Here is a 66,909-nt window from a genome sequence, read left to right as displayed (position 1 = left end):
AAAGCACCTTGTCCCCATGTTGATGAGGACAAGGGCCTCTTCCCGACAACCATGGCCGTTGGTTGTCGGGGTCAGTGGGCGGGGGCCTTATGGGAATCCAAGATCCCCCTTTAATAAGGGGGCCCCAGATCCCGGCCCCCCACCCTATGTGAATGAGTATGGGGTACATCGTACCCCTACCCATTCACCTGAGGGAAAAAAGTGTCAATAAAAAAACACACTACACAGGTTTTTAAAGCAATTTATTAGGCAGCTCCTGGGGTCTTCTTCCAACTTCAGGGGTCTCTTCCGATTTCTCCGCTCTCTTTGGCCTCTGCCCCCGGTGTCCGACCTCTTCTCCCGGTGGCCAGCCTCTTCTCCCACTCTCTGGTTCTTCTGCCGGCTCCTCAGCTATCTTTTTCCAGCTCTTTTGCTAGCGGTGGCCCAGTCTTCTGTGTCGTCTTCTTCTCTTCCTCCGGTGACCCCGTCCCTTAAGTCATCACAGTCCTGGGGCATGCTGGGACTGTGACATCATAAGGAGGAGGGTCACCGTGTGACATCACCCGATGACCACGCCTCATGCCTATATAATACGCTGCACACCGTTCACATGGCATTACAGCGGGAGAGAGCACCGTGTCAACATCGGAGGAAGAGAAAAGGGAAGAAGACGCCTCAGAAGACCGGGCCACCGCTAGCAAAAGAGCTGGAAGAAGATAGTGGAGGAGCCCAGCAGAAGAACCAGAGAGTGGGAGAAGAGGCCGCAGAGAGCAGAGAAGCCGGAAGAAGACCCCCGCAACTGCCTTATAAATTGCTTTAAAAACCTGTGTAGTGTGTTTTTTTTATTGACACTTTTTTTCCCTCAGGTGAATGGGTTGGGGTACGATGTACCCCATACTCATTCACATAGGGTGGGGGGCCGGGGTCTGGGGGCCCCCTTATTAAAGGGGCTCCTGGATTCTGATAAGCCCCTCGCCCGCAGACCCCGACAACTAATGGCCAGGGATGTCGGGAAGAGGCCCTTGTCCTCATCAATATGGGAACAAGGTGCTTTGGGGCGGGGGGGCCACAGGGCGCCCCCCTTCCCCAACCGGGCCCCCCATGTTGAGGGCATGCGGCCTAGTACAGTTCAGGAGGGGGGTGGGCGCTCGCTCATCCCCACCCCCTTTCCTGACTGGCCCGACTGCGTGCTCGGATAAGGGTCTGGTATGGATTTTGGGGGGACCCCTGAAGGGATATTTAGCTTAACCGCTTTCATTCTTTGAGAAATTTGGTTTCCATTTTGTGTCTCTCTCTAACATCCACCTGACAAAATGTATGCTCAAGTTTTGCTACTCTAGTTTCGTTTCCCATGTTACTGTTATCTTCTTTCAGTTGTTTCGTTTCTTGGAAAGCACATGATTTTGAGGAATTGTTAGTTTCACTTTTATTGTAGGCTGTACTTGTATATGATTGGATAATCTGTATGACACGTTCAAAGGGTGGTACTTTCTGAAAGCCCCCTTTAAATATTCACACCAAAGAATAAAGATTAGATTTGCTCGGAGAGACTTTGTTGTTTTGTGTCATTGTCTCAATGGGCGAATCTCCCAGGCCTGTGTGGGGATTGATCGTCACATTTTACCAGAGGTAATTGAAGGGTTAATGACCTCTAGACAATCTACATTCCCTTCAACCCCCACACCGTTTTTTCAGCATAGGCCTTAAAACCCATACCAGACCTAAGGGCCTGGTATGCTCTTGGAGGGGAACCCATGTCGGTTTTTATTTAAAATTTGGTGTGAAGTTCCCCCTCGAGAGCTGATTATTCTGTGATTGGCCACAGCCAAAGTCGCCTGCCCTGGGGGCGACTTGAAGTCGTGCTGTGATTCGTCGTGCTGTGATTCATACTCAAGTCGTGTCCAAGTTGACTCCCAAAGTCGCGCTGCAAGTCGTGTTGCCCCTGTGTGAATGGATTCTAACCGTACAGCCTTTGACGCGTTTCACACCAGGCACGGTGCTTAGTCATAAGCTAAGAATAGGGATGAGCTTCGAGTTTGAGTCAAACTCATGTTCTACTCGAACATTGCCTGTTCGCCTGTTCAGCGAACAGTGAACAATTTGGGCTGTTCGCAGCAAATTCGAAAAGCCGGAACACCCTATACAAGTCTATGGGAGAAATCTAAAGTGCTCATTTTAAAGGGTAATATGCAAGTTACTGTCCTAAAAAGTGTTTGGGGACCCGGGTCCTGTCCCAGGGGACATGGATCAATGCAAAAAAAAGTTTTAAAAACGGCCGTTTTTTCAGGAGCAGTGATTTTAATGATTAAAGTGAAACAATAAAAGTGTAATATTCCTTTAAATTTCGTAGCTGGGGGGTATCTATAGTATGCCTGTGAAGGGGCGCATGTTTCTGGTGCTTAGAACTGTCCCTGCACAAAGTGTCATTTGTGCAGGAAAAAAAGTCTTTTAAAATCACTTGCGGCTAAATTGTCGGCTCCCCGTAATACAGAGAACACTCAATGAGTGTTCTCTGTATTAGCCGACAATTCATTCATTCATTGAAAAAAAAAAAGCGTGGGGGTTCCCCTAAATTCAATTACCAGGCCCTTCAGGTCTAACATGGATATTAAGGGGAATCCCGTGTCAAATTAAAAAAAAAAAATTGACGTGGGGGTCCCCCTAAATATCCATACCAGACCCTTCAGGTCTGATATGGATATTAAGGGGAACCCCGCATCAAATTTTAAAAAAAATTGATGTGGGGGTCCCCCTAAAAATCCATACCAGACCCTTTATCCGAGCATGCAACCTGGCAGGCCGTAGGAAAAGAGAGGGGGACGAGAGAGCGCCCCCCCTCCCTCCTGAACCGTACCAGGCCACATGCCCTCAACATTGGGAGGATGCTTTGGGGGTCTGTGACCCCCACAAAGCACCTTGTCCCCATGTTGATGAGGACAAGGGCCTCATCCTCACAACCCTGGCCGGTGGTTGTGCGGGTCTGCGGGCGGGGGGCTTATCAGAATCTGGAAGCCCCCTTTAACAAGGGGACCCCCAGATCCCGGCTCCCCCCTGTTTGAAATGGTAAGGGGGTACAAAAATACCCCTACCATTTCACAAAGAAAGTGTCAAAATGGTTAAATAAGACAAACACACTTTAGAAAAATTCCTTTATTAAAAAAAAAAAAAAAAAAAAAAAAAAAGATTCCAGCGGTGCTAATCCACTCTTGCTATCCAGCGACGGATCTCCGGGGTCCAGCGATGGATGATCATATCCAGCGACGGGGGATCTCTCAGTCCAGCGCTGTCCATACATCCGTCTTCTGTCTCCACTCCGGAGACTGCGGAGATCCCAGCGCTGACGTTTCTTATATTAGGAGGGCGGGGCCACCCGTCACCTGTCCCCGCCCCTCTGACGCTGGAGAGGAAAGCCAGGGGTTCCCCAGTGACGTGTGGGTGACCCCGCCTCAAGTGGAGTTCAATTCTTGACTATTATGTTAGTCATTTAATCCTCTTTTTTTACTGAATAAATATTATGAAACAAGAAATTCGCCCCATATTTTGCGTTTTTAGTAGTTTAATTCCTACTAGCAAATACATGTTTTTTACTACATTATAGACATATTGCTGCTTTAAAAACCCCACCATAGAGGATATCCATTTTTTCTGCAGGAGATCTGCTGAAATAAAGGAAATGGCTGCTCTAATGCAAAATAAGAAAATTAAAATGAAATAGATGCTAATAGTCTGCAGGAGATCTGCAAAAAAATGAAATAGATGTTAATGTACTGCAGGAGATCTGATGGAAATAAATAGTAATCTGCAAAAAAAAATGAAATTGGTTCTAACAGTCTGCAGGAGATCTGCAAAAATAAAAAGAAGTGAAATGGCTGTTAATAGTCTACAGAAGATCTGCTAAAAAAAATAGATGCTAATAGTCTGCAGGAGATCTGGTAAAAAAAAACGAAATAGATACTAATAGTCTGCAGGAGATCTGCAAAAAAAATTTAATGGATGCTAATAGTTTGTAGGAGATTTTATGGAAACAAATAGTAATCTGCAAAAGAAATTAAAAATGCAATAAATAGTATCTATATTCTATTCTGTTCTAATGTTTTTCTAGTCTATTCTCTATTTCCATTCTAATCTTTTCTATTCAAATTCGAATTCATTCTATACGAAATTCGAATGTCGAAAAAAAATAATAATAATAATATATATATATATATCTCCATCTTCCGAAATTGACATTTAGTATATAATGATTTTGACTTTAATAGAAAAGATTTTAATAGAATAGACTAGAAAAACAATAGAAAAGAACAGAATAAAATATAATATATTCTATTCTGTTCTATCATTTTTCTAGTCTATTTTCTATTTTATTATAATCTTTTCTATCCAAATTTAAAATTAATTAATTAAAAAAATTGAATTCATACTATTCGAAATTCAAATGTATTCTATTTGAAATTTGAATTTCAGAAGATGGTTGTATATTCTTTCTATTTTATTCTATCCAATTATATTTTTTTTCTAATCTGGTTAGTTACTTACTTATATACATCTGTCACATCAACTTCTCATACTTGCAGTGTACCAGTGCAAAAAAACACACACATCTTATTTCATTTATATTTATCACATCAATGAAGTTGTCAGCATGCCTGATTGAAGAAGTCACGGATGTCGATCGCAAGGCAAGTACATATGCTGTATGTCATTGTCCACTTGCCACGTCACCTGCCGCAAGTTGTGTATTGTCCACTTGCCACATCAACTGCCACAAGTTGTGTATTGTCCATTTGCCACGACACCTGCCAGGAGTGCCACGTGACCTGCCACAAGTTGTGTATTGTCCACTTGCCACATCACCTGCCACAAGTTGTGTATTGTCCACTTGCCACGACACCTGCCAGGAGTGCCACGTGACCTGCCACAAGTTGTGTATTGTCCACTTGCCACATCAACTGCCACAAGTTGTGTATTAAATTATACAAATGGTGCAGCGCAACATACAAAAGTCCATATATATATATATATATATATATTATTCTTGTCTGTAAACAGAAAAATATATAAGAAGACGACACCACGTGGAGAAACAGCTTTTGGCTTGTATGTGACAACTCCTTTCACCAGTAGGAATAAACTCTTACCAGCTGGGATGGACCTCTGAAATCTCAGATGGTCAGAAGCGCAAATTGTCATCAGGGGTATGCATAAGCCTTATTGCTTGACTTTCCACGTATCCACGAGGGGATTTTAAAATCCAATCAATCGGGTGCAGCCGACTCCAGATCAATACCCAACCATTTTCACTCCAGGTGTGGTAAGCAGGTGTATATAGGCAGAGAAGAATTCCATCCAAAAAAATTTAATAATAAAAAAAAAACGATCTAAGTGTAGCTTAAAAAAGATAGTTTTATTACACACTTTAAAAAACAAAAAACAAAATAATATATGTTCGCAAAAAATGTCCACAGTTCGTATGGATAGATTCCTTAATGCAGTTACTCGATGTCAATTTAATTTACAACCACTAGATGCCAGTATAGCATATACAACTGCAGCTGAACACGTTTACAGCAGGAGATGAATTGAGATAAAATGAAAATAAAAACAAGACAATGCACAGACTAGATGGCGGGTGACGTCCGTGATAGGCTCCTGTATTGTCCACTTGCCACATCACCTGCCACAAGTTGTGTATTGTCCACTTGCCACGACACCTGCCATAAGTTGTGTATTGTCCACTTGCCACATCACCTGCCATAAGTTGTGTATTGTCCACTTGCCATGACACCTGCCACGAGTGCCACATGACCTGCCACGAGTGCCACATGACTAAGTTGTGGATTGTCCACTTGCCACGTCACCTGCTACAAGTTGGTTCCTAGCACCAAGTGACCCCGAGATATGGACAATATGTCAAGTACTTTTCTGCAGAAGAGAATGACATTTTGTGACCCGACTTTGGGGCCACGTATCTCGGGGGGCCACTTGTAACTAGGAACCCCAAATTTGGTATGCAAACACAGTAGAACTAGCACTACAAAATCACCAAATTTGGGGTTTCAAGCACCAAGTGACCCTGAGATACGTGGCCCAAAATTCGGGTCACAAAATGTCATTTTTCGAATTTGATTTGAATTTGGTCCGAATTTGGTTGAATTCGTTAGCATTGTAATTTGGTAATTCGGATGCATCCAAATGTCTGAATAATGAAAATTCATCCGAATTTCGATTCAGAACGAAACGAAATGCACATGTCTACTTGCAAACGGAAGGAGATGAAAAAAGACAGACGCCCAAAAAAATTATACTGGGGTGATAACCCTTCCCTAGATTTTTTGACTGGAGCTACACTTTTAAAATGTACCAGTTCAAAATTACAAACAGATTCTACTTAACACAACAAACCTACACAGTCCCTGTCTTGTTTTCAGCGCCTGTATACTGCTGTTCTGAGTATATAGGGCCTGGGGGCCACACGCATTTCCTTTTTTTTATTTGGGTACGGGGTCCCCCTTAATATCCGTACAAGACCAAAAGGGGCTGGTAATGGGCAGGGGGGGCTACCCATGCCATTTTTCTCAATGATTTTCATCCATATTGCCGGAACCAAATATTATATTAAAGCCGCAAGCAGTTTTAAATGACTTTTTTTTCCGTTAAATGTCATTTTGTGCAGGGACTGTTTTAAACACGGGAAACACGTGGCACTTCACAGGCATACTACAGACACCCCCCAGGCACGATGTTTAAAGGAATATTTCACTTTTTTTTTTTCACTTTAATCATCATTAAAATCAGTGCTCCCAAAAAAAACGTCAGTTTTTTAAAAAAAATGTAGGCATTGACCCATGTCCCCTGGGGCAGGAGCCAGGTCCCCAAACCCTTTTTAGGACAATATCTTGCATATTAGCCATTAAAATTAGCACTTTTTATTTTGAACGTTCGAGTCCCATAGACTTCAATGGGGTTCTAAAGTTCACACAAATTTTCGGTCCGTTCTAAAGTTCTGGTGCGAACCGAACCGGGGGGTGTTCAGCTCATCCCTAGTCACAGCACATTATCTCCTCACACCATGGACTGGGGAGGTGAGGGGACCCATTAATAGACAGAAAACTCTTAGGGATCCTAGGACTCCTGGGATCAGTAGTAGTGCTGGGGGGAGGGATGCGTGTGATCAATTGCAAGTCTGATTTTTTTTTTTTACCGACTACCAATATAAAGAGGAGTTTCAACACTGGCCACCAATGTAATAGGGGTGTACACTGACCACTAAATAGGGGTGTACACTGACCACTAAATAGGGGTGTACACTGACCACTAAATAGGGGTGTACACTGACCACTAAATAGGGGTGTACACTGACCACTAATGTAATAGGAGTGTACGCTGACCACTAATGTAATAGGGGTTTATGCTGACTACTAATGTAATAGGGGATTACACTGACCAGTGCCACTAATGTAATAGAAGCGTTCACAGTAATCACCAATGTAAGGAGGGATTTACGCTGACCACCAATATAATGGAGACATTTAGCCTGCGTTCACATTTGTGTGTGTTGGGAAGGCATGCAAAATCGCTTTCCTGACACCACAGAAATGTGCTGCCCTTTAGCAAATACACAGCAGTACCATTAATTGTTAATGACACCCTCACACATCTTCTGACATGTGCATTGGCTTGTGATTTTGAAAAAGAGTTTGGGACTGTCTTCCACATTTGTAGCGCACAGAGCAGCCCATTGAAATGAATGGGCTGCCCTACACGTGACCCACATCTATATCCACCCTGTCAGTACACCTTTTCATCCTAAAACCCCTGCTAACCTCTGCACCCCAAACCTCCCCCATCCTCTCCACTCAGAACCTCTAAAACTCTACCTGCCTCCTCTGCTCATCTTTGCATCCACTTTCCTTACCTCTACACATCCCCTCCTTGCTCACCTGTGCACCCCGAACTATAATTCCTTCTCTGCCTACCTCTGCACACCCCACACTATCCCCCCCCCCCCCCCACTAATGTGCTTTCCTTTCCAGAACAGGCTGATGGTAGGCTTATAGGGGTTGTAAAGGAAGGAATTTTAAAGAAAACTTCTAGGAGGGAAGCTTAAAGTGGTGTTGCCACCAAAAAATTAAAAGCTGCTTAAAATTCGTAAAAAAATAAAAATAAATAATAATTGGCAAAAAAAAAATTTTTTACTCACCTCTAAATACCGGTTGCTAGGGGGGTCCCTCGTAGTCTGCCTTCTTCATTGCCCGGGCTGGTGACATCACTTCCCCTCGCGCCGCACATTCACCTGGGACCTGTCATGTGTCCCAGGTGACTGTACGGCGTATCACGGCACCCTGCGCCGCTCGCGCATGCGCAGTGGGTGCCCGGCTGTGAAGCCACAGCCGGTTGCCCACAGTATGCATGACGGCGCCGCGAGCGGAGCGGGGAGCGAGGGCGGGGCTTCGTTCCCCCGCATCGCTGGACCCTGGGGCAGGTAAGTGTCCGATTATTAAAAGCCAGCAGCTGCAGTATTTGTAGCTGCTGACTTTTAATTTTTTTTTTTTAGGGGGTACCCCACTTTAAGGAAAAAAAACTTACATTTAAATGCCCATTAATGCAGCATTGTCAGTGTCATTTGCAGCCTTGCATTGCAGCCTTGTCAGTGTCTTTGCCGGCTTGCCGTTTAAAAATGGTGCCGCCGAGATACAGAGCGGATGTCCTCTGTATCTCGGCGGCACTCGGTAGCTTTCGGCCGTTCTTGGCAGCTTTCGGCTATTTTTGGCCTCACTCGGCCGTTCTCGGTTATTTTCGGCTACTTTCTGAAAGCCGCTGAGAGCGTCCGAGTGTGGCCAAAAATAGCCAAAAGCTGCCGAGAACGGCAGAGAAGCTAAGAAACGGCAGGGGATCGGCTTATAACCCACACATGCGATTTTTCACCTGATTTTAAGGGGAAAAAAGTGCGTGTTAAATGCCGATAAATACGGTATTTTTTGCATTAAGGTGAAAAACCTTTTATAGTGCTGCAGCCCCCCATTTAACTTACCTGGATGCTGTCATCCTCCATCTGGGAACAAGCACACCATCTGTAGCTGGTGTCTCATGTCCCGATTGGACAGATTGATAGCAGCATAGCCATTGGCTTCGGCTGCTGTCAATCAAATCCAATGACACAGCGCTGAGTCCTGCATTCTGTGTGAATGGACACAGATGCGGGTCTCAGGAGCACGGCCGCATGGGTGTCTATTGAGGAGAGAGCTTCTCCAACGTGGACACTCGATGCGCCAGCGCCACCGTGGAACCCCAGAGGAGGATGTTTGGGGCCACTCTGTGTGCAAAACAAACTGCACAGTGGAGGTAAGTATGACATGTTTGTTAATTTAAAAAAAATGAGGGTTTACGACCCCTTTAATGACCACAGTTGTAGGCAGGACTTTCAAGCATGCCCCTTTATCTCCCCAGTGGGCAGCATTCAGTATAGGTGATGATGGATATGACCGCTGCTATTTACATACGAATGTCACCGATATTTACATATCAATGCCAGTATTTGCATGTAAACACAGGGTCTGCAGGTGAGTCATCTGTACACAACATACGGCAGAGCTGGGTGGCATTATTAACAGAACTTCACAACCTGAGATATCAGGACACAGCACGGGACTAAAACCTCAAGGGATGAGGGTATCTAAACTGGGATAGTTGGCAAGTAGGAGGCAACTGCTTTGGGCCCCACAACAATGACAGGGCCCAGGACAGCTGCCCCTTTTTGTCCTGCCTTAAAGACAGCCCTGCACCCGGTGTGGTCTTCTGCTACTGTAGACCATCTGCTTGAAAGGTTCGATGTGTTGTGCATTTAGAGATGGTATTCTGCATACCTTGGTTGTAACGAGTGGTTCTTTGAGTTACTGTTGCCTTTCTATCATCTGGAACCAGTCTGCCCATTCTCCTCTGACTTCTGACATCAACAAGGCATTTTCCTCCACAGAACTGCCACTCACTGGATATTTTCTCTTTTTTCAGGCCATTCTCTGTAAACTCTATATACAATGAGTATCGCCTCTGGTCTATATCGTTATAATATCGTATAAAGTACCATCATCCAGAAGTTGTAGTTTTAAAGGAAAAAGCTTAAATGGAAATACCGGGTAGTCGCTCACACCAACCCCGTACGTAGTTCAAATATGAATAATATTATGATAACTGAATTGCTCATGTATTCTTGTATGTATTATTTAATGCTTGTGATATTTTTTATATAGATATCCTCCTGAAGAAGTGGGCCCTTTTCCGCGAAACTAGTCGAGGAATTTTCTGTGCACCCTTTATGGTTGAATGCTTCCTGTGGAGAACCCGTCAGGAATACTCTAACTGTGATGTGCATACTATTGTACTTCTTCAAGTGATATTCTGTTATTGTTCTGTTTTATACCTTTATTAAAATTATATTGATTTTAAATTTCATTAGTGTTTGTCCATTACCAAGTACCGGTATAGTAGACATGTGCAAAAGGAAAAAAATTGTTTCGTTTCGTTTTAATTCGTTAATTCATTCATTTCGTTTAGTTATATTCGTTAACTTCCTTAAATTCCTTTTTGGATTTCGTTTAGTTTTCTACCGAATTCGAAAAATCGGCCACATTCGAAAATATTTCAACCAAATTCAAAATATTTCTACCGGATTCGAAATGATTTCAACATGATTCGATATTATTTCAACTACATTCGAAAATATTTTGTGACCCGACTTTAGGGCCATGTATCTCGGGGTCACTTGGTGCTAGAAAATTTGAATATGTTGTAGTGCTAGTATTAGTGTCTAGCACCGAGTGACCCCAAGATACATGGCCCTAAAGTCGGGTCACAAAATATTTTCGAATGTGGTTGAAATAATGTTGAATCATGTTGAAATCATTTCGAATGCAGTTGAAATAATGTCGAATCATGTTGAAATAATTTCGAATGCATTCGAAATTATTTCAACATGATTCGACATTATTTCAACCACATTCGAAAATATTTTGTGACCCAATTTTAGGGCCATGTATCTCGGGGTCACTTAGTGCTAGATGGATATGTTATAGTGCTAGTACTATTGTGTTTGCATACCAAATTTGGGGTTTCTATCTATAAGTGACCCCGAGATATGTGGCCCCAAAATCGGGTCGCAAAATGTCATTCTCTGCTCTAATAACTAATAACATTTTGCGACCCGATTTTGGGGCCACATCTCGGGGTCACTTATAGCTAGAAACCCCAAATTTGATATGCAAACACAATAATACTAGCACTACAACATATCCAAAGTGTCTAGCACCAAGTGACCCCGAGATACATGGCCCTAAAGTCGGATCACAAAATATTTTCTAATGCGGTTGAAATAATGTCGAATCATGTTGAAATAATTTCGAATGCATTCGAAATTATTTCAACATGATTCGACATTTTTTCAACCACATTCGAAAATATTTTGTGACCCGATTTTAGGGCCATGTATCTCGGGGTCACTTGGTGCTAGAAACAGTTGAAATAATTTTGAATGCGGTTGAAATCATTTCGAATCATGTCGAATTTATTCAAATTTATTCGTTATATTTCTTTCGTATTCGTTGTAATTTGTTATTTTTTTATTCGGACATTCGGATGCATCCAAATGTCCGAAAGATGCAAAATTCGGCCGAATTTCGATTCGTTACAAAACGAATTGCACAAGCCTACGGTATAGTCCAATTTATTATATGGCTGAATGGAACTACGTACTGGGTTGGTGTGAGCGACTACCCGGTATTTCCATTTAAGCTTTTTTCCTCTGTAAACTCTAGAGATGGTTGTGTGTGAAAAATCCCAGAAATACTCAGACCGGCCCATTTGGCACCAACAACCATGTTACACTCAAAGTCACTTAAATCCCCTTTCTTCCCCATTCTGACGCTCGGTTTGAACTTCATCAAATAAAAAGAATAATAAAATAGTTATAGGTGAGACTACTGCTATAGAAAGCATTACTGAGGGACCACAGTTGTCTAAAATGTACTTATCATTAAAATGAGATATTGCACACGATGGACTTTATCTCTTGTTTCAGGCAGCAAGAAGTGTATGGAACCATATTTCTTCACTTCCAACTAGTGCATTAAAAAAAAAAAAAAAAAACACAGAGACACACACAAATAGTATCCCAGTTTACTTGTTTAATATTACATTTTGGGGCGCCCCCTTATATTAATTTGAGCAGGCAGCTATTTGACATAAAAAAAAAGGGAAGAGCCTAAAAGACATTTGATATCAATGAGAAGGTAGCCAATATCAGTACGGTTAAGGTAGAATATAGCGCCATGCTTGCACTACATTTAACAACCATTTTCGATTTATAAGAACTAGATTCCGTCTTTTGGGTTCCCAGACTACAGAAACCTTTTGAGGCACAACCACGCATCGATGATTTGAGAGTGGATGATCCAACTGAAATATAAAAGAATAAAAAGTGATCTAAGGCAGGAAGAAAAAAAAATCAGAGTCTCCGTCTAATAAAAAGAGTCCTCATCCAGAGAGAAAGGAGAAAGAGAGGGTGAGAGAGAATGGGAACGGAGAAGAAGAGCCTGAGATGGGGTGGGGGGGAGGGCAGAAAGAAAAGTGGGGGAGCAAGAGAGAGTTGGGGAGAAGGAGAGACAGTAGGAGGAAGGTTAAAGGAGAGGAGAGAAAAAATAAGAGGGACAAATAAAGAGATGATGAGAAGGAGAGAAAGAAGGGGGTGGGGGTTAGACATGTGCAATTTGTTTTCTTACAAATTCATTTTCGGAAGAAATTTGATATATTCGGTCATTCGGAAGCATCCGAAAGAACGAAAAAGAACTGGTAACAATGCAAATTTTAATTTTCTATGTGCCCATGTGCTGACAAGGGGGGACATGCTATGATTATTTAATAATCATACTTACCTAGGTGTATGCTACCGATAATGTTCAGAGCAGTAATGCAAGTGACAAAAAAGTTTAGAGTGGTAATGCAGGTGACAAGAATGTGCAGAGGGGTAATGCAGGTGACAAGAATGTGCAGAGCGGTAATGCAGGTGACAAGAATGTGCAGAGGGGTAATGCAGGTGACAAGAATGTGCAGAGCTGTAATGCAGGTGACAAGAATGTGCAGAGGGGTAATGCAGGTGACAAGAATGTGCAGAGCTGTAATGCAGGTGACAAGAATGTGCAGAGTGGTAATGCAGGTGACAAGAATGTGCAGAGCGGTAATGCAGGTGACAAGAATGTGCAGAGCGGTAATGCAGGTGACAAGAATGTGCAGAGCGGTAATGCAGGTGACAAGAATGTGCAGAGCTGTAATGCAAGTGACAAGAGAGTGCATTTTCGGAAGAAATTTGATATATTCGGTCATTCGGAAGCATCTGAAAGAACGAAAGACTCTCTTGACGAATGCATACGAAAACAATTTCAGAAAGAACGAAAATTTGAAAGAACAAAAACCCGAAAGAACGAAAATGCCATATAACGAAAATCCGAAAGAACGCAAACCTGAAAGAACGAAAAACGATTCAACCTACAAGTTTAACAAATCGATTACATTTGGATCATTTTGTTTTTCGGATTTACTATTGTAATTCAATTATTAACTATTATTATAGTTTTTATTATTATTATCAGATTTTTTTCTGACTTGTCTTGCTTACACACGGTCGCACAAAGTTGTTGGGAAATCCAATAGTTCGGAACGTGGTGACGTACAAACCGTACGACGGGACTACATAGAGGCCAGTAGCCAATAGCTTTTGTTTCCAATTTTTTTCCGAGCATGCGTGGCACTTTGAGCGTCGGAATTCTCGACACACGGTTGGAAAAAGTCTGATCGGATTTTGTTGTCGGAAAATTTTAGCTCCAGCTCTCAAACTTTTTCCGTTGGAAATTCTGAAGGAAAAAGTCCAAAGAAGCCCACACACGATCGGATTTTCCGGCAACATAATCCGATCGGACTTTTTCCATTGGAATTTCCAACCGTGTGTACAGGGCATAAGTGAACATAACAAATATGAATGCATCCAAAATGATGAATTATCCAAAGTAACGAATGCCGATCATAATGAATGATCCCATGAAAAAAAATATAATGAAACGAAAACAAAAATAAACACATTTTTCAGTAGTGCACATGTCTAGTGGGGGTGGGAGCAGAAGAGATCGAGATCAGGGAAGAGTAGGGGTCTCTTAGTAGTAGGATCTCTTCATAGTTTCCATGAGAAAGGAGATCTCCTAATGGTATCTGCAGCAGGTTTTTGTTGAGCTTTAAGGCTGGGTTCACACTATAGCGATGCGGGAACGCCGCGAATCCGCTGCGTTTTCCCGCATCGCATATCTCCCGCCGGCAGTTCACACTGCCCTATGCGGACTGCTGGGAGTGTCAATGAAATCTTAATGACACCCCCAGATCCGTCCGCATATCGCAGTGCGATCTGCAAACTCGCACAGGAATCGGATCGCATGGTGTGAACACCCATGCGATCTGATTCTGCTGCGGACCAAAAAAAGGGTCCCGTGGGCTGCGGGAGCGATGCGAATTCAGCCATACTATCTGTATGGCTGAACTCGCATCGCTACGGAGATCGGATGTGATTTGCACTGCAGTGCGGTGCGAATCACATCCGGATCTCCCCCCGCAGCAGTGTGAACCCAGCCTTAAAGGAAGTCATTGAGTTAAATCGTAAGTAAACCCACCCATAAACCATTTCATTTTCCGGTACGTTCTGTAAATGTAAAACTCACATTGGTTGCACTCTAGGGTTGCCACCTTTTCTTTAAGTCAAACCCGAACACTTTAGCGGCGCACGGCAATTTCTTTCCTATAGTATAAACTATACATATTCTTTGCTATTAAATAACATTTCTAATCATATGAAGTTTATAACAAGAGTCCCCCTTTACATCAGAGTCCACAAAGTTTCCCTTTTACATCTGAACTCGCTGAGTTCCCTTTTACTGTAAGGGGGACTCTGCAGACTCTGATGTAAGGGAGAACTCTGGGAACTCTGATTTAAAGGAGAACACTGAGAACTCTGATGTATGGAGAAGGACTCTGATGTAAGGGGAAACACTGTGGCCTCTGGTGTAAAGGTGAACACTGATGTAAGGGGTGCTCTGAGAACCCTGATTTGCCTTAGTGTACTCAGAGGCAGGAGAGAGAAGGGGGGAGAATTCAGTCACACACAGGGATGGATGGTGAGCTCACTCACCCCTTGGCAGTCAGCAGCTGTCATCCAGATGTATCTGAGGCTGCTGGACTTAAAATTTCCAGCCCTAGCTTTCCTTTTCTGAGACACAGCACCAGGGATTGGAGTGTGGGCAGACACAGAGGGGTAGGGGTGGGGGGGAAAGAGGTGCAGATTGTTCCCTCTCTCCTCTCCCGTCTGTATGTGTTTGGGGCAGGGGGGTGTTAGTGCTGGCTTTGGGCAGTGTGAAAAAGAGTGTAACAGACACTCTCAGCTTAGACAACTGCAGCCAGAAACCCTGCCGCAAGCCATAGTCCAGTCTAAATAATGTGTCCGGGTTTCAGGCAGCCTGAAACCCGGACGCATGATTCCAAACCCGAACTGTCCGGGTGAATCCTGGACAGGTGGCAACCCTATTGCACTCTCAACCAAACTGTCAAACCATCCAATGGCTGGTGTCATAACTGATTACATGTGCAGCATCATGGCAGTTGTAGATTAAACAGAGGCCAAGATGGTGGCTTCCTTGGCTGAAAACGATAGGAGGGTTTACTTACGCTTTAAAATAGAACTAAAGGCAACATGTTTTCTTTGTAATGTGGATGGAGTTATAGGAAGGGTTATATCCCCTGTCACATTTTTTGCCATCTGTGTCAAATTGTGGAGATTTCCCTTCACTTCCTGTCTCATAGCCAAAAGAGGAAGTGAGACGAAACTCCTCCATAGTAAGGGAGTCCCTGGTGGTCCTCTCTACTCCTGTTCTCGTGCCAACCCAAAATGTGTGATTTTCTTTCACTTTCACTCTCAGTGATAATGGTAACCAGGACAAATAGAGATCCTCCTACCAGGAGCACATACAGTAAATAAAAAATAAAAAAAACAATGGTGTACTGATCTGATACTAAAAAGTTTTGCCTGTAGTTATATTTTGAAAAAAGTATGGGCTTAAAAAAAAAAAGCTCACTATACTCACCTTGGTGGGCATGTATCTGTCCCCCGCCGGCTCTGCACTCAAATGCTGCTGATCCCTCAGTTCTCCCCCTCCGCTCTGAGCTCCATGACTGTCAGTCAGCAGTACTCTGCTCTGCCCCTCCAGTGTTCACGGGCTCTGGAGGGGGTAGGAGAGGTTGGCTCATGCTCTCTGCGGATTTCTGAGAGGCTGAGCCTGGTGCTGGTCCAGGCTTCTGGGTGGATCCCGACCATATGTTCTGGATATTTTCAGATCCTGAACCCGGCTCTGTGACGCCAGCCGACAGCGGGCTTCAACCTGCTGTCGGCTGAAAACAGGTCACAAAAGTGAAGAAGCAACTGCACTCCTGTGATCCATAGGAGATGTATAGTCAAAAAAACTTTGGCTATATTTCTCCTTTAAGGCTACCCAATCAAAAGGTCTAAAAACTGTTATAGATGTGTAATAAAGAATTTTTCATTCTGCTCAACTAACACATCCTTATTGCCAGCTATCCTCAATACATCTATTTTTTCATCTGAAAAGGTTTCACAATCCAACAACCAGCATATTATTTAATAGAATAAAATTATGATTTGATAGACACTAAATATTATATGGATCTTATGTCTCTTTTAGGAGGACTAATGTGTGTTATTAGCTTTCTGGACCTTGTAATATAGGCATGGGTGGTGTCTATCTGATTGATATCATCCTATACATTGGTGTAACCATTTTTTTTTATGAAGGTAACTCCATAATAGAAGGAATTACCGCTGTCTACGGCGCTGAGCACACCGTGGTCATTGGCGATATGGCGCGAGTGGCGGCTCCTGTGCGCATGCGCGGGAGTGGCGTCATCGCGGCTTCGCTGAATGACATCGGCGGAGCAGTGAGACCCCACCGAGAAGATGGATGCGCCGGACTACAGGGGACAGCGGTGACATCGCTGGCTCCTGTGTCAGGTAAGTGGCACATAATGGACTGCTATGCGATGCATAGTAGTCCATTATGCTTTACCTTTGCAGGGAATGAAAGATGAAGTAAACCCATCAGGGTTTACTTCCTCTTTAACTATTAATTTTTTATGAAGGCAACTCCATAATAGCAGGAATTATGGTATATGCATAAAGTTTGGCTTTGCTAGCTAAAACAGGCTCAGTATGTATAATGCTTTGGGCTACTCTGCTAGACTGTTTACAACAGGGCCATTTTACGACAGGCCTAATTAACCACTAGCCGACCACGGCAGAATGGTTCCCCTGCACAAATCACGGTAGCTGTACGGCGGTCGCTTTAAGGGGCATAGGGGGCGAGCAGGATCAGGGATCTGTGGTTGTAAACACACAAATCCACCTCCTGTCAGGGGAGAGGAGACAGTAATCAGTGGCTATTTATAGCACTGATCGCTGTATAAATGTCAATGGCTTCCAAAAAGTGTCAAAAGTGTCCGATCTGTCCGCCGTAATGTCGCAGTCACGACAAAAATCGCAGATTACCGCCATTACTAGTAAAAAAAAAAAAATGCCATAAATCAATAACCTATTTTATAGGTGCTATAACTTTTGCTCAAACCAATCAATATATGCTTAATGCGATTTTTTTTTTTTTTTTTTTTTTTAGCAAAAATATGTAGAAGAAAAAATATTGGTCTAAACTGAGGGAAAAAAACATTTTATTTTTTATTTTGGGATATTTATTATAGCAAAATATAAAAAAAATTGTGTTTTTTTTTTCAAAATTGTCTGTCTTTTTTTGTTTATAGCGCAAAAAATAAAAACCGCAGATCAAATAGCACCAAAAGAAAGCTCTATTTGTGGAAAAGAAAGAAAAAGGGCATATATTTTGTTTGGGCACAGAATCGCATGCCCACGCAATTGTCAGTTAAAGCGACGCAGTGCCGTATCACAAAAAATGGTCCGGTCAGGAAGGGGGTAAATCCTTCCGGGGGCTGAAGTGGAAGACTTTTGCAGACCTTAGCTACTGAGGTCTTTATGATAACCTTGCTTTCTGTTAAAGGTGTGTTAAGCTGGACAGTGTTTCATTAAATGTGCCACCTTCCTCCTTGAACGTCTACTACAGACATTGAATTTAAATCTGATTGTGTTTTGTTACTGACTTGTGAGTTTTGGGGAAACTGAGGGTGGACACGAAGGACAGAGAAAAAGCCACTCCCCTGACCTATTCAACTTTGTTTGTGTAATCTGAAATTGAGTTACTGAACTCTGTAAAAACAGGCTTTTTTCAGCATAGCAGCTAAGAATAGACAGGTAGAGTTCTACTTGTAAATATAAGTGTTAAAGCGGGAGTCCGCCGTTTTTTTTATTTTTATTTTTTAAAGCCAGCAGCTACAAATACTGCAGCTGTTGACTTTTAAAATAATGACACTTACCCGCCCAGCGCGCCCGCGATGTCGGCACCCGAAGCCGATCTCTCGGGTCTCTCGGGTGCTGCCGCCGCCATCTTGGGTATGGGAATCAGAAAGTGGAGCCTTTCGGCTTCATTTCCCGGTTCCCTACTGCGCATGTGCGAGTCGCGCTGCGCAATAAGGATGGTCCCCGCTGTCTCTGGGATCCGTGTGTTTCCCAGCAGGCAGCGGGGGACCTTCGGAAAGGGGCGTAGATTCTGCGGAAAGGGGCGTACCTTCTGCAGAATCTACGCCGGAAGTGGGTGCAGATACCTGTACTGTACAGGTACCTGCACCCCCCTCCCCCCTGAAAGGTGCCAATTGTAGCGCCGGAGGGTGAGAGGGCTCCAATGAGCGGAAGGTGCGCTTTAGGGCCGGTTCACACAGCGAGGCGATGCGAGGCGACACGGCTCGCCTCGCCTCGCTCCCGCAAGTCGCCCCCGTTCTGTACAATGGAACCGTTCTGAGAGGAGCGACTCGAGTCGCTCCGACTCAGAAAAAAGGTTCCTGTACTACTTCTGGGCGACTTCGGGGGCGACTTGCATTGACTTCTATACAGAAGTCCTCTGCAAGTCGCCGCTGAGGTCCCCGCAGGTCGCGGCGAGGCAAGTCGGAGACGCCTCGCCGCGCCTCGCTGTGTGAACCGGCCCTTAGGGTGGACCTCTGCTTTAAATAATAATTTGCAACACTTCATATTTACCTGCCAAAAAAGATTAGAAAAAATGTCAATTTCATTTTACCTGTTTGTTCTGAGTTTTCTAATGCACACCTATCCTCATCCCCCATGCAGGACATCCTCTGGTCAGACTTGCAGTCTTTGGATGTGGCGGACGCACAAAATGGGCATGATTTGCCATTAGAAGTCCAGTTCAAAGGTGGCACTAGAAGAATGGAAAAAAATATTAACATATATCCAAACCCAATAACTAAAATCTCATATAACAGGAAGTCCAGCCCCGCCCCACCAAAAAATAAAAAGTCAGTAGCTACAAATACTTACCTTGCTTACAAATACTTACCTGTCCAGGGGATCCAGCGATGTCGGTACCCCAGCTGCTCGATCGGCTCTCGGGTGCTGCCGCCGCTATGCGTTGTAAGGGAAACTGGCAGTGAAGCCTTATGGTGGAAGAAGGAGGAGGGGGGAGGGGGGGCGAACAACATACATAACATAACTCAGGAATGGTCCATTGTGGTCACCATCAAGAACCCGCCATGAGAAATGCCACCCAGCCATTGCTGAGGTGCCTGTAGACAGCAATCGCAAGCGATCACCAATACTGAGGCGCGACAAAGGATGAAACAAATTGTGAGGACAAGTATTTTGCTAAAGAAACATGACTTTTTACAATGCATGGTGCTTTAGCAAACTACATGCCAATCAGTTAGGGCTTACATTTACTTTAACGTAATTCTAACAAACGTTTATGAACATAAGGAATATACTACTCCCTTCTAAAATATTAATAAAAAGCTTATAGAGAGCCATTACATTCTATTTATAATAGAATTTATAAAGAGCGTTCTTTTTTTTTATAGCTTCATGACAAATTCTAAGCCCTTTTGGTGACAAAAAATGAATAAACTTGTACCTACTGTATACTTGTACATTGTTAGTATCCATTGGAAAGCATTTTCTTCAGGATAGCTACCCTGTTTCCCCCGGAAATAAGACCTAACGTGATTGTCGGTGATGGCTGCAATATAAGCCCTACCCCCCAAATAAGCCCTACCCTGTTTCCCCAAAAATAAGCCCTATCCTGAAAATAAGACCTACAAGGACTTTAAAGTGGTTGTAAAACCTTACAACACACTGTTCCTGGATGACTTACATTTGGAACACTGGGCACCTGAGACACTGGGGAAGAACACAACAGAAGAAGACACCGACACAGTAGGGAGCACAGATTGGGGAGCAGACACAAGAGGGGTCACACCTTCAGGTTGGGAAACTGACTCCTGGGGGGGGGGGGCTCAGGACTAGCTGAAACAGCTCCACCAACCCCTTGCTGCCCCCCACGTTCCTCCTCCTCCATCCTCAGCAGTTCTTCCACCACCTCCGGCTGATTATGGAGGGCTTCAGGGCAAAGGCTATAGGGGTGGCCTAACTTGTTACAGAGATTACAATGAATACTATTGCAGTCCTTTGAAACATGCCATGAGCCTTAACGGAGGGAACATTTCTGCACAGAACATGATCTTGAAAAATGCCACTTTTCACCACCGCTATGACACAGCTTTGGTTGCCCTGCAGAAAAAGTAATAATCCTGCACAACCTATGAAGGCAGACGAAGGGATTTGCTTAATAACATTACCCATGGCCTGCAGTTTTACTAACACTGTTCATCCTCTTGTCCATATCCTCCTTTCATCTACAACTTTCCTCAAGGGGGCTTAGACATCCGCAAATCTCCCCTCCTCTGTTAACCATGGAGGTGCTTCCTGTGATGTGTCATGAGGATAAACACTACAAGCTCCTTGGATCAGTAGGCCTCACTGGAGATCGGGAGAGCACCAGTACTGCAGCCACACCCTTTGCATCTATAACAGCTTCAACTCTTCTGGGAAGGCCATCCACAAGGTTTAGGAGTGTGTCTATGGGAATGTTTAACCATTCTTCCAGAAGGGCATTTGCAAGGTCAGGCTCTGATGTGGATAAGAAGGCCTGGTTTGCAGTCTCCACTCTAATTCATCCCAAACGTGTTGAGGTCAGCACTTTATGCAGGCCTGTCAAGTCCCCCCACCCCAAACTCGCTCATCCATATCTTGATGGACCTTGCTTTGTGCACTGGTGAGCAGTCATGTAGGAACAGGAAGGGGCCATCCCCCAAACTTTTCCCACAAAGTTGGGAACATGAAATTGTCCAAAATGTCTTGGTTTGCTGGCATCTTAAGAGTTCCCTTCACTGAAACCAAGGGGCCAAGTCCATCCCCCGAAAAACAACTCCACGCCATAATCCCCCTTCCACCAAATGATTTGGACCAGTTCACAAAGCAAGTCTTAATACTCTTGGAAATATAGTGTATGTATTAAAGCGGAGGTCCACCCTAAAATGGACCTTCCGCTCATCGGAATCCTCCCCCCCTCCGGCGCCACAATTGGCACCTTTCAGGGGGGAGGGGGGTGCAGTTACCTGGATAATCCAGGTAAATGCACCCACTTCCGGGATAGCTCTCTGCGGAAAGGGGCGTAGATTACGCCCCTTTCCGCAAGTGCCCCGCTGCCTGCTGGGAAAACACACAGATCCCAGAGGCAGCGGGGACCGTCCTTATTGCGCAGCGCGGCTCGCGCATGCGCAGTAGGGAACCGGGAAATGAAGCCGAAAGGCTCCATTCCCTGATTCCCATACCCAAGATGGCGGCGGCAGCACCCGAGAAACGATCTACAGATCGGCTTCGGGTGCCGACATCGCGGGCGCGCTGGACAGGTAAGTGTCACTATTTTAAAAGTCAGCAGCTGCAGTATTTGTAGCTGCTGGCTTTTAAAAAAAAAAAAAAACGCGGAGTCCCGCTTTAAATTGGTATATGTAGCTCCTTGCCTGGAGTTGGAGTTCAGTTTTCAGAATAAAATAAATATGGAGGGTACCATCGCTGACCTCTCCATTTCAAAATACTAGTTGTCCAGCCAGAAGTCAAGCAATGGCAGCCCCGTATTTTCCTAGATATCCCTGCACCAGTAAGATAAGTCAGAGTCACTCCATAACACACTTCATAGCAGTCATACTCTATATATGTGACATCATGCATCTGTTTACATACAAATAGGAGTGGGCGGCGTGCAAGAGTTTGATTCACAGCAGGTGGAGCTGAATCTGTATTTTGTAGATGGGCCAGCAAACACTCCCGATTTTCCGCAGTTGCTCTTTTCTCCACAACCTCTTGCAAAATCAATGCTTTGTTGGTTTCCTGTAAAAGAAAAAAAAAATGCAGAAATTGAAACACTTTTTGAGACCCATGTACTTCTTTTTATTGTTTTCTTAACTTCTGGAAGGTCTATAAACTTGTGGAAAGAATTCCCATGAATGTGTTTTGTGGGAAAATGCGCCCAAAGCTATTATTGCCATTGTTTGATCAATGCTGGTAGAGCAAGCCACCCACTGGCGTTTTTGAGGAAAAGATCTGCCCTTTTAATCCTTTCACTGCCAGCGCTATTTTTGCAATGTTTTTGCACACTTTTTAAAAAAAATCTTTTTTTAGGCCTGAAGATTACCTAAAATCCCCAAAACATTATAGATTTTTTGAACACAGACATCCTGGAGATCAGCCCTTTGACGTTCTGCTCCACAGATTTGGTAGAGCACATTTTGAAGTCACGCTAACCCATTGAAAATGTGGACTTTAAAGGGTTAAAATATGGGTAGTTCCAATTTTTTCGATGTCACATGATATTAGCCGCAACGATTTATGAAATAAAACATAAATACACACCTGTGCTACTAAGTAATAAATAAAAACATAGATTAACCCAGCCGCTGCCACAAAGTACCGAAGGACAGTTGAGCTGAATGTGCAAGCCAAACAAGATTGCATATAGAAACAGTCCAGCATTAAAAGTAGTGCATAATGTCCTGTACGATAAAGTGCTTGTAATGCCGCGTACACACGATCAAACTATCCGGCGGACTTGGTCCCAAAAGTCCGGCAGACTTAGAAAGTAATTTTGACCCAAAAATTGTCCGCCGGACAATCCGGCCATCTGTGTGCTAGTACTTTTGAAAATGAACGGACTTGCCCACACACGGAGGAAAGCCCGTTCATTTTGAAATCGGCTCCAGGTAGCCGGGACTAGCGAAGGAGTTCAATGTCGCCGCCTTCGGCGGCGAGATTGACACGACGCTGGCCCTGTCACCTGGTATGGACTTAAAGGGGAAGCCCTACGCCGAAAAAACGGCATGGGAGTCCCCCCCCAAGGTCCATATAAGACCCTTATCCAAGCACGCAGCCCGGCCAGTCAGGAAAGGGGGTGGGGATGAGCGAGCACCCCCCCCTTCCTGAGCCGTACCAGGCCGCATGCCCTCAACATTGGCCCTGCCACCCCAAAGCACCTTGTCCCCATGTTGATGAGGACAAGGGCCTCTTCCCGACAACCCTGGCCGTTGGTTGTCGGGGTCTGCGGGCGGAGGGCTTATCGGAATCTGGAAGCCCCCTTTAATAAGGGGGCCCCCAGATACCGGCCCCCCACCCTATGTGAATGAGTATGGGGTACAATGTACCCCTACCCATTCACCTGGTGAAACTTTGCCTAATCTGAAGTTACTGAAGGGGTGCAATGCAAGTAACGGGCACATGCAGTCTACAGCTCGGGTCATTAAACACATTGGGGTATGAAGACAGTGGTATGAGCCAATACAGTGTGAATATACAGGGGTTACCAAGGGTAACAAAGGTTTCTGTAGCAGCCTGGCATTAAAGAGGAAGTAAACCCTGATGGGTTTACTTCCTCTTTCATTCCCTGCAAAGGCAAAGCATAATGGACTACTGTGCATCGCATAGTAGCCCATTATGTGTCACTTACCTGACACAGGAGCCAGCGAAGTCACCGCTGTCCCCGTAGTCCGGCACATCCATCTTCTCGGTGGGGTCTCGCAGCTCCGCCGCTGTCATTCGGCGAAGCCTCAATGACGTCACTCCCATGCATGTGCACGGGAGCCGACACGCGCGGCATTGTGCGGCATCTTCGTCATTGATGATGCCGCTCTCGGTGCGCCTGCGCGCCGCTGTCCACGGCGCATACGCCGTAGACAGCAGTGCCTGTCTTCGGGCAAATATCTCCTAAACCGTATAGGTTTAGGAGATATTTCTTCGACCTACAGGTAAGCCTTAATCTAGGCTTACCTGTAGGTCAAAGTGGTTTGTAAGGGTTTACAACCACTTTAAGCGTGTACATGTGGCAGGTGAGACAAGCCTCTCGCAGCAAGGGAGATGCTGTTGGCACTCCTTCAGCAGTGGTCTGCCTCCCATAGCAACGACGGGACCCCATGCCATTACTGGGAGTGAGGTACATTATTCATAGACAAATGGAGAGGGTAAGGGCTCTGCGTGTCTGTCCTATAAGTTAAAAAGTTACCATGGTGATGTACAGCAATGCCCTGTACAGACAATAGGATTTTCCGACACCAAAGGAGAAGGACCCACAGAGAACAAGGGTCCTTCTCTGTAACATGCTGGCAAGGGACAGGCTTTCCTACTCCGGCTGTGGCTGTTTTCTAATGAACTGTAAGGCATTGAACATCTGTTATTTTTGGTGCACCTAGTATATGTTTAGTTGATTTAAACAGATTTAAAAAAACATAGCTTTTTGGCCGGCACAGTGGTGTAGTGGGTAGCACTCTCACCTAGCAGTAAAAAGGGTCGCTGGTTCAAATCCCAACCACGTTACTACCTGCCTGGAGTTTACATGTTCTCCCTGTGCTTGCGTGGGTTTCCTCTGGGTACTTCAGTTTCCTTCCACACCCCAAAGTCATGCAGATAGGTAAATTGGCCCTAGTATAAGAATGGTGACCTTGGATTGTGGGCTACTTGAGGGTAGGGACTGATGTGAATGTGCAATGTACAGGGATAGGGACAATTGTAGACACTCACTCAGGTTGAACTGGATGGACTGGTGTCTTTATTCAACCTTACTAACTATGCAACTATGTAGTCGGGCCTAAAGTCCTTTTTTCAGGATAAAGTGTAAATTCTCTTGCAATCTCTTCGCTGGTAGCTTACCTATATTTGAAACTTGGTACATAGATATGCACACAAGCTTTGAGGCGCAGGGTGCGCTGTAACCAGTGCAGGGGGAAGTGCTTGTACACTGCGTGCAGCTGATGGCATAACCTGCAATGTGAGAAGATACATTGTTACTGATATTCCGAGTGTTAACCACTTGCTTACCAGACACATACTGTATACCCCCTTCCTGCCCAGGCCAATTTTTAGCTTTCGGTGCTGTTGCACTTTGAATGACAATTGCGCGGTCATGCAACACTGTACCTATATGACATTTTTATCATTTTTTTTTTCACACAAATAGATCTTTATTTTGGTAGTATTTAATAATCACCACAGTTTTTTTTTTTGCTAAAAACAAAATCCTTTACTGTTGTGCGCTGATGAGGCTGCACTGGTGGGCACTGATGAGGCTGCACTTAAAGGGGCACTGATAGGCATCAGTCAAAGGCAGTGATGACTTTGACTTCCTGCATCAGTCAAAGGCAGTGATAGGCAGCACTCATAGGCACTGATAGGCAGCACTGATAGGCAGCATTCATAGGCACTGGTAGGCAGCACTGGTGGGCAGCACCGATTACCGTCTTTCTTCTTTTCTCCTCGCGCTGTCAGCAGCTTCTGTTTATATCCTCTGGTCAGCGCTGTGATTGGCTGACAGCTGATCACGTGGTAAAGGGCCGCTGTGATTGGCCCCTTTACCCTGCTGTTGAAATTTTATGAAAATGTATTTTAATATGTATTGTCACAGTGTCTCCCAGTGTTCGTTCTCTCGCAGCCCGCTCTAAAGAGCTGACTGGGGCAGACTGACGCAGGTTGAGATCCGTTAGATAGTGGAAAACTTCCTGGGATTGGAGAGAGGTGTTTGCAGAGTGGGGGTATGTCCGCCAGCGAAAGGGCCCCTGTGCATTGCACAGACAATTGTCTGAGGGGATATGTTTGCTGTGCAAGGACATTATCGGTTATAGGCGGATGTACGCTCTTGTCTCTGCTGTGTCTGATCAGCACATGACGAGATTCGCAGCGTGCATCCGCGGATGGCCTCCCATCCACAAGGAACCGTAGTATAAGGATTCCTATCAGCGGAATTGCAGTCATCATTCATTGGTTATTGTATATATTCATTTATCCTCTGTTAACATTTACATCCTATGTTGTTACATCCTTATTTGGTCATGTCCTTATGTGGTAATTTCCCGTGTTGACGTCCACATCCTGTTTTGCATCCTTATTTGGTCATTTCCTGTGAGGTCACAAAATGTGTAGGAGGCGATTGGCTGTTGGAGGCAAACCCTCCAGTTTGGGACTTCCTGTTTATGTGTAAATAAAAGCAAGGGCACTGCTTGGAAAGGCAGTCATGCTGATGGAGCTGAGAACGTAAGCTATGGTGATGATGTCTGTTTACTTGGGGATATATGCAGAGGCGGACTGACAACTCATGGGGCCCCCAGGCAATAGGAGATTATGGGGCCCCTGGGCAATAGAAGTTTATGGGGCCCCTGGGCAATAAGAGAGTATGGGGCCCCCAGGCAATAGGAGATTATGGGGTCACATAGTATACACACACATACAGTATACACACAGACACACAATATACACACACAGTATACACACACAGAATACACATGCTGAAAAGGTAATGGAGAGGCAGGGCATCTATAATCTTGGGATTTAAAAAAAAAACACGGATTTTTACATACTGCCCCTGGTTTTATTGAGGCTGGCAACCCTGATGGTGCCCCTTAGTGGCATGGGGCCCTCGGGCAGTGCCCGAGTGCCCGAATGGTCAGTCCGCCCCTGGATATATGGGAAATAGAATGATAGGTAAGGTACATTATATCATTAGATGAAATGTGTGCTTAGGAGCACAGGGGATATGGTGTGCGCATAGCGTACAGCCAAATTTCCCGGACAACCCCGATCTGGGATCAGCCGAGTCCGAAGGACGCGCGATCAGGGGAGGACGTCTATGAATGCCCTCCCGACACTGGAAGCCTGTGTTGTAGCCGTCTTTCCGCTATAGCGCGGGTGGAATGTGGTTAACCCTTTCATGACCAGGGGTCTTTCAAGCCTAGATGTCCAGAGAAAATTTAGCAGTGTCAGTAAAGATCAGTTAAAGTGTATTTAATACTAGAAAAAAAAAAAAGTAAAATATTGGCGTTTACCAGTCCTTAAATATGGTGGTTGTTTTTTGTTTGCTTTTTCATGCTGTTGTCCTTTATTTTCACCTGGTGATCCTGCCAGTAACACACTTCCTGTTCTAAGGTGACAATGATCATTCACTTTACCCTATCTACTGTATGGAGGAGCAGAGTTGCCACCATAGGATAGATCTACAGAGCCCTCCTCTCCATAACATACAGTAGATGGTGGGGTATTTGTAGTAGATCATTAGAAACTATGTAACTGATCATAATGTAGCACAGGCAGAGAGAATAGCACATTATCAGCTAGACTTCTGGTATTTTATGCACTAATCGAACAGATACAACAAAATGCTTTCACTATTATATTCAACAGGACAAAAGGGACCAAATAAGTGAAGTTCATTGTTCGGGCTTATATACCTTTTAACCACTTGCCTACTGGGACATGTAGTCCCTATTGCCGGTGGCCCAATAGCAATTCCTGGGCGCAGAAAATTCCCTAGCCTGCCCACAGGAAGAGGTCAAACGAGAGGCTGCGGGGGAGCAGACTGTCACCCCATGAGGCTGATCCTGAGGACAGAGCAGAGATAATTAAGTTTTTTGGTGAATGTGTTTTTTTTTATTTTTCATTAAAAGGTCTTACACTATGAAGATTTCTCACTTCTTTCCCATTGTTTCAAGCTGGGAGCTGATATTATTAACCCCTTCATGCCTAAACCTTTTTTGACACTTGTTTACAAGCAACACATTTTTTGTTAGAAAATTACTTAGAACCCCCAAACATATATATATATATATATATATATATATATATATATATATATATATATATATATATATATATTAATATATATTAATATATATTAATATATATTAATATAATATATATATATATATATATATTAATATAATATATATATATATATATGTGTGTGTGTATATATGTATATATATATATATATATATGTATATATATGTATTATATATATATATATTATATATATATTTTTTTTTTTAGCAGAGACCCTGGAGAATAAAATGGCAATTGTTGCAATATTTTATGTCACACTGTATTTATGTAGCTGTTTTTCAAATACTCGCATCTTTTGGGATACATTTTTTTTTTCACACACGCCCTCCTCCTTTCTTCCTCTTTCCTACTCGGTTTAGGAATACGTTTTTTATTAACAGTAAGATTTTTATTGGTTTTAACAAACGTACAGGGTCAATACAGACATAAAGCGAACAAGAATTACATTTCAGAATTACGTTTCAGGATACGTACATCATGTTACGTATTTAACCGCTCGTCCATATACTCCAAGACTTTTGAAAGGCATTGATAGTGAGTTCAAAGCCAACAGCTTCTGATAGGTCTTGTTCAAATTAATAATACCAATCCTTTCTGAAAGATTGGGTACTAGCATTGACTTCCACTGTCATAGCCCTTGTACACACGGTCGGACATTCCGATGGACAATGTCCGATAGGACCGTGTTGTCGGATAATCCGACAGTGTGTGGGCTCCATCGGACTGTTTCCATCGGAGTATCCGATGGACCAAGTTTTCCAGCTGGGCTATAAAATTTTCCAACAACATGATCCGATCGGACTTTGTCTGATCATGTGTAGAGAATTCCGATCGGACAAAGTGCCACACATGCTCAGATCAAATTCCTAGACCAAAGCTATTGGCTACTAGCCTGAATGTAGTCCCGTCCTAAATAATAACGTAGTCCCGTCCGAAATAACGTCATCACGTTAAGTACGATCGGATATTCTGACAACTTCCGACGGATTTGGTTGTCGGAATGTCCGACCGTGTGTACAAGGGCTAAGAATTAGGGATCAGGCTTAAGCCCCATACACACTATCAGATTCTCTGCTGATTTTTTCCTTCAGATTTACCAAAACCATATAATATGAGGTCAAACCTTAGGAGTTTTTAATTTGTATGCAATCAGGCAGGCCCTTGCACTACATGGTTTTGGTAAATCTGAAGACAAAAATAAGCAGAAAGTCTGATAGTGTGTATGGGGCTTTAGCAATATTCACAGTCAACCGCATAATACATTTCTTGACCAAATACCCCATCTGAAACTTCACCACGCACCCCAAGGCATGGGGCTTTTACACCTCTGTAGAGCAGAAGCCCTTGTTTTTTTATGATATTCTGCAAGACAAAAGAATCTTTTGTAAATCTAGCTTGATGACCAAATGGGGAAAAAAAGATCCTGAGACTACATTTACCCCCAACCAGTGGTGGACTGCATTAAACTCAATTTTCAAGGCTTCCCAATGCGTTTCACATGACCCTACAAATCACCAATAGATGGTAATATACTCCTTTTCGGTTGACGAAAATGTAAAAAATTAAGAGGCAGAGTTTCGGACAGCCGAGACATTCATGGACATCGCTGGACAGAGATGGAGCTCAGGTAAGTATAATGCCCCGTACACATGGTCGGACATTCCGACCACAAAATCCGTCTGATTTTTTTCCGACGGATTTTGTCCTAAACTGGTGTTGGGTACACACAGTCGGAACAAAGTTGTCAGAAAATCTGATCGGTCGGAACGTGATGACATTCGTTCGTTACGATGGGACTACCTTGAAGGTAAGAAGCCAATAGCTTTGGTCTCGTAATTTGATCTGAGCATGCGTGGCACTTTGTCTGATCGGAATTCTCTACAAACGATCAGAAAAAGTCCGATGTGATTTTTTTGTCGGAAAATTTGAGATCCGGCTCTCAAATTTTTTTCTGTCGGAATTTCAGACGGAAAAAGTCCGATAGAGGCCACACACGATCGGATTTTCTGACAATATAATCCGATCGGACCTTTTCTGTCGTAATTTCCGACCGTGTGTACAGGGCATTGGGGGGGGGCTGGGGCAGTTGCTGCACACAGAAGTTTTTTTTTATCTTAATGCATGTACCATGGATTCTAGGACATTCAGTGGGAGTGATACCTCAGTTTTTTGATAGGTGTCTCCAAGCTCGTAAGGAGGCCTCTGTGGGCCACGGCATGAAGGTGAGGTTCCAAGGCTTCCACGTATTGCGTAGGAGTAGCATACCTAAGTTCTCATGGTTTAGGAATACGTTTAACCACTTTCTTACTGGGCACTTAAACCCCCCCTCCTGTCCAGACTAATTTTTTTAGCTTTCAGAGCTGATGCACTTTGAATGACAATTGCGCGGTCATACAACACTGTACCCAAATGAAATTGTCCTTTTTTTCCCACAAATAGAGCTTTCTTTTGGTGGTATTTTATCACCTATTTTTTTAATTTTCAAAATTTTCGGTCTTTATTTCTTTATTTAGTAAAAATAATAAACTCAGCGGTGATTAAATACCACCAAAAGAAAGCTCTACTTTTGTCAAAAAGTCATAAAAATTTAGTTTGGGTACAACAGTGTTGCATGGCTGCTCAATTGTCATTCAAAATGTGACGGCACTGAAAGCTATAAGCTGGCCTGAAAATCCAATCGTACTTAACGTGATGACATTATTTCGGACGGGACTTCGTTATTATTTAGGACGGGACTACATTCAGGCTAGTAGCCAATAGCTTTGGTCTAGGAATTTGATCTGAACATGCGTGGCACTTTGTCCGATCGGAATTCTCTACACATGATCAGACAAAGTCCGATCGGATCATGTTGTCGGAAAATTTTATAGCCCAGCTGGAAAACTTGGTCCGTCGGATACTCCGACGGAAACAGTCCGATGGAGCCCACACACTGTCGGGTTATCCGACAACACGATCCGATCGGACATTGTCCATCGGAATGTCCGACCGTGTGTACAAGGGCTATGACAGTGGAAGTCAATGCTAGTACTCAATCTTTCAGAAATGATAGGTCTTGTTCAAATTAATAATACCAATCAGAAGCTGTTGGCTTTGAACTCACTATTAGACATGTGCAAAAGGAAAAAATTCGTTTAGTTTCGTTTCGTTTTAATTTGTTATTTCATTAATTTCGTTTAGTTATATTCGTTAACTTCCTTAAATTCGTTTTCGGATTTCGTTTAGTTTTCTACTGAATTCGAAAAATCGGCCACATTCGAAAATATTTTAACCAAATTCGAAATTATTTCAACATGATTTGACATTATTTCAACCACATTCGAAAATATTTTGTGACCCGATTTTAGGGCCATGTATCTCAGGGTCACTTGGTGCTAGAAACTCCAACTCCATTGTGTTTGCATACCAAATTTGGGGTTTCTAGCTATAAGTGACCCCGAGATATGTGACCCCAAAATCGGGTCGCAAAATGTTATTAGTTATTAGAGCAGAGAATGACATTTTGCGACCCGATTTTGGGGCCCCATATCTCGGGGTCACTTATAGCTAGAAACCTCAAATTTGGTATTCAAACACAATCGTACTAGCACTACAACATATCCAAATGGAGTTTCTAGCACCAAGTGACCCCGAGATACATGGCCCTAAAATCGGGTCACAAAATATTTTCGAATGTGGTTGAAATAATGTCGAATCATGTTGAAATCATTTCGAATGTGGTTGAAATAATTTCGAATCGTGTCGAATTCATTCGAATTCATTCGTTATATTTCTTTCGTATTCGTTGTAATTTGTTATTTTTTTATTCGGACATTCGGATGCATCCGAATGTCAGAAAAGATGCAAAATTCGGCCGAATTTCGATTCGTTACGAAACGAATTGCACAAGCCTACTCACTATCAATACTTTTCAAAAGTCTTGGAGTATATGGACGTGCGGTTAAATATGTAACATGATGTACGTATCCTGAAACGTAATTCTGAAATGTAATTCTTGTTCGGTTTATGCCTGTATTGACCCTGTACGTTTGTTAAAACCAATAAAAATCTTACTGTTAATAAAAAACGCATTCCTCAACCGAGTAGGAAAGAGGAAGAAAGGAGGAGGGCGTGTATGAAAAAAAAATGTATCCCAAAAGATGGGAGTACTCGTGACTGAAGTGTGTTATTTATAGGGCTAGGTAAAAATAAAGGGGAAAATTGTATTCAATTTTTGATTTTGGGTTTAGAGGCACTTTGGGTGGCAAGTTTAGTGAAGATTTACATACAGCTGCGTTTTTACTTTTCATTATAAATTGCAATTTTGTATTGCATTAATATGAAGATAAAATTGTATTCAATCTCAAATCGAAGGGTTGAGTTAAAGCAATAAAGAAATTAGAGAAGACATTTCAATTAATTATCATGTGTACGATGTCTACCATTATCTATAAAACAAATTGATAGATGTGTAAATGCTAATTCATTTAAAAACAGACTCACCTTGTGTCACAAGACCTGAAATAAGGCACACGACTGCAAGGAATGAATCCATGGCGAAAGATAATAGGCAAAAGATCAACCAGAAATGATATGGACTCATATATACCAAGGATGATAAATGATTAACTTGGGTTAGGTGTGTGCCTGTATCAAATTCTTTATTTCTTTCCATATTTCAAATTATAATTTTGACAAAAACATGATTTAAGGAAAAAGAAAAACTTTTTTTTTTTAACTCAAAGTTAAAATGTTTTATTTATTTAATTTTTTGTACAAAGAGTTTTATTGAAAATTCGCATCAATGGAAAAGTACAGAAACAGCGGTGGACATATCATAGACTTAATAATCCAGATACAGTTTGTAAGGGGAGCTCTGAACTTCAGGACCAAGCAAAAACAGATGTCTTTATGAACCGGAAAGTTAATAATAGGGTATCTTCCCCACTTAGGGCTGCACTTATGGCGAGAAGCAATGTCTCTGAATAGGAAACAGAAAAACAAAGAAAGGGCGCCTCTAAGTGTAGAATTAAAAGCTGTTTAATTTCCCCAAAAAGGGTTAAAGACACTTACAAGATATGTAGACTGGCAGAGCATGTCATTAATATCAGGGCCGTTTTTAAGGCAGGGCAAAAGGGGCAGCTGCCCTGGGCCCCATCATTGTAGTGGGGCCCAAAGCAGCTTGCCAACTACCCCAGTTTAAATTCCCTTATCCCTTGAAGTTTTAGTCCCGTGCTGTGCCCCGATATCTCAGTGTAAACTAAAGCTGCTGCTGCCCAGCTCTGCCCTATTGCCATGACTCACCTGCAAACCCTGTGTTTACATGTAAATAACCTGCATTAATATGTAAATAGTGGCGGTATTAATATGTAAATTGATATTTAAATAGAGGTGGAATTCATATGTATATCATGTCCCCCAGAGGTCACATCCACTATCATTTCTGCTGAATGCTGCCCACTGGGGAGGTAAAGGAGCATGCTGCCTACAATTATTAAACTCATTAAGGTCATTAAGCTTAACATCATGTTTTGCAAAAGTAAACAAATTGGAGGTGGATTCTTCAAAATAACATGGTGCCAAGCTGAGGGCCGGGGTCTCCCAGGCCCGTGCTATGGTCAGTTTAGTGGCAGTAAACATATGTGCTGCCAGTTGGCGTTCAGAAGTTCTGTGATCGGTTTCCATAAAAGGTCCTCAAAAGGGTCCCTCGTTATAGAAGTATTGAAAAGGTTTGCGCATATATTCTGACCCACAGTCTGCGTACCCTGGGGCAGGTCCACAAGATGTGCGCCATTGTACCCTCTTGAGAGCATCCACGGAAGCATAAGGGGGAATAGGACGGGATGAAGCTCACTAATCTGGCCGGGGTGTAGTACCACCTATAGAACACTTTATACGCATTTTCCAAGAAGAGGACGTTCTTGTTACATTTGGATAGTGCAGTGGTCATAATCTGCCAGTCCTCCGGGTCCAGTTGTTTCCCAAGCTCGGCCTCCCATTGATTTATTTTTTTAATTTTTAAAGGGTTTGTCCACCCAAAACTTTCCACCATTTCTGCTGGATTTGTATTTAGTTTATATTAGGCACAGAGGCGGACTGACAACTCATGGGGCTCCCGGGCAATAGGAGACTATGGGGCCCCCAGGCAATAGATTATGGGGACACACACACGTACACACACACACCCCCCCCCCCCCCACAGTGGTGTAGTGGTTAGCACTCTCACCTAGCAGTAAGAAGCATCACTGGTTCAAATCCCAACCACGACACTACCTGTCTGGAGTTTGCATGTTCTCCCTGTGCCTGCGTTGGCTTCCTCCAGGTACTCCGGTTTCCTCCCACAATCCAAAGACATGCAGGTAGGTTAATTGGCTTCAGTACAAAATTGTCCCTAGTATATAAATGGGCACCTTGGATTGTGGGCTCCTTGGGGGCAGGGACCAATGTGAGTGTGCAATGTACAGGGATAGGGACAATTGTAGACACTCACTTAGGTTGAACTGGATGGACTGGTGTCTTTATTCAACCTTACTAACTATGTAACTATACACACACTGAAAAGGTACTGGAGAGGCGGGGCAGCTATAATATTTGGATTTTTAAAAAAACACCAATTTTTACATACTGTCCCTGGTTTTATTGAGGCTGGCAACCCTGATGGGACCCCTTAGTGGCATGGGGCCCCCGGGCAGTGCCCGAATGGTCAGTCCGCCCCTGATTAGGCAGGATGTAATAGGAAGAGTTGGAACACACAAAGGTGGATAGGAAAACCCAAATCTTCCAGGGGGGGGGGGGGCGGGAACTCCAAGAATTATGGCAGGAAGATCTAACTGTTGGCGTATCCATGACATAAAGGAAAAGCCACAAGCTGAGTCAAGCTACACGGGTCCGCCAAAAAAACCAAAATATCACTTTTGAGGTATTGGATGAAAGTGATGGAATATTTCCCCAATTGGTCAAAGGTGATAAAGCCTTTAACCCTTCTCTAGTATAGATTAAAAAAAATGGTTGTACATGTAGATGTAGATACAATGTAGATTGTATGTCTTTTTTATCTGTCTAAAGTTTAGATTTACTTGATTATTTTACATTTTCTATATAACCATTTAATGGATTCCAGTTTTGAGGAAGAAAAAAATACAAACAGAGAGATAATTTATATTATGGAAAAGATTAGGCTGCAGCCATAAACTGATATCATAGTTACACACATAGATAGAAGGTGAGGTCAACAAAAAGACACAAGTCCATCAAGTCCAACCTCTGTGTGTGATTATGCGCCTCTGTAAATTCTTCTACAGAGCTGTAAAAAAAGTATTTGCCTTCTTCTCCTGTTTTTTGCATGTTTGTCACACTTAAATGATTCAGATCATCAAACTAATTTTAACAACTTGCCGACCGTCGCATGTACATATACAGTCAGGTCCTTAAATATTGGGACATCGACACAATTCTAATCTTTTTGGCTCTATACACCACCATAATGGATTTAAAATGAAACGAGATGTGCTTTAATTGCAGACTTTCAGCTTTAATTTGAGGGTATTTACATCCAAATCGGGTGAACGGTGTAGGAATTACAACACTTTGTATATGCGCCTCCCACTTTTTAAGGGACCAAAAGTAATGGGACAGTTTAACCAGGGGCGGACTGACCATTGGGCCACTCGGGCACTGCCCGAGGGCCCCATGCCACTAGGGGTCCCCATCAGGGTTGCCAGCCTCAGTAAAACCAGGGACATTATGCAAAAATCTGTGTTTTTTTTACATCTGTCTCTGAATTTCCCTTACCGACATCCTTTTGGTCTAAAAATCCAGAGATTTTAGCTGCCCCACCTCTCCAGTACCTTCTCAGCCAATAGAAACATGTCTGTGTATACTGTGTGTACATGTATGTGTATACTGTGTGATTGTATACTGTGTGTGTGTCTTTGTGTATACTGTGTGGCCCCATAATATCTGATTGCCTGGGGGCCCCATAATCTCCTATTGCCTGGGGGCCCCATGAGTTGTCAGTCCACCCCTGAGTTTAACAATCGTCCATCAAACTTTCACTTTTTAATACTTGGTTGCAAATCCCTTACAGTCAATTACAGCCTGAAGTCTGGAACACATAGACATCACCAGACGCTGGGTTTCATCCCTGGTGATGCTCTGCCAGGCCTCTACTGCAACTTTGCTCAGTTCCTGCTTGTTCTTGGGGCATTTTCCCTTCGGTTTTGTCTTCAGCAAGTGAAATGCATGCTCAATCGGATTCGGGTCAGTTGAATGACTTGGCCATTGCATAACATTCCACTTCTTTTCCTTAAAAAAACTCTTTGGTTGCTTTCGCAGTATGCTTTGGGCCATTGTCCATCGGCACTGTGAAGCGCCGTCCAATGAGTTCTGAAGCATTTTGCTGAATATGAGCAGATAATATTGCCCGAAACACAGAATTTTCAATTCAAAAAGTAAAAAATAATGTGCTTTTTTTCAAAATTGTCACTCTATTTTTGTTTATAGCGCAAGAAATAAAAAACGCAGAGTTGATCAAATACCACCAAAAGAAAGCTCTATTTGTGGGAAAAAAAGGACATTAATTTTGTTTGGGAGCCACGTCGCACAACCGCGCAATTGTCAGTTAAAGCGACGCAGTGCCGAATCGCAAAAAGTGCTCTGGTCTTTGGCCAGCAAAATGGTCCGGGGCTTATGTGGTTAATGCTACATAAAGATAACCCAACTAAATACAAAATGCAGTTTTTAAATGATGATTTCATTTATAAAGGGGAAAAAAGCTATCCAAACCTGCCCGACCCTATGTGAAAAAGTAATTGCCCTCGAAACCTGATAACTGGTTGTGCCACCCTTGGCGGCAACAACTGCAATCAAGCATTAGCGATAACTGGCCATGAGTCTTTCACATCGCTGTGGAAGAATTTTGGCCCACTATTCTTTGCAGAATTGTTTTATTCAGCCACATTGGAGGGTTTTCCAGCATAAATGGCCTGTTTAAAGTCATGGCACAGCATCTCATTTGGATTTAGGTCCTGACTCCAAAACCTTAATTACCGTATTTATCGGAGTATAACACGCACCGGCGTATAACACGCACCCCAAGTTTAGGAGAGCATTTTAAGGAAAAAAGTTTTAGGAGGGAAGTTTAAGGGAAAAAAAACTTACATTTAAATGCCCGCCAATGCAGCCTTATCAGTGTGCATTTGCAGCCTTGTCCATCATTGCAGAATGATCAGTGTCATTTGCAGCTTGCCCACCATCATTTGCAGCTTGCCCAGCGCTGTTTGCAGCCTTGCAGAGTGTCATTTGCAGCTTGCCAGTGTAATTTGCAGTTTGCCCAGCGCCGTTTGCAGCCTTGCCCATGTTTAAATTTCCCGCCACCGAGAGAGACCGAGCGAGCGCTGCCGAAAAAGACAGAGCGCCGCCAAAAAAGACCGAGCCGACTGCTCGGCTCCACTCGAAGTCCCGCCTCCCTGCTGTTTCTGGACTGAGCGCTGCCGAAAAAGACCGAGCCGACTCTACTAAGTATTCAGCTTGGCTCCGCTCGTAGTCGAGCCGAGTACACAGTACAGTCGGCTCGGTCTTTTTCGGCAGCGCTCACTCCAGAAACAGCAGGGAGGCGGGACTACGAGCGGAGCCATGCAGTCGGATCTGTCTTATTCGGCGGCGCTCGGTATTTTTTGGCGGCGCTCAGTATTTTAGACTCGCAGACAGTGGGGATCGGCGTATAACACGCACCCACGACTTTCCCCCGATTTTAAGGGGGAAAAAGTGCGTGTTATACGCCGATAAATACGGTATGTATTTTTTTTTTTTTGCCATTCAGAGGCAGACTTATTGTTGTGTTTCAGATCATTGCCCTGCTGCATAACCCAAGTGCGCTTGAGCTTGAGGTCATAAACTGCTTGCTAGATATTCTCCTTTAGGATTTTCTGGTAGAGTGCAGAATTCATGGTTCCATCCATACCCTAGGAACCCCAAAAATAATTTTCAGGTCTCGAGGAACCCTTACTAAAAACCAATTAATTAGGGGTCAATAGGAATAATGCTCCTTATATTGGTGATCAATAGGAAGAATGTTCCCCTTAAAGTTGTTCTCAGAATGCCACCCTTAAAGACATCTAAAAAGATATTTTGTGTCATGCTGCTGGCTTTACTAAGTGATGTTGAACCTTGAACTCTGTAGGCATCATCAAAAAAAAAGTGATTCATCAGCCACAGCTCAGGGAACCCCTAGCAACCTCTGTAGGAACCCCAGAGTTCCACGGAACCCTGGTTGAGAATGGCTGGTTCCATCAATTATTGCAAGTCGTCCAGGTCCTGAATCTGCAAAGCCGCCCCAGACCATCTCACTACCACCACCATGTCTCACTGTTGGTATGATGTTCTTTTTATGAAATGCTGTGTTAGCTTTATGCCAGATGTAACGGGACGCACACCTTCCAAAAAGTTAAACTTTTGTCTCATCAGTCCACAGAATATTTGCCCAAAATCTTGGGGATCATCAAGATGTTTATTGACAAATGGGAGATGAGCCTTTTGCGTTATTTATAGTCAACTCTCCCATGGAAGCCATTTTTGCCTCTTTCTTATTGTTGAATCATGAACACTGACCTTACCTGAGGCAAGCGAGGCCTGCAGTTCTTTAGATGTGGTTCTGGGTTCTTTTATGACCACCTGGATGAGTCGATGTTGTGCCCTTGAAGTAATTTTGGTTGGCCAGTCCTGAGAAGGTTCACCACTGTTCCAAGTTTTCTCCATTTGTCGATAATGGCTCTCACCATGGTTTGCTGGAGTCCCAAAGCCTTATGGCTTTGTAAAGCTTTCCAGACTGTTCTCATCTTTTCTTGAATTTCTTTAGATCACGGCATGATGTGCTGCTTTTTTAGATCTTTTAACGTGCTTCACTTTGTGCGACAGCTTCTATTTAAGTGATTTCTTGATTCAACAGGTCTGGCAGTAATCAGGCCTGGGTTTTGCAAGTGAAATTTAACTAATCTTTCCAAAAAATATGGTTAATCACAGTTCATTCGTGATTTAGCATGTGGGGGGGGGGGGGCAATTACTTTTTCACATAGGGCCAGGTCATTTTGGACAGCTTTTTCCCTTAATAATCATCATTTAAAAACTGTATTGCCTTGTACACATGGTCGGACATTCCGACAACAAAATCCAACGGATTTTGTCCTAAACTGGTGTTGCATACACACGGTCGGACAAAGTTGTCGGAAAATCCTGATAGTTCGGAACGTGATGACGTAGCCAATAGCTTTGCTCTTGTAAATTTGATCTGAGCATGCGTGGCACTTTGTCCGATCGGAATTCTCTACAAACGATCAGAAAAAGTCAGATCGGATTTTTTTTGTCTGAAAATTTGAGATCCTGCTCTCCGACAGAAAAGGTCCGATAGAGCCCACACACGATCGGATTTTCTGACAATATAATCCAATCGGACCTTTTCCATCTGAATTTCTGACCGTGTGTACAAGGCATGGGGGGGGGGGGGGCGGGGGGCTGGGGCAGCTGCTGCACACAGAAGGTTTTTTTTTATCTTAAAGCGGGGTTCCACCGCAGTTTTTTTTTTTTTTTTCCGCATTAATCTTCAAAAGTAAGTATTCTAAATAGGTTACTTACTTGTATATGATGTGAAAGTGTCTTGCAGCCATTTTTCGTTCGCCTAAAGTCATTAGAAAAATGTCTCCAGACGTTTTCCATTTTGCCTATGGGCATGTGAAGCCCAAAGGCATTGTCTTCCGGGACACAGTCCTCCTAATCTCCCAGCATGCACGGCCCGTAAGATCTGCGATCTCGCGCATGCGCAGATCAATCCGCTCGAGCGCTGACAACAACTCAGGCGCCGCAGATACTCCTGGAAAAAAAAAAACAACAATCCCAGGAGCCCCTGCGGCCGACAGGAAGAACTGACCTGCCGCTGAAGCCCCGCCCATTTCTGCAGCAGCATCGCCCCTTTCTGGAATCTCCAGAGGCAGGAAATTTGAAACAAGAAGAAAACAGAAGAAGACATCAGCAAGGTAAGGGGGATATCTAGCGATTAGGGAAGTGGGGGGATCACATAGACGTAGGACTAGTAATTGGGGTGGAGCTCCGCTTTAATGCATAGAATGCATTAAGATAAAAAAAGCCTTCTGACTTTACAACTCCTTTAACGTGGGTACCATGGATTCTAGGACATTCAGTATTCATATTTTGTATTCACTAGGGTTACCTTTGTGTAATATTAAAATGTATTTGATGATCTGAATTATTTAAATGTGAAAAATATGCAAAAGTAAAATCAGTCTTTAGTAAGTCATCATTGAGTAACAGATATCATAGTGTACTACACAAAACAGCAATTACAATTGTGCAATTTTATCTTTATAATACATGTGACGAAGATTTGCCAAGTAGAGTACAAAGTATTACATTTGTGCAATATGTTAAGTTACACACAACAAAGAACCTTTTTAAATGCAATCCGTGCCAGCCACTTACTGTATAGTGCAATATGAAGGTGAGAATTGTACATACATTTATAGTGTGGACCCCATAAGATCGCTTGTGTTCATAAATTTGGATGAATTTTTATAGAAGACTGGAAGGGCAAAAAAAGAATTATCCCTAAGCAAATTGTAAATCTGGCCACAGGTGAACAACAGTTCCTTCTCCCATATACAGTTTCTTACATTTCGGCTTTTACTGTCTTTTTTATTTGCACAATTCAACCTAAACTTAGAGGAACATTTATAAACAAATAAAGGTGGTAATGCCCCGTACACACGATCGGATTTTCCGACAACAAATGTTGGATGTGAGCTTGTTGGCGGAAAGTCCGACCGTGTGTACGCTCCCTTAAAGCAGGAGTCCGCCGGGACTCCGCGTTTTTTTTTTTTTTTTAAAAGCCAGCAGCTACAAATACTGCAGCTGCTGACTTTTAAAATAGTGACACTTACCTGTCCAGCGCGCCCCCGATGTCGGCACCCGAAGCCGATCTCTAGATCGTCACTCGGGTGCTGCCACCGCCATCTTGGGTATGGGAATCAGGAAATGGAGCCTTTCGGCTTCATTTCCCGGTTCCCTACTGCGCATGCGCGAGTCGCGCTGCGCAATAAGGACGGTCCCCGCTGCCTCTGGGATCTGTGTGCTTCCCAGCAGGCAGCGGGGCACTTGCGGAAAGGGGGCGGGCACTTGCGGAAAGGGGCGTAATCTACGCCCCTTTCCGCAGAGAGCTATCCCGGAAGTGGGTGCAGTTACCTGGATTATCCAGGTAACTGCACCCCCCTCCCCCCTGAAAGGTGCCAATTGTGGCGCCGGAGGGGGGGAGGATTCCGATGAGCGGAAGGTCCATTTTAGGGTGGACCTCCGCTTTAAACATGTGTTGTCGGAGTTTCTACCAACAAATGTTGGCTAGCAGGTTCTCAAATTTTCCCATTTAAACAATAGGGGAGAAAATCTCAAAATTGCGCTTCCTCTATTTCTCAAACCTCGGCGGTAAAAAGTTTCAAAACTCAACATAAAATTACAATAATAATAGGTTTGCACCCGAGACAGCAGCTACTTTAAAATATACAAAAAATAGATAAACAGATCATAAGTGATTATCAATCTACTCAAGTAAATTAATTCATTCAAAATAATCTAAGCAGCGCTCCCATCAACTCTACATATTAACATAGTAGATTCATATATATTCTCACGTAAATCACATGAATAATAATAAACAAAATTGATCAATCGCTGTTGCTAGAAATTAATCAAACAATTCCTGTGCTCTAAGCAAAGCAGAGATTGAGAAGGTAAAATAGTCCATAAAAAGGGCCGTAGTGGGTGACTCCAGTGAGTATAGATGGAAAATAAGTACACTTCACACAAACTCCTCCACACGGTGCTCCACACTAGCACGCCCCTTTGACAAAGTCGTAGTGACGAAACCGGTCAGGGATTGGCTTCACGGAGACCGGAAGTGATGCTTTTGCACGCTGAGACCAGGATAAGCACAGCTATGGAATAGAAGCCCTGCTGCGAGCTAAATATCGATTCAGGTATTTGCTGGATTAGTGCAACAGATTATTATCGATCTCAAATTTTCCCACCAACAATTTTTTGGCGTCGGACTTTCAGACCGCGTGTAGTCCATCGCACAAAAGTCCACGCATGCTCGGAATCAAGTACGAGCCGGAAGCGCTCGGTTTTGTAAAACTAGCGTTCCTAATGGAGATATCACATGACTATTGAACTTCCTTTTTATCGGCTCGCCGTATGCCTTGTACGTCACTACATTCGTAAATTGTTGGCCAACATTTGTGTGACCGTGTGTAGGCAAGACAAGTTGGCGCCAACAACCTTCGAACAAAATTCCACGTTTTTTTTGTTGGGAAAGTCTGATCGTGTGTACGGGGCATAAGGCCCCTTTCACACTGGGGCGGTTTTCAGGCGTTACAGCGCTAAAAATAGTGCCTGTGTAGCGCCTAAAAAAAAACGGCCCCTTTCACTACAGTGTGAAAGCCGGAAGGCTTTCACACTAGAGCCGTGCGATGGCAGGACAGTGAAAAAAGTCCTGCTAGCCGCATCTTTGGAGCGGTGAAGGAGCTGTGTATTCACCGCTCCTAAACCGCTCCTACCCATTGAAATCAATGGGACAGCGCAGCAATACCTCCGGCAAAGCGCCGCTGCAGCAGCGCTTTGCGGGCGGTTTTAACCCTTTTTCGGCCGCTAGCGGGGGTTAAAACCACCCCGCTAGCGCCCGCAGACCGTCGCTAAAACGACGGTAAAGTGCTGCTAAAAATAGCCGACGCCGCTCCCACCCCAGTGTGAAAGGGGCCTAAGTCTCAAGTTTGAAACGTGCCTTAAAATGTATGTCATTATTAAAGTGGAAGTAAACTCCCCTATCATTTTCAGCCAAGGAAGCTGCCATCTTTGCCTCTGTTTAAAGCGGAGGTCCACCCTTAAATGGAGCTTCCGCTCATTGGAACACTCCCCCCCCTCCGGCGCCGCAATTGGCACCTTTCAGGGGGGAGGGGGGTGCAGATACCTGTACAGTACAGGTATCTGCACCCACTTCCGGCGTAGATTCTGCAGAAGGTACGCCCCTTTTCGCAGAATCTACGCCCCCTTCCTGCGGGTCACCCACTGCCTGCTGGGAAACACATGAATCCCAGAGACAGCGGGGACCATCCTTATTGTGCAGCGCGACTCGCGCATGCGCAGTAGGGAACCGGGAAATGAAGCCGCAAGGCTCCACTTCCTGATTCCCACTCCCAAGATGGCGGCGGCAGCACCCGAGAGACTTCGGGTGCCGACATCGCGGGCGCGCTGGGCTTGGGGTGTCATTATTTTAAAAGTCAGCAGCTGCAGTATTTGTAGCTGCTGGCTTTAAAAAAAAAAAAAGGCGGACTCCCGCTTTAATCTTCAACTGCTATGGTGCTGCACATGTGATTCGTTATGACACCAGCCATTGGATGGTTTGATAGTTTGGCTGAGAGCACAGCCAATGTGCAGTTAGCATTCCCGGCATGCCTTTTTTTTTTTAACTGTTTAAATCAATGAGTTTACTTCCACTTTTAAGTAAAAACTTTTTCATAAATTTAATTTTGTTTCCAATATTTTTATTCAAATTTTCAAAGAGAAATACAAGTTCGGTATTTGTCATTGTTAATACAAAGATAAAAAAACAAAACGTATTGTACATGTGCAAAACTTTGAAGGTCATTTACAGAGTAATTGAACCACAACATACAAGTGACTGTGTTTTTTCTCTTATTCAGTATGGAGGTCAAAATTACAACCAACTTGCCCCCCCCCCCCCACCCCCAATAGCTGACCTTCGACTTAGGCTCCAGGGCCATAATTAGTACAAAAATAAAAATAATAAAATAAAAAATAAACACATGTATTGTCAGGAGCAATCAGAAGGAGAAGGGGAAAAAGAGAAGTAGTGATAGTAGAATGAGAAGGAAGAATAGAAAATAGAAGGTAAAGGGGGAGAAAGGGATGCACTCTAGCTCCGGGGGAAAAGTCCTCCAGTGCCAGGTTAACCTATTATATAGTTGTGAGGTTCTTGATCCATGGGTCCCATACTCTGTTTAGCATTGGCTTTGACGCCTTCTCCATGGGGCGTCCCAGCAGCGTGCGCAGAGGCGATTTACGAAGGTTCACTCGGGTCAGAGAGTATATAAAGTTATATGAGCGTATCCAGAACCGTCTCACTTTTGGACACGTCTAAAGCACCGCAGGGACGCTTCTGGAACAAAGGTTGCTACCCGTGCTGGGACCATATACCACCTCATCAACACCTTATAATTTTCTTCAATCAGAGAGGTGTTGATCAGGGCCATTTTTAAGGCAGGGTAAAAGGGGCAGCTGCCCTGGGCCTGTAATTGTTGTGGGGCCAAAAGCAGCTGCCTCATACTTGCCAACTATCCCAGTTTTAATTTCCTCGTGTCTTGCTGTGTCCTGATATCTCAGTGTGAAATGCTGCTACTAATGCTGCCCAGCTCTGCCCTATTGTTGTGTACAGATGACTCACATGCAGACCCTGTGTTTACATGTAAATAACCATCATTCATATGTAAATAGCTGCATAGATATGTAAATAAAGGCGGCATCCATATGTATAGCATGACCCCTGGAGTGAGGAGATGATATGCTGTAAGCTCTAGCAACGAATTAGTGAGCAGTATTACTGTACAGTAATCTCAACAAGCAGAAGTCATGTGCTGTAACCTCTAGCAACTAATCAGTGAGCTGTAATGTGTGCTGTAACCTCTAGCAACCAGTCAGTGAGCGATAATGATACACTGTAACCTCTGGCAACCAATCGCAATAGCTGACTGATCCGATTCAGTAAACTTTGAGTTCCTGTACTTCCACAGCACGACCATTTTGTTGGTGGGATTTGGCTGTCTTTACTGCATTACAAAACCATCCTATTGCTGACCCCCCCCCATCACCCCTCTTTGGCATTGGTGGTTCCTGAATTGTTTAACCATCAAGTAGTCAGGCATGTCTTTAGCCTTTTTGGGTGACACCAAATTGCACCAAGTACAGGGACAATCTCAGTGGCGGCCTGTCCATTAGGGGTGCCCGGGCACCGCCCCCTCTCTCCACGCCCCCCCCCCCCCCCTATATGACTAATGGATAGATTCATGCACATGCGCCCCCTGGGGGGCCGAGAAGGTGAGGGCACCATATGACGCCCTCCCAGAATGAGAGCCATGCCGCCTGGCCGTCAATTGACAGCCGGCAGGCGGCAAGCGGTTAAAGTGCTTGTGCTTGAAATCAGGAATCAGGCGCTCCACTACTGCTCAATTCTAGTCCCCCATATGGATTTGCACTCACCCCAGATGTGGACCAACTATTTCTAGTATGGTCACTTGTGCCTGAGGGGGATCCACCCCTGGATGATGTACTGGGTCAGTGATGGCGAACCTTGGCACCCTAGATGTTTTGGAACTACATTTCCCATGATGCTCATGAACTCTGCAGTATAGTTGAGCACCATGGGAAATGTAGTTCCAAAACATCTGGGGTGCCAAGGTTCGCCATCACTGTCCTAGGTGGTAGCTCTCTCAAAGGGGTAAATCCCTAGGTCTCCTATTCCTATTGTAATCTCTTGCCTTTATGGGGGATACACCCCTATATGAAATCCTCTATGGCAGACACTTCACAGGATAGATCCTCAGGAAGGGACGTTGCAAGGTCTGCAAAAGATCTGAGGCTAGAGCCCATAGCAGCAGTCGCCAAACTTTTTGCAGGCCTGCGGGCGGGGGGGGGGGCACACCGGATTGTCCACAATTGTGGATTGTCACATGACGCTTTCACCTGGCACCAGACCAAAAGGTCCGATCGGATTTTATTGTCGGAAAATCCGATCGTGTGTGGGCTCTATCGGACTTTTTCCTTCGGAAAATCCGATGGAAAAAATTTGAGAGCAGGATCTCAAATTTTCAGACAAAAAAAATCTGATCGTTTTGTAGAGAATTCTGATCGGACAAAGTGCCACGCATGCTCAGAACAAATTACGAGACCAAAGCTATTGGCTACTAGCTGCAACGTAGCCTCGTCATAACGAACGAACGACATCACGTTCCGAGCGATCGGATTTTCTGACAACTTTGTCCGACCGTGTGTATGCAACACCAGTTTAGGACAAGATCAGTCGGAAAAAATCTGACGGATTTTGTGGTCGGAATGTCCGACCGTGTGTACAGAGCATTACATTGATCACTGCTATAAAAATGCACTGATCAATGTAAAAATTACACTGGCAGAGAAGGGGTTAACACTAGGGGGCGACCAAGGGACTAACCATGTTGCCTTGTGTGTGATCTAACTGTAGGGGGGATGGGCTGCCTGGGACATGACAGAGATCACTGTTCCCGATCAATGGGAACGGCAGATCTGACATGTCCCCTTGTCGGAACGGGGAATCGCCTTGTTTACAAAGGCAGATCCATGTTCTGTACTAGGCGATCGCGGGTCGGCCTGGACGACATCGAGCCCGCGGGCAGGCGCCTGCGCGTTCCGACGTACAATGGCGGCGATTCGCCCAGGAGAGCCAACTTGCCGCAGTAGAACTGCGGCGGCTCGTCTTTAAGTGGTTAAAGTAGCCAAATCATGGTGCAAGCTGTGACCTAGTAATCAACCTGACACCGGATCCCTTTTACTGCTCCAGTTTAGCATCGCTTCGCAATGACAGAATTGATAAATGTCCCCCAATATGTGTGATTCAAGAAAACAAAACCAATAAATGCCCATGTAGGAGTTTCATTTCCTCTCTAACAAAAGGTAGACAATGGCCTTGGCTACAGTAGTATAGTATCTGTGTCATATAAACATAGACTGTAGTTCATACATTTTTACAACGCTTATCAGCATTTAATACTTATCTCTAGATTTATGGCATTCCCTGCCTACTTACAGTATTTGGGACTGCAGCCTGGAAAATATTACCTACTTCCCCCACTCCCATACCTTCCAACTTTTTGAGATGGAATGAGGGACACCTACTATCAAAAGTATGTAGAAATTGGCCACACCCCCCTGCCATGCCCCCTTAAAGGCAAATTAACCCCCAAAAAAGTTTAGTTAAACAAATTATGTAGAAATTGGTCATGCCCCTGCCACGCCCCTTAAAGGCAAATTAACCCCCCAAAAAGTTTAGTTAAACAAAGTATGTTGAAATTGGCCACGCCCCCTGCCACACCCCCTTAAAGGCGAATTAACCCCCAAAAAAGTTTAGTTAAACAAAGTATGTAGAAATTGGTCATGCCCCACCCCCCCCCCCCCCATGCCCCCTTAAAGGCAAATTAACCCCCAAAAAAGTTCAATTAAACCCACAAAGGCTTTTTTTAATTATTATTTACCACTGCTATTCCTTTATATTGGCTTTTGAAATTTACAAATGCAGCAATTTAGAAATCGGATGAAAGGTTTAGCGCTGGGAAACACTTTTTGAAAGATAAAAAGTGCATTTTATATACAAGTATATAGATCAGACCAAAAGGAGGGACAAATGAGGAGGAGCGAGGGACAGAGGGACTGTGCTGCCCCCAACAGGGGCATAGAATATATATTGTTTTCCTAACCATTTTTCTATGGACGCTTAACCACTTCAGCCCCGGAAGGATTCACTCCCTTCCTGACCAGATCGTTTTTTTTTTTTGCGATTCGGCACTGCGTCGCTTTAACTGACAATTGCCACACAAAATTGGCGTCCTTTTTTCCCCACAAATAGAGCTTTCTTTTGGTGGTATTTGATCATCCCTGCGGTTTTTATTTTTTGTGCTATAAACAAAAATAGAGCAACAATTTTGAAAAAAAAAACACATTATTTTTTGACTTTTTGCTATAATAAATATCCCCCAAAAATATATAAAAAAAACATTTTTTCCCTCAGTTTAAGCCGATACGTATTCTTCTACATATTTTGGTAAAAAAAAAATCAAAAAAAATCGCAATAATCGTTTATTGATTGCTTTGCGCAAAAGTTATAACGTCTACAAAATAGCGGATAGATTTATGGCATTTTTATTAATTTTTATTCTTTTTTTTTTAACTAGTAATGGCGGCGATTGCAGAATGCAAAGAATGCATGAAGGTAAAAAAAATTAGAGTTACGCTTACCGGTAACGTCTTTTCCAGTAGTCTTTCAGGACAGCCACTATGAGAGATAGACTCCTCCTCTTCCTCTGGAAACACTGCGCCAGCCCATAAATTCTTACTTCCCCTGCCGGACCTCAGTTATATCGAGAATACCTCCGGCCAGCTGGGGAGACACAAGAACACATTAATAACATATTTATCAAATACTATTATCTTGCTGCGCTCTGGTCTTTGTAAGACTCCCCCCCAATTTTCGGGTGGGAACTAGGGCTGTCCTGAAAGACTACTGGAAAAGACGTTACCGGTAAGCGTAACTCTAATTTTCCCTAATCGTCTTTCAGGACAGCCACTATGAGAGGATAAGCGAGTAGTGATGGCCGAACGGTTCGCCCGGCGGTCGTTTCGCGGCGAATTTCCGACTTTCGCCGTCCGCGGGTTCGAACGCCTTTTTCCGTCGTTCGCCCCGGCGGACTTACGTGTTTAATGTATACAAGAACTTTAACCTTTCGTGACACGTTTATCATGTGTTACAGGACAACCAATTGAGACATGACAGCTCATGGACACTTGGACATTCCCCCTAACCTATAAATACACCCGATCCGGTGGCCATTTTACATTCTTTCTTCTGTCACTGTAGGGAAAGGATCCTGTGTGGAGTAGGGACAGAGAAAACGCTAGCTATTTGGTACACAAAAGTTCTTTTCAGGACTGGTATAGGTGTTAGGTCAGCAGCCTGAGTTTCTTTTGTCAGTTTAGATAAAGGGACAGAGCGCTGTATGCTGCTATTTTAGGGACAGCTCAGCCAGATTAGTCTTTCTTCATCATCATCATCATCATCATCATTAGCTGTTACTATCAGGTCCACAAAAGAGCTGTTCCAGCTAATCGTTCCAGCCTACTCTTTTTTGCCAATTTGTATAGGGACAGGCAGGAAGCAGTGTGTCAGGCAGTGAGGATAATTTTAAAGACTTGCTGTTACTATTAGTTCCACAAAGGTTCTTTTCAGGACTGGTATCAGTGGTACGGTAATAGGCTTGTACACGTATAATATTCTTTCTTCCAAATATAGAAAGAATATTATACTTGACTGCTGCCCTTCTGCTGCAGTCTGCTAATCATTCACAACTCACTTGTTCCACAAAGCTCTTTATCAGGACTGGTAACTTGGTCTGTCTAGGGTGCTACGGTACATAGGCTTGGGTGCGGTACAGTCTGCTGTTCTGTAAGGACCGCTATCGGTCCACAATACATAGGGTTGCCGTGCACTACTGCTGACCGCTGCCCTATACTGCAGCAGTCCTTCAGCGGTATAGGGACTGACGCACAGTCTGCTAAACACTAACACACAACCTGCTTGGTCCACAAAAGTTCTTATAAGGACTGGTAACTTGGTATAGGGTGCTACGGTACATAGGCCTGAGTGCAGTACAGTCTGCTGTTCTGTAAGGACCGCTATCGGTCCACAATACATAGGGTTGCCGTGCACTACTGCTGACCGCTGCCCTATACTGCAGCAGTCCTTCAGCGGTATAGGGACTGACGCACAGTCTGCTAAACACTAATACACAACCTGCTTGGTCCACAAAAGTTCTTATAAGGACTGGTAACTTGGTATAGGGTGCTACGGTACATAGGCCTGAGTGCAGTACAGTCTGCTGTTCTGTAAGGACCGCTATCGGTCCACAATACATAGGGTTGCCGTGCACTACTGCTGACCGCTGCCCTATACTGCAGCAGTCCTTCATTGGTATAGGGACTGACGTACAGTCTGCTAATCACTAACACACAACCTGCTTGGTCCACAAAAGTTCTTATAAGGACTGGTAACTTGGTATAGGGTGCTACGGTACATAGGCCTGAGTGCGTTACAGTCTGCTGTTCTGTAAGGACCGCTATCGGTCCACAATACATAGGGTTGCCGTGCACTACTGCTGACCGCTGCCCTATACTGCAGCAGTCCTTCAGCGGTATAGGGACTGACGCACAGTCTGCTAAACACTAACACACAACCTGCTTGGTCCACAAAAGTTTTTATAAGGACTGGTAACTTGGTATAGGGTGCTACGGTACATAGGCCTGAGTGCAGTACAGTCTGCTGTTCTGTAAGGACCGCTATCGGTCCACAATACATAGGGTTGCCGTGCACTACTGCTGACCGCTGCCCTATACTGCAGCAGTCCTTCATTGGTATAGGGACTGACGTACAGTCTGCTAATCACTAATACACAACCTGCTTGGTCCACAAAAGTTCTTATAAGGACTGGTAACTTGGTATAGGGTGCTACGGTACATAGGTCTGAGTGCGTTACAGTCTGCTGTTCTGTAAGGACCGCTATCGGTCCACAATACATAGGGTTGCCGTGCACTACTGCTGACCGCTGCCCTATACTGCAGCAGTCCTTCATTGGTATAGGGACTGACGTACAGTCTGCTAATCACTAATACACAACCTGCTTGGTCCACAAAAGTTCTTATAAGGACTGGTAACTTGGTATAGGGTGCTACGGTACATAGGCCTGAGTGCGTTACAGTCTGCTGTTCTGTAAGGACCGCTATCGGTCCACAATACATAGGGTTGCCGTGCACTACTGCTGACCGCTGCCCTATACTGCAGCAGTCCTTCATTGGTATAGGGACTGACGTACAGTCTGCTAATCACTAACACACAACCTGCTTGGTCCACAAAAGTTCTTATAAGGACTGGTAACTTGGTATAGGGTGCTACGGTACATAGGCCTGAGTGCGTTACAGTCTGCTGTTCTGTAAGGACCGCTATCGGTCCACAATACATAGGGTTGCCGTGCACTACTGCTGACCGCTGCCCTATACTGCAGCAGTCCTTCAGCGGTATAGGGACTGACGCACAGTCTGCTAAACACTAACACACAACCTGCTTGGTCCACAAAAGTTTTTATAAGGACTGGTAACTTGGTATAGGGTGCTACGGTACATAGGCCTGAGTGCAGTACAGTCTGCTGTTCTGTAAGGACCGCTATCGGTCCACAATACATAGGGTTGCCGTGCACTACTGCTGACCGCTGCCCTATACTGCAGCAGTCCTTCATTGGTATAGGGACTGACGTACAGTCTGCTAATCACTAATACACAACCTGCTTGGTCCACAAAAGTTCTTATAAGGACTGGTAACTTGGTATAGGGTGCTACGGTACATAGGTCTGAGTGCGTTACAGTCTGCTGTTCTGTAAGGACCGCTATCGGTCCACAATACATAGGGTTGCCGTGCACTACTGCTGACCGCTGCCCTATACTGCAGCAGTCCTTCATTGGTATAGGGACTGACGTACAGTCTGCTAATCACTAATACACAACCTGCTTGGTCCACAAAAGTTCTTATAAGGACTGGTAACTTGGTATAGGGTGCTACGGTACATAGGCCTGAGTGCGTTACAGTCTGCTGTTCTGTAAGGACCGCTATCGGTCCACAATACATAGGGTTGCCGTGCACTACTGCTGACCGCTGCCCTATACTGCAGCAGTCCTTCATTGGTATAGGGACTGACGTACAGTCTGCTAATCACTAACACACAACCTGCTTGGTCCACAAAAGTTCTTATAAGGACTGGTAACTTGGTATAGGGTGCTACGGTACATAGGCCTGAGTGCGTTACAGTCTGCTGTTCTGTAAGGACCGCTATCGGTCCACAATACATAGGGTTGCCGTGCACTACTGCTGACCGCTGCCCTATACTGCAGCAGTCCTTCAGCGGTATAGGGACTGACGCACAGTCTGCTAATCACTAATACACAACCTGCTTGGTCCACAAAAGTTCTTATAAGGACTGGTAACTTGGTATAGGGTGCTACGGTACATAGGTCTGAGTGCGTTACAGTCTGCTGTTCTGTAAGGACCGCTATCGGTCCACAATACATAGGGTTGCCGTGCACTACTGCTGACCGCTGCCCTATACTGCAGCAGTCCTTCATTGGTATAGGGACTGACGTACAGTCTGCTAATCACTAATACACAACCTGCTTGGTCCACAAAAGTTCTTATAAGGACTGGTAACTTGGTATAGGGTGCTACGGTACATAGGCCTGAGTGCGTTACAGTCTGCTGTTCTGTAAGGACCGCTATCGGTCCACAATACATAGGGTTGCCGTGCACTACTGCTGACCGCTGCCCTATACTGCAGCAGTCCTTCATTGGTATAGGGACTGACGTACAGTCTGCTAATCACTAACACACAACCTGCTTGGTCCACAAAAGTTCTTATAAGGACTGGTAACTTGGTATAGGGTGCTACGGTACATAGGCCTGAGTGCGTTACAGTCTGCTGTTCTGTAAGGACCGCTATCGGTCCACAATACATAGGGTTGCCGTGCACTACTGCTGACCGCTGCCCTATACTGCAGCAGTCCTTCAGCGGTATAGGGACTGACGCACAGTCTGCTAAACACTAACACACAACCTGCTTGGTCCACAAAAGTTTTTATAAGGACTGGTAACTTGGTATAGGGTGCTACGGTACATAGGCCTGAGTGCAGTACAGTCTGCTGTTCTGTAAGGACCGCTATCGGTCCACAATACATAGGGTTGCCGTGCACTACTGCTGACCGCTGCCCTATACTGCAGCAGTCCTTCATTGGTATAGGGACTGACGTACAGTCTGCTAATCACTAATACACAACCTGCTTGGTCCACAAAAGTTCTTATAAGGACTGGTAACTTGGTATAGGGTGCTACGGTACATAGGTCTGAGTGCGTTACAGTCTGCTGTTCTGTAAGGACCGCTATCGGTCCACAATACATAGGGTTGCCGTGCACTACTGCTGACCGCTGCCCTATACTGCAGCAGTCCTTCATTGGTATAGGGACTGACGTACAGTCTGCTAATCACTAATACACAACCTGCTTGGTCCACAAAAGTTCTTATAAGGACTGGTAACTTGGTATAGGGTGCTACGGTACATAGGCCTGAGTGCGTTACAGTCTGCTGTTCTGTAAGGACCGCTATCGGTCCACAATACATAGGGTTGCCGTGCACTACTGCTGACCGCTGCCCTATACTGCAGCAGTCCTTCATTGGTATAGGGACTGACGTACAGTCTGCTAATCACTAACACACAACCTGCTTGGTCCACAAAAGTTCTTATAAGGACTGGTAACTTGGTATAGGGTGCTACGGTACATAGGCCTGAGTGCGTTACAGTCTGCTGTTCTGTAAGGACCGCTATCGGTCCACAATACATAGGGTTGCCGTGCACTACTGCTGACCGCTGCCCTATACTGCAGCAGTCCTTCAGCGGTATAGGGACTGACGCACAGTCTGCTAAACACTAACACACAACCTGCTTGGTCCACAAAAGTTTTTATAAGGACTGGTAACTTGGTATAGGGTGCTACGGTACATAGGCCTGAGTGCAGTACAGTCTGCTGTTCTGTAAGGACCGCTATCGGTCCACAATACATAGGGTTGCCGTGCACTACTGCTGACCGCTGCCCTATACTGCAGCAGTCCTTCATTGGTATAGGGACTGACGTACAGTCTGCTAATCACTAATACACAACCTGCTTGGTCCACAAAAGTTCTTATAAGGACTGGTAACTTGGTATAGGGTGCTACGGTACATAGGCCTGAGTGCGTTACAGTCTGCTGTTCTGTAAGGACCGCTATCGGTCCACAATACATAGGGTTGCCGTGCACTACTGCTGACCGCTGCCCTATACTGCAGCAGTCCTTCATTGGTATAGGGACTGACGTACAGTCTGCTAATCACTAACACACAACCTGCTTGGTCCACAAAAGTTCTTATAAGGACTGGTAACTTGGTATAGGGTGCTACGGTACATAGGCCTGAGTGCGTTACAGTCTGCTGTTCTGTAAGGACCGCTATCGGTCCACAATACATAGGGTTGCCGTGCACTACTGCTGACCGCTGCCCTATACTGCAGCAGTCCTTCAGCGGTATAGGGACTGACGCACAGTCTGCTAAACACTAACACACAACCTGCTTGGTCCACAAAAGTTTTTATAAGGACTGGTAACTTGGTATAGGGTGCTACGGTACATAGGCCTGAGTGCAGTACAGTCTGCTGTTCTGTAAGGACCGCTATCGGTCCACAATACATAGGGTTGCCGTGCACTACTGCTGACCGCTGCCCTATACTGCAGCAGTCCTTCATTGGTATAGGGACTGACGTACAGTCTGCTAATCACTAACACACAACCTGCTTGGTCCACAAAAGTTCTTATAAGGACTGGTAACTTGGTATAGGGTGCTACGGTACATAGGCCTGAGTGCGTTACAGTCTGCTGTTCTGTAAGGACCGCTATCGGTCCACAATACATAGGGTTGCCGTGCACTACTGCTGACCGCTGCCCTATACTGCAGCAGTCCTTCAGCGGTATAGGGACTGACGCACAGTCTGCTAAACACTAACACACAACCTGCTTGGTCCACAAAAGTTTTTATAAGGACTGGTAACTTGGTCTGTCTAGGGTGCTACGGTACATAGGCCTGAGTGCAGTACAGTCTGCTGTTCTGTAAGGACCGCTATCGGTCCACAATACATAGGGTTGCCGTGCACTACTGCTGACCGCTGCCCTATACTGCAGCAGTCCTTCATTGGTATAGGGACTGACGTACAGTCTGCTAATCACTAATACACAACCTGCTTGGTCCACAAAAGTTCTTATAAGGACTGGTAACTTGGTATAGGGTGCTACGGTACATAGGCCTGAGTGCGTTACAGTCTGCTGTTCTGTAAGGACCGCTATCGGTCCACAATACATAGGGTTGCCGTGCACTACTGCTGACCGCTGCCCTATACTGCAGCAGTCCTTCAGCGGTATAGGGACTAAGAGTTTTGTCACAGGGTGATTTAAAAAATGACAGGCAGAGGAAGAGGCAGGCCCTTCCGCAGGGGTGGTAGGGGTAGGGCAGGAGCAACAGCCTTGAGCCAAAGTGGGAAGTTGCAGAAGGTGCGTTCAATTACTTTAAAGGACGCACCAGACTTGGTTGAGTGGCTCACTCAGCCTTATTCTTCTGCACCCTCCTCATCCTCTCGATCTGCACCCTCTTCTTCACTCTCTGCTATGTGCACCCCCAAAGACACTACCACCAACAACACCACCACCACCACATACCTTCCGCTTGAGTGCAAATGGGGGCCTTCATGCTCCAGTGTTTTAATAGGGACCCCCGTATAAAAAGCATGAGGGTCAAGGACCAGTACTGGGTGGCAACGTACTTAGATCCCCGGTACAAACACAAAATGGCGGAAATGTTACCGCCGTCGCAGAGGGCTGTCAGAATGCAGCACTTCCAGGCCTTGCTTCGAGAAATGCTGCATTCTGCTTTTGCGTGCGCTGGCAGAGGAGCAATTCCCACTCCCAGAGAAGGATTTGCGGGTACCAATCCAACAGCGCCTGCAAGAAGAGGCCGGTTTGAAGATGTGTTGGTGACTTCGGATATGAGGTCATTCTTTCAGCCGACCCATCGACAGGTGTCATCCGGATCCAGCATCAGGGAACGCCTAGACCGTCAGGTGTCCGACTACATTGGGTTAACGGCCGATGTGGACGCTCTGAGGAGTGATGAACCCCTAGACTACTGGGTGGGCAGGCTTGACCTCTGGCCAGAGCTTGCCCAATTTGCAATCGAACTGTTGGCTTGCCCCTCATCCAGTGTCCTGTCCGAAAGGACGTTCAGCGCAGCAGGGGGGATTGTGACCGATAAGCGTACTCGCCTAGCTCACGACAGTGTTAACTACCTCACATTTCTAAAAATGAATGAGGCATGGATCTCGGAGGAATTCAACACATGTGATCAGTAGACCATGTATATGTCTATAAACAATTTTTGGAATCAAGCACACAGACCTTCTTAATTCATTTGGCTCACTTCCCTGACCCAAAAAAGCACACCGTACTATATGCCCCTACCCTCCTCTTTGAAGAGGTTGAGCGGTGTCATATTTCTACTGGGGCTGCTTATTATGAGGGGTTCCCACCATCCCTGTGCTGTGCTGACTTCCTCCTGGGTGTTCTTATTATGAGGGGCTCCCACCATCCCTGTGCTGTGCTGACTTCCTCCTGGGGGTTCTTATTATGAGGGGATCACACCATCCCTGTGCTGTGCTGACTTCCTCCTGGGGCTGCTTACGGTGCTGCTGTCAGCGCTGTATGTCACGGAGCTGCTGTCAGCGCTGTATGTCACGGAGCTGCTGTCAGCGCTGTATGTCACGGAGCTGCTGTCAGCGCTGTATGTCACGGAGCTGCTGTCAGCGCTGTATGTCACAGAGCTGCTGTCAGCGCTGTATGTCACGGAGCTGCTGTCAGCGCTGTATGTCACGGAGCTGCTGTCAGCGCTGTATGTCACGGAGCTGCTGTCAGCGCTGTATGTCACGGTGCTGCTGTCAGCGCTGTATGTCACGGAGCTGCTGTCAGCGCTGTATGTCACGGAGCTGCTGTCAGTGCTGTATGTCACGGAGCTGCTGTCAGCGCTGTATGTCACGGAGCTGCTGTCAGCGCTGTATGTCACGGAGCTGCTGTCAGCGCTGTATGTCACGGTGCTGCTGTCAGCGCTGTATGTCACGGAGCTGCTGTCAGCGCTGTATGTCACGGAGCTGCTGTCAGCGCTGTATGTCACGGAGCTGCTGTCAGCGCTGTATGTCACGGAGCTGCTGTCAGCGCTGTATGTCACGGAGCTGCTGTCAGCGCTGTATGTCACGGAGCTGCTGTCAGCGCTGTATGTCACGGAGCTGCTGTCAGCGCTGTATGTCACGGTGCTGATGTCAGTGCTCTGTATTACGGTGCTGCTGTCAGTGCTCTGTATCTCCTGCACCCTCTTGTTTGCCTACCCTGGTCCCTGACCTTCCCTCTCCTCCATTGCCTTCATTAGCTCCATAGTCCTGAATTGTCAGAACAATTTCCCAAATAAAAAAAAAATGCTTGTAGTTATCGATCCCAAATTCACCTCATACATGTATTATGCTATTGTCCAGGTGGTGGGACTACGTGCTACCCCCTAATAATTACCCCGTGGCCGCAAATTCGACCTAAAGGTTTGCGAAATTCGCCTCCCATTGAAGTCAATGGAGCCCGCGGCGAACGGTCGTTTTCGCGAACGTTTGTGTCCGTTCGCGTTTCGCGTTCGCGAAACGTCCCGTCGGAAGTTCGTCCATCACTATAAGCGAGCACTTACCAGTTAGGGTGGGACTACAGCTTGCAAAACCTTCCGCCCGAAGGTTTGCTCACCTGCCGACACCAGATCCACTCTGTAGTGTTTAACAAAGGTGGAATAGCTGGACCATGTTGCTGCTTTGCAGATCTGTTCTGGCGTAGCTCCTGCTCTTTCTGCTTGGGAGGCTGCCATAGCTCTAGTGGAGTGTGCTTTAATACCCACTGGGATTTCTTTCCCTGCTGCTGAATAAGCCTGCTCAATGGCTACTCTGAGCCACCTAGCAATAGTGCGCCGGGACGCTTTACAACCTTTCCTGGCCCCGGAAAACAACACAAATAAGGAATCTGACCTTCTGAATGCCTTGGTCAGTTCCAGATAGTGTAGGATACATCTCCTAACATCTAAATAATGAAATCTTAATTCCTTCTCACCGGAGGGATTGGGACAAAAAGAGGGCAAAACAATTTCCTGGCTTCTATGAAAGCTGGATGCCACTTTCGGCAAAAAGGCTGGATCGGTCTTTAAAACTATCCGATCCGGAAGAATAACACAAAAAGGAGCCCTGACTGATAAGGCCTCCATCTCACTGACCCTCCTGGCCGTTGTTACTGCTACCAGGAATACTGTCTTCAGAGTAAGCTCTCTCAGAAAACACTCCTTCAAAGGTTCGAAGGGGGGTCCAGTTAAACTCTGCAAAACTAAAGATAAATCCCATCTGGGAAAAGACAGACCCTGGACCGGTCTCTGTCTGGACAGGGCCCTAAAGAATCTGACTACCCATGGATTGGTAGCCAAATGATCCTCCAGAAAAACACTAAGGGCTGATACTTGACCTCTAAGGGTACTGATGGATAACCCCTTATCTGCCCCACGTTGTAAAAATTCCAACACTGCGGAGGAGCTTCGTACAGAGAAAGAGCTCTCTGCGCACCACTTGTTGAAACGTAACCAGACCCTTTCATAGATCTGGCGAGTTTCCTTCTTCCTACTGTCCAGAAGGGTAGAAACTAGTTTCTCTCAGAATCCTTTAGATCTTAACAAACCCTCCTCAGTAGCCAGGCCGCTAACTTCCACTGGTGTACCTGTGGGCATAGGACTGGCCCCTGAGAGAGGAGATCGTCCCGAAGGGGCAAGAGCAGGGGAGGTTCTATCGCCAACCGTTTTAGTACTGAGAACCATGCTCTCTTTGGCCAATGTGGAGCCACCAGAATCAGAGATGTGTTTTCCATCTGAAACTTCCTCAGAACTGCTGGCAACAACACTGGAGGTGGGAAGGCATAGCAAGTTCCGAAATGCCAATCCTGGCTCAAGGCATCCACCCCTAGAGCTCCCTCTCCCCTTTTTAGGGAGAAAAAACAGGGGGTTTTTGCATTGTCTTTGGACGCGAACAGGTCCACCTCCGGAGACCCCAATCTCTTTACTATGAGATTGAAGACCTCCTGGTTGAGAACCCAATCGCCCTCCCTCAGCTTCTTTCGGCTGAGAAAATCTGCTACTACGTTTTTCTCTCCCCTCAGGAAAACGGCTGAGAGCGAAAGGGTGTAGGTCTCGGCCCAGGACAGAATCTCTGTTGCTAAAGACAACAGGGTTCCGCTTCTGGTGCCACCCTGTTTGTTCAGATAGGCCACTACGGACGAATTGTCCGACCTCACCTGAATGTGGTGACCCTGAAGCTCCTTTTTGAAGAATCTGAGGGCTAGTCCCACTGCCCTCAATTCTTTCCAATTGGACGATCGAGTCAACTCGTCGTCTTCCCAAGTGCCCTGGGCTAGACGGGAACCCAGATGTGCCCCCCAACCTTTTCCACTTGCATCTGTGGTTACTACCCGAGAAACCGGGATGAGCCACAGACGACCCTGCGACAGATTTGTCACTTTCCTCCACCACCAGAGGGATCTTTTTACCTGGAGGGGAATATGTACCAGGGTGTCTAGGGCCTCCTGACTGTGGTCCCACACCCCTAGGATGAAGGTTTGTAGGGGACGAAAGTGTAGCCCTGCCCACTGTACTGCTGGAAGGGTGGATGTAAGGAGACCTAGTACTGACATCAGAACCCTTATGGAAACCAGCTGGTTGTTTTGAAGAGAGGACACCGCACTGTCCAGTTTTTGTACCTTTTCTTTTGGCAGAAAAACTCTCAACAGTGTTGAGTCCAACAGAAAACCTAGATAGGAGATCTGTTGTGAGGGGATCAGGCTGGATTTTTCCAAGTTCAGAAGCCACCCCAGGTCTGTAAGGACCCTTTTGGTTAGATTGAGATCCTTGACCAACTGAGCTGGGGATGCTGCAAACAGAAGCAGGTCGTCCAGGTAGGCAATTACACATACCCCCTGGAGCCGAAGAAAGGCCATGGCTTCTGCCAGGACCTTGGTAAAAATGCGGGGTGCAGAGGATAGCCCGAATGGCAGGGCCTGAAACTGAAAATGTATTGTTTCCCCGCCCAGATCTATGGCAAGGCGTAGAAACTTCTGCGAGGCCTCCGCTATAGGGATGTGCAAATACGCGTCCCTTAGGTCCAGAGACACCTAGAAACAGTTGTGGGGCAGGAGCGCTTTTACTGAAAAGATCGATTCCATGCGGAATCTCTTGTATGTCACTGAAGCGTTTAGAGGCTTTAAGTTCAGAATCAGCCTGAACTTCCCTGAGGGTTTTTTTACTATGAAGACGTGAGAATAAAACCCCCTTCCCTCTTCTGCTCTCGGGACCTTGCGAATAACATCCTGATTCTCTAACTCCCTCAGAGCTTCCAGCAAGGCCTCGGCCTTTACCATGCACCTGGGTAGATGCGTGACAAGGAGCCTTTGAGGGGGTGGTCTTAGGAATTCTAAGAGGTACCCCCTTCTTATTACCCCTAAAATAAATTGATTGGGGGATATTGCTTCCCACTGTGGAAGAAAGGCCCCCAGTCTTCCTCCCACTGTAGTTGGACTGTCACTGGGTTTTACTGGGCTGGATAGGAGGGCGAAAAATCGCCCCTCCTCTGCCCCTGCCTTTTTGGGGCCAGGTTTTCTTTTTTGTCTCTGGTTTAGAGGTTTCCCTACGCCCCTGCGGACGAAACCCCTTCTTTGTTGGTACAGGGATTTTTCGTTTGAGAGGAAAGGACTTTTTCCTGTCCGCTGTCCGGTCTAGAACCGTCTCTAGCCCTGGGCCAAAAAGGAGGTCCCCCGTGAGGGGAATCCCACAAAGTTTTATCTTGGAGGCATTATCCCCTGGCCATGTTTTTAGCCAGAGGGCCCTTCTGGCCGAATTGGCTAGAGCCGCCGTTCTGCCCGACATGCGGACGGACTCAGCAGAGGCATCTGCTATGTAAGAGATCCCTCGCAGCATAGTAGGGAAGGAAGACAGAATGGTTTCCTTATCTGTACCTGCCTCAATATGTTGTTGGATCTGTGAGAGCCAGTGCTCTAAATTGCGAGCCACAACTGTAACTGCCATTTCAGGCTTAAGATTGCCAATGGCCGAGTCCCACGTCTTTTTAAGCAGAGAGTCAATCCTTTTATCCATGACATCTGCCAACGCCCCCATGTCTTCAAACGCCAAGTCTGTGTGTCTGGAGACCTGGGAGAAAGCGGCATCCAACTTGGGACTTTTATTCCAAAGGCATGCCGGGTCCTCTGAAAATGGGAACCTTCTTTTGAGGGATCTGGATAAAAAGGGTTTTCTCTCCGGATCCTGCCACTCCTTTTTAACTGTTTCCATTAACACATCGTGTACTGGAAACACCCTTCTCTTTGGCTCCCCCAAACCAGAATACATTTGGTCATGCAGGGTAAGGGGCTTTTTATCCGTCTGGATACCGAGGGTTGTATAAATTGCCTTTAAGAGGTCCTCTACCTCATCAAGGGATAACTTATATCTGGAGGCTTTCCTGGACCCATCCTGGTCCCCCTCGGAACCCTCCTCGGAATCAGAAGAGGAACTGTCTGGAAGTTCCCTATCTGTCCCTGAAGGGCCTGCAACCTCTGTCCCCCCTACACTAGGGGGTTGGACCGGGGCAGAACTCTGTGCTAGAGGTGGGGTTGTATCCTGGGGAGATGGACCCGTGGGAAGCTGGAATTTTTCAAAAAGGGACCTAAAAGAAGAGAAGGTGGACGAGAGCTCTTTAACTGAAGCTGCTAGTCCTGACTCCTGTTCAGATTCCCTTTCCCTAACAAGGGAGTCAATACAGCCTTTGCACAACACCTTGGTCCAAGATTCCCCTAAAATGTCCCTACAGGAGGCACACTTCCTTCTAGAGCTATGCGTAGACCTAGTCTTTTCCGCAGCTTTCTAAAAGAAAGGAAAAAGAAAAAACAGAAAAAACAGAGTCAATCAAAAGCTCTGGATACAACCCTGGGAGTGCACTAGACCCTTTTTATAAAACGAAGGGATCTGCGCCTCCCCTCCCCCCTGGCCACCCAGGGGGTCTGCCCCCCCACCCATGATAGAACCATACATTGGGGTGGGGGGATCCTAGATAAAGAGAACCCCTCCCCAGGGCGCTCTTACCTTAGGAATGCTGGAGACAGAGTCGGTCGTTTGAGCCTCGGCTTCCGACATGACTGCAGGTGGCTGCTTAACACCGAGTTCCACGCTGCCTGCGCGCGTTCTGAACTCATCTCCAGCTGGTGCCCGGCCCTCCTATCAGCTCCACGACCCGGAACCGGAAGTCGATCGAGGTCAAGCCTTCGTTTTCCGCCGGATACGACGTCGCCCGTCGTTCGGCCCGCTCGGTTCAAGAAAAAAAGGAGGCGGACTGTACCCCCGTACAGGGAAATCATCCGAACGGCTTGCCAGCTGCGTCCCTGTAGACGCGATAGGAGTCCCCCACGACCTGAAGCTGCGCTCGACTCGGAAGGGGTGGCAGTACCTGGTGAAGGTAAGTAAACCGTTCGTCCCGTCCGACACGCGGACGTTGGTTGTGAACGGTTTGAACCCGGCTTTTTTTAAAAACGAAGCCCCTGCTTCTATCCACCGGGCTCTTTAACGTCAAAATGGCCACAGCCTCCCCGACTGATCGGCCTAGTTCCTTGCACAGTGTCTCCCCGCCGGAGGAAACACTAATAACTGAGGTCCGGCAGGGGAAGTAAGAATTTATGGGCTGGCGCAGTGTTTCCAGAGGAAGAGGAGGAGTCTATCTCTCATAGTGGCTGTCCTGAAAGACGATTAGGGAAAAAAACGTACGACCACTTTTTTTTTTTTTTTTTACCAAAAATATGTAGAAGAATACGTATCGGCCTAAACTGAGGGAAAAAAATGTTTTTTTATATATTTTTGGGGGATATTTATTATAACAAAAAGTAAAAAATAATGCGTTTTTTTCAAAATTGTCGCTCTATTTTTGTTTATAGCGCAAAAAATAAAAACCGCAGGGGTGATCAAATACCACCAAAAGAAAGCTCTATTTGTGGGAAAAAAAGGACGTCAATTTTGTTTGGGAGCCACGTCGCACGACCGCGCAATTGTCAGTTAAAGCGACGCAGTGCCGAATCGCAAAAAGTGGTCTGGTCTTTGACCAGCAAAATGGTCCGGTCTGAAAGTGGTTATTGTTTTACTACGGTCATCAATGCAAAATGTACTGTATAAACAATAAACACAATAACAAATTCATTATACCACTTTTGTACTTTGATATTCTTGATTTTATAACTTGAGGTCTAAACTCAAAGTTGACAGAGCACCCTCCAGTAAGGCATGAACGGTACAGGTGAGCCATGATGTTTTTTTTACAAGGTGTTTATTGCTGTGTGTGTCCCCACCCGGAGAATTCTAGACAGAAACTCATTATCTCTCCCTTCATAAATTCCAAAGTCATGTGTGAACCTTGTATTCATCCCACAAAGTTTATAGAACTTCCCCACATGCCTGGCACAGTTACAGTGGGGATATGGTTTTATGATAAATCTGCCTGTGAAATGTGTGAAGGACTCATCAAGGCTGACTAGCAGCCTAATTTTGTGAAGCTCATCATATGTGGGGTGTCTTTGGGGAGGGCACAATGAACTGTCATCGAAATAAAAAAATTTTTTTTAGGTGGACATACTGAAGAATGGCGACCTGGCCAATAATATTGGCCAAAAATTCAGAACGTGAGAAATCGGTGACGTCAGGGGCGGACTGACAACTCATGGGGCCCCCGGGCAATAGGAGATTATGGGGCCCCCGGGCAATCGGAGATTATGAGACCACACAGTATACACAAACACACACACACAGTATACAATCACACTGTATACTCATACATGTACACACAGTATACAAATACATGTACACACAGTATACACAGACATGTTTCTATTGGCTGAGAAGGTACTGGAGAGGTGGGGCAGCTATAATCTCAGGATTTTTAGACCAAAAGGATGTCAGTAAGGGACATTTCAGAGACAGATGTAAATAAAAAACACAGATTTTTACATACTGTCCCTGGTTTTATTGAGGTTGGCAACCCTGACGGGTCCCCTAGTGGCCCGGGGGGGCCCTCGGGCAGTGCCCGAGTGGCCGAATGGTCAGTCCGCCCCTGGGTGACATACAACCAGGGCAGGACTTACCATTGGGCTTGACTGAGCTCAAGCCCATGGGCCCCGCCCAATAGGGGGCCCCGCAGGCCCCGCCGAGATACATAGCCAAATGTAGTCGGCTCGGCTCGGCTCACAGTCCCGCCCTATGATGGACATAACACAGGGACTGGGCGTGACTGTGAGCCGAGCCGAGCACTCTCGGCTACTCTTGGCTCCGTTGGGGTATGCGAGAGGACCCGAGAGCCGTTGAGAGAACCCGAGAGCCGCTGAGAGGACCTGAGAGCCACGAGAGCCCCCGAGAGCCATTTTTAAACTTCAAGACTGCAATGACAAGGCTGCAAATGACAAGACTACACTGACAAGGCTGCAATGACACTGGACAAGGCTGCAGATGGACACTGATAAGGCTGCATTGATGGGCATTTAAATGTAAGTTTTTTTTTCCCTTAAACTTCCCTCCTAAAAGTTTTTTTCCTTAAAATTCCCTCCTAAACTTGGGGTGCGTGTTATACTCCAGCGCGTGTTATACGCTAATAAATACGGTAATGTATAGACAGTAGGGCCCGAAAGTGACTCAAGCCCTGGGGCCTCCCACCACCCTGAGTCCTGCCCTGCATACAACACATAGGATGAGCCGAGAAAACGTCCAATAGCCAGTGCGGCTCCTTCTGCTTGATTCAGAGCATGCGTGTAACTTTTGCGCGACGGCGACTAAACAAAAAAAAGAATCTTCTGTATCACCTGTTGGCAATTGTTCCAATGCACACGTCGGGCGGGCTTTTATAAACGGAAGATATGGAGCCGGACCTTGTGGTCGGTGTACTCATTTGATGGTTGGTTGCTTTGGAGGTAAGGAGCTTGTGATTGTTTGCTCCGCATGGTGTCTTTGCATCGGGTATTCTAAGCTTTGTTAGGGTTGTCTTTCTGGACATTGTGTATGATCAATTTTTTTTTTTTTTTTGTTTAGTCGCCGTGGTGTATATTTCTTTAGGAGAACCTTGAACCTCTGCTAGTCTGGACTTTGATCTATGGACTGAGTGTTTGGGAATACTAGCTGCTGGTGATTTTATGGTTTTATTTGAAGAGAGGCCCTCTAGTGGCCAATATTAGTTTTTTTTTTTTTTGTATATTATATTTGGCTGTCTCATAGGTGGACATGGAAGTATTTGATATAGCCCCCATGCCTTGTTGGATGTGTACTATTTATAATTTTTTTTATATTATTACTAATTTGGTGCTTTTTCCGGGAACTTTCAGGTTGCTGCCTGAGCCTTCACTTCTATATATTTATATTTAACTTGAGGGTGCTTCTTGGTCCGGCAGCTGTAAGTATCTCTAGCCTATGATGTTTGGGGGGGGGGGGGGGGGGTTGATTATTGTTTAGGAGATTGAATACCATAACGGATATTTTAATTAGATAACTATTTTGACAGATATATCTTGTTGAATGCTACTCCCGGATTTCGGGGCTGTACAGGCACCATCCACTTGTCCCCTAAATTCTATCTAAGGGTGATACACCTCCTCCAGAATACGGGGCCTCCTTTCTAGGCTGGCCTGACTTGGGCTATAAGTATGTAAGCGAGTCTGATTCTTAGTAAAATTATGATGGAATATTTATTGATAATGTAAATATAGTGTAATATTTAGAATCTATACTTGAAGGATTTGACTTGTATACCTCTGCTCTCCCATTGTTGGTCCTTCTAGGTAAGTGGTTCTCAACCAGGTTTCCGTGGAACCCTAGGGTTCCTCCAGAGGTTGCTAGGGGTTCCTTCAGCATTGGGCCATTTCTGCCTCTTGGATAAGTTCCCATTCACACCATTGATATTTTTAGCTATCTGTAAGGAGGTAATTCTTCCGAATGACCACAAGTGTAAGGACCATTCTTCCCACTGACCATCACACTAATGCATCATGAGTTGTAGATTTCTAATTTTTAGTAGGGTGTTCCCCGATACCGGAGAACTATTTCAAGGGTTCCTCTGTACTGAAAAGGTTGAGAAAGGCTGTTCTAGGTTCTATAGTCGTATTTACCTTGTTCTGAGGAAGCCAACGGCGAAACGCGTCAACCAGTATCTATGATTTTGACTACAAAAGTATATTAGAACATATGTTTTTTTTTTTTTTTAAGGAATTTTATATGTATAGTGTGGACTTTGTATCAATAAAATTTAAAATGTATTACAAATTGTTTGTTATATCTTGTTCAGGTACCGGTATAGTCCATTCTCAAATTCTTTCCCCTTTTTTTTGCTTACATCACAGGTGATATAATTTGCTGCTCAGCGATTGCAGTATTCTAGTCTGCATCTCCCTCAAGGTAATACATAAAACCTGGCCTGTTAGTGGGCCCTGAGGACAGGGTTGATGACCACTGCCATAGAGTCCCCGTGGAGAGATATCAAAACAGAAGTTGGGGAAAAGGGAACCCTTCCAACCTGAGAGACCTGGGAGCAGTTGGAAGACAGTCCAAAATTCCTGTAGAGAGGTTTAGGAAAACTCATTGATGGTTACAGGAAGCCATTGATTTCAATTTTTTTTTTTTGTCCAAGGGGTGTGCTACCAAATATTACAATTGAGGGTGCCAAAAATTTCGTCCAGTCCATTTGGTTTGGCGTGGAATGTGTCAGATTTGTTTTTTTGTTTCTCCGCTTTTTTTTTGTGTCATACCAATGCAAACAAAAGAAATAAACACGAGGATGCCCAAACATTTGTAATTGCAACAATTTTGTGGGTGAAGTAGAGCATTATCTGACAGGAATGCAGCGGTGACAATATTTTTGGCCATGACGGTACAGCCGTGGCCAAAATAATTTTCATACCTCAATGATACAGGCTCATTTATACAAAGGTGATAAATGAGTGACTTCCAAGGAAAAACATAATAGCAGCTGGGCAATTTGCAACGTGTTCCTGAAATATTTTTTCTGTTAATATTTCCATGGCGTGTGTGATGTGGATGGGTGTGGTTATGTAATTTTGGGGTGT

General features: G+C 45.0%; 1 protein-coding gene across 1 annotated transcript; it reads right to left on the bottom strand.

Annotated features, from left to right (window-relative positions):
* Positions 1-12,135: 12,135 nt before the first annotated feature.
* Positions 12,136-32,762, bottom strand: LOC143933568 (uncharacterized). Its single transcript, XM_077456511.1, has 5 exons — positions 32,678-32,762; positions 25,238-25,348; positions 22,286-22,432; positions 19,269-19,409; positions 12,136-12,426 (listed from the first exon to the last, which is right to left on the bottom strand). The coding sequence occupies exons 1-5, from the start codon at positions 32,727-32,729 to the stop codon at positions 12,233-12,235; spliced, it is 645 nt and encodes a 214-aa protein (XP_077312637.1). The 5' UTR covers positions 32,730-32,762; the 3' UTR covers positions 12,136-12,232.
* Between the last annotated feature and the right edge of the window lie 34,147 nt (positions 32,763-66,909).

The sequence above is a fragment of the Lithobates pipiens genome, unplaced genomic scaffold (genome assembly GCF_037356315.1).
Source record: "Lithobates pipiens isolate NorthernLeopardFrog02 unplaced genomic scaffold, aLitPip1_a1.2 Scaffold_27, whole genome shotgun sequence".
Taxonomy (NCBI): domain Eukaryota; kingdom Metazoa; phylum Chordata; class Amphibia; order Anura; family Ranidae; genus Lithobates; species Lithobates pipiens.
This window is presented reverse-complemented; position numbering and strand designations above follow the sequence as displayed.

What these genes read in the sequence shown, in the direction of transcription:
- LOC143933568 (XM_077456511.1), bottom strand. Translation starts at nt 32,729, where the DNA reads ATGGATTCATTCCTTGCAGTCGTGTGCCTTATTTCAGGTCTTGTGACA. An exon ending in CACGCCGCCCACTCCTATTT is followed by an intron (nt 19,410 to 22,285) that starts GTATGTAAACAG and finishes CCATTCTTCTAG; the next exon opens with TGCCACCTTTGAACTGGACT. An exon ending in AGAAAACTCAGAACAAACAG is followed by an intron (nt 12,427 to 19,268) that starts GTAAAATGAAAT and finishes TTTATATTTCAG; the next exon opens with TTGGATCATCCACTCTCAAA.